The 60948-nt window shown below is 44.9% G+C and overlaps 9 protein-coding genes across 9 annotated transcripts; 5 read left to right on the top strand and 4 right to left on the bottom strand.

The window, feature by feature from the left end:
* Positions 1-18240: 18240 nt before the first annotated feature.
* On the bottom strand, positions 18241-40985 carry LOC131287241 (uncharacterized). Its single transcript, XM_058316274.1, has 7 exons — positions 39095-40985; positions 38923-39005; positions 21010-21268; positions 20737-20885; positions 19963-20647; positions 18567-19148; positions 18241-18484 (listed from the first exon to the last, which is right to left on the bottom strand). The coding sequence occupies exons 1-7, from the start codon at positions 40982-40984 to the stop codon at positions 18302-18304; spliced, it is 3831 nt and encodes a 1276-aa protein (XP_058172257.1). The 5' UTR covers position 40985; the 3' UTR covers positions 18241-18301.
* A 433-nt stretch (positions 40986-41418) lies between these two features.
* On the top strand, positions 41419-42437 carry LOC131287651 (vacuolar-sorting protein SNF8). Its single transcript, XM_058316721.1, has 3 exons — positions 41419-41819; positions 41881-42157; positions 42227-42437. Exons 1-3 carry the CDS (start codon positions 41480-41482, stop codon positions 42360-42362), a joined length of 753 nt encoding a protein of 250 aa, XP_058172704.1. The 5' UTR covers positions 41419-41479; the 3' UTR covers positions 42363-42437.
* Positions 42438-43088: 651 nt separating this feature from the next.
* On the top strand, positions 43089-45615 carry LOC131287099 (zinc finger protein 668-like). Its single transcript, XM_058316118.1, has 4 exons — positions 43089-43312; positions 43386-43977; positions 44046-44992; positions 45064-45615. Exons 1-4 carry the CDS (start codon positions 43150-43152, stop codon positions 45312-45314), a joined length of 1953 nt encoding a protein of 650 aa, XP_058172101.1. The 5' UTR covers positions 43089-43149; the 3' UTR covers positions 45315-45615.
* A 2431-nt stretch (positions 45616-48046) lies between these two features.
* On the bottom strand, positions 48047-49115 carry LOC131287256 (signal peptidase complex catalytic subunit SEC11A). Its single transcript, XM_058316291.1, has 3 exons — positions 48894-49115; positions 48571-48827; positions 48047-48497 (listed from the first exon to the last, which is right to left on the bottom strand). Exons 1-3 carry the CDS (start codon positions 48960-48962, stop codon positions 48269-48271), a joined length of 555 nt encoding a protein of 184 aa, XP_058172274.1. The 5' UTR covers positions 48963-49115; the 3' UTR covers positions 48047-48268.
* Positions 49116-49391: 276 nt separating this feature from the next.
* LOC131287471 (uncharacterized) lies at positions 49392-51256 on the bottom strand. The gene is made up of 3 exons (XM_058316521.1): positions 50332-51256; positions 49916-50245; positions 49392-49830 (listed from the first exon to the last, which is right to left on the bottom strand). Exons 1-3 carry the CDS (start codon positions 51133-51135, stop codon positions 49465-49467), a joined length of 1500 nt encoding a protein of 499 aa, XP_058172504.1. The 5' UTR covers positions 51136-51256; the 3' UTR covers positions 49392-49464.
* A 1854-nt stretch (positions 51257-53110) lies between these two features.
* Positions 53111-55071, top strand: LOC131290003 (probable cytochrome P450 304a1). Its single transcript, XM_058319379.1, has 3 exons — positions 53111-53763; positions 54085-54353; positions 54446-55071. Exons 1-3 carry the CDS (start codon positions 53111-53113, stop codon positions 55069-55071), a joined length of 1548 nt encoding a protein of 515 aa, XP_058175362.1.
* Positions 55072-56018: 947 nt separating this feature from the next.
* Positions 56019-57684, top strand: LOC131286621 (probable cytochrome P450 304a1). Its single transcript, XM_058315600.1, has 3 exons — positions 56019-56665; positions 56728-56996; positions 57059-57684. The coding sequence occupies exons 1-3, from the start codon at positions 56019-56021 to the stop codon at positions 57682-57684; spliced, it is 1542 nt and encodes a 513-aa protein (XP_058171583.1).
* A 406-nt stretch (positions 57685-58090) lies between these two features.
* Positions 58091-59633, top strand: LOC131289661 (cysteine and histidine-rich domain-containing protein morgana). Its single transcript, XM_058318958.1, has 4 exons — positions 58091-58148; positions 58228-58405; positions 58474-59243; positions 59304-59633. Exons 2-4 carry the CDS (start codon positions 58336-58338, stop codon positions 59550-59552), a joined length of 1089 nt encoding a protein of 362 aa, XP_058174941.1. The 5' UTR covers positions 58091-58148; positions 58228-58335; the 3' UTR covers positions 59553-59633.
* A 7-nt stretch (positions 59634-59640) lies between these two features.
* On the bottom strand, positions 59641-60575 carry LOC131289662 (RWD domain-containing protein 1). The gene has a single exon (XM_058318960.1). It carries the CDS (start codon positions 60443-60445, stop codon positions 59726-59728), a length of 720 nt encoding a protein of 239 aa, XP_058174943.1. The 5' UTR covers positions 60446-60575; the 3' UTR covers positions 59641-59725.
* Between the last annotated feature and the right edge of the window lie 373 nt (positions 60576-60948).

Below are 60948 nucleotides of genomic sequence, written 5' to 3' on the forward strand. Positions count from 1 at the left end.
CAGTAAATGCACTATTGACCAGCTACTATTTATTACTTGTCGATCCTAAGAGCAAATTAATGTATTCTATCGAGTATTTGTTTAAGAATAAATTTTACAAACTTGGCCGCTGAAGGTTCGAGGCCCCTTGCAAGCTCGGGGCCCCCCGCGGCCGCTCAGTCCGCGCACCGTTAAATCCGCCACTGTGTGTAGGTGTGGAATAATGTTTCATAACATTATTTTAACATGCTCTACGTGACAAACGGGAAATATTGCAGAGCTCTCTTTCTCCACCTAAATCCTATATGAAAGTCTTACATTCTCCTGGATAAGCTTACTTTGTCACGTCTTCTTAAGAATTCAAAGAATGCTGTTCGATAACAAATTGTAGTCTAGGAATTTGTACACATTCATGCAATTCAATGTTGGATGAAAACTGAGCAGAAGAATTCCTGAACATTCTCCAGGAATAGATAAGCCAGATAATAGAATAGAATATAAACATGCTTGATTTAACTAGTTCAATACCCCTTAATTTCATAACGAAAGCAGAAATTCTCTGAATGTGCTCGGTTCTGTTGCATCATAGCTCACTGTCTGTTTCAGTTTTAATTGGCCACCGTTCTTGCGCCACCATCGACCGCCCGCAGGTGACGCCCAGGCTATTGACACCAATAGACCTTTTCCAGCGCTGGCCTATGGTATATGTTTCGCACAGAAGCATTCTTTCATTGTGAGGCTCCGAAATTTAACGCTAGAGTAAAACATCCGCAGGAAATAACTGCGCGGGAAACACGTGGCAACCATTCCAGTGAATCATCCACGGATCAGAGCGTTTTGATGTGTACACGTACATAGTATGCAAAATAGTACACAAAAGCGTGCGGAAGTCGTGTGTGCTGACACACAGCATCCGCTTTTTTGAACTATTGAAAATGCATCTCAGGCCAATACGTATGCAAAAACGACATTACTGAAGGCGAATAATGGAGTGAAATCAACGCTTTTGTCCCAACTGTCGGAGTATCGGAAAATTTTGCAATAAAAACAACATCTCATTGAAAAACAACAATCTCATATTTTTTAAAATTCCACGATCTCCATGATCAAAGCTTCCTACCCATTGAATTCAAAAAAGAAGAGCGTGCAATTGGAGGTGGAAAATAAATGAGTTTTTTTTTCAGTGCAAACCCTTTCCCAAATAATCTACAAAAGACTGATTTTATTTGTTCTGATTAATTCTTATTTTATTTGATCTTCAATGCCAAACGTTTTCAGGTGCGAACTCTTTTATTCATTGATCTATTTAATCTCGCCATTTTTCAATCCAATTTTTAAATATCTCGCATACTTTAAAGATTTTATTTTATGAAAATACATACGCCATGTTTGAAATAGACAAGTGACGTGCATTGTGGATTTCAAAGTAAACAAAATTTAAGGATAAGTTGTAATTAAACGGAGGTTTTCATTAGCCAAAAAATTGAGTTTTTTTTTTAATTTTCCAATTGATCAATGGCAATGGATGAGAAATGTTTAAACAATAAAATATCTTTGAGACATGCAATTGTCACTGTGTTCATCGTGCAATACGTATCTAGGAATTAGGCGGTCTCTGTTTTAAATGTATGTATATGAGCTGTATACAACGCAAACATTTCAATTTTGACCCCAATAGTATTAATTTGAGTTCGTTTCTCAGCCGCAGCTTTTTAACAATCTTTTGATGCTGTATTCAACACGAAAAAAAGTATGTCTTTTTTAACAACTTTTTAATTACATAAAATGGGAAACTAGTGAAGATCGACGAGTACGGTGTTGTAAATGGTATACAATTAATTTTATACCGTACCACCTTGACAGCGTTCGATAGAGGGCCCTCCACATGGACCGTTTGCAAACACTATCACGGAGCAAATGTTTGCCGTTGGTCGGTCGTTATCATCCTCGCCAAACGATCGGCCGCTGGGGTGAGTCGGGGATGGTCCTCAGCCAACTTGGAAGGAACAATTCTCTTGCTTACATGCCGTCGACGTCCTCGTTGTCGTCTTGGTATGTTGATGTTTTCATTTTGCCATTTCTTTTTCACGCCGATTAAATTCAAACAAACTACACTCATCCATTATTTATGCCTGGCACTAGCCATCGCTCGGGCATTGAGCAACAGCCCGGCCATCCCGGAACTTCCCTTCCCTGTTTTCCGCTGGTCACGGTAGGCAATGATTACATCCAACCGGACGGCGACGAATGGCACATCCTTTGGCAACGGGCGGACATCTAGGTGGCATCTATTTGCATCATAACCCATACGCCGTGAGCCCAGGTATCAGTTTCCCGCTTCTGAGTTTCAATCCCCTCTTGGCGTGCCCGCCAAACGCTCTACTTAAGCCGCTTCGGGATGATGAAACTGGATCATCTTGAATCAATGATTGCGATCGCAGCTATAATGCAAAGAACTGTCGCATACCATAGGCTACCGTTAGAAGCTCTAAATTGCGACAACATTTTCCACACGGTGTTTGATGTAACAACCGTCGCATGGAATGAAAAGTGTTTCGAAATCTAAGCAGTACACAAACAAACTCACTAAGATGACAGTGACAAGCTTCAGAAACAAATGTCACCATGAGAGAACATATTTGGTAGTATTCAGAATACGAATAGAGCTTACTCAAAACCTGTAAATTTATCTACGTACGTAACGGAAACGCAAGTTAGCGACATATGAAACTACTTATCGTTCCTAGAAACAATCACCACACCTGTTCCCAGTACCATGAAACAAGGTCACAATTTCTCAGATACTTTTACATGAAAAAAAAACCTAAAATGCGACGTTGGTTTTGCTGATCAAACATCATGGTCGGTGCAAAACAAACAAACACGAGTTTCTGCAATAATTGCAGTAAAAAAAAACAAAATGCCACACGCTGACGTACGGTAGGTTGGGATTGATTTTTATTTGTTTGTCCGTCGCTTGCGCCAGTGGGGTGTTTATTTTCCAGAGTATTTGCTTCGGCCACCTTACCATTGGACACACGCAGTGCATCACCACGAAACCGTTTTCCCACGGAGTAGAACCAACGGAACCTTTCCGCCAGGTCTCGATCGTTTGATATTCCATTAGTTGAGTGCGTGCGAAAGAAAAACAAAAGTTCCAGCCAAATACATTTTCGCCTGCACCAAACAGAACCCCCCCCAAAGAGGGCCTTTTCGTGGAAAATTGCACCGGCAGGTGGCGTGGCAACGTCAAAAAAACAAAGAAAAAAGTAAACCTACAATGGTGAGTTCTAAATGGAAGCCAGAGGGCCAATTTGATATTCCATCTTTTTACTCCCCCTGGCAGCGTGTTGTCAACGACATCGCTTTATCTCAATTTAGGCGGACTACGCTGCCGGGTATTTCACGTTGTTCTTTGCTAGTCTTGACCAGTTCAGATCGTGTCGGTTGAGTTGAATGCTAACGTTGTGTGTAATGCTTGAAGACCTTTTCATTGCAGAAGGATGCACCGGAGAGTGCCTTGCACGAAACAATTTAATTGGATGCTGTTTTCCTTCGCACAGTTCGTAGAACAAATAAGGAGATGCATAAGCACTAGGTTCCAAACGGGCTACAATTTGCTACTCCACAGCCTTCATCTGCACTACAAACGTGCGCGCGCTAGAATCGCGAATTGGAAGGGCCCCGGTTGATTGATTATCTGATTGGCAGCGCATAAAATCATATCTCCTTCCCTCAAATGGCAAACCGGGCCCTGTCTTCGTGTCACCACGGCAGAGGTCGCGAAAGGTTCTGATTTATCGACAAACGGCAACAACAACAACATCAGACAAATGACGTTCGTGTGCATGCAGTTGAAGGGTGGCTGCTTAACGCCAGCCTTCGGACGGTATGCAACTTGCGAATTGGGCACAATGCAAGGAACAATGGAAGGTGCGGATGGGTGAGCATGAATCGACGTCTGATGGTTTCAGATGTTAATGGGCAATTGAGAGATCAATAGAGCATTATTGATTAAGTGTACGGATTTTTATCGATGTACTTTATTCCGCCGAGCCTTTCATATTTCATCTCGACCGCTTCTGGAAACCAGACAACATAAACAGATCACTAAATGAAGTGGCTAAAATCAAACGCATTGGGTGGTTTTTCAAATCATCAACACTGTAAGGACAGACTCGATCGGCAGCAACTTAAATTGGAATTAAATTATTAAAGTAACATAGCAGAAGAATGTTAAGTATTTGACATGCGACAAAACATAGAAATAACAACAAATTTTCCCGATTTAAGTGTAAACGGTTAATTTAAACTGTAAAACCAGCCGAGCAACAATGTTTTATGAAACATAAATATGTTCGCTCATAAATGATGTGACCTGCAAGGTTAAACTTTCCTTCTGTATTTCATAATCACTCACCTCCCATGGCACACCTCAAGGAGACAGTTTCGTAAAGTTAATTTAAGTGATTATAAAACACCCGTAATTCCCCGCCTCTAACCAACCAAGCCGGATGAACCGGGGAACGGCATGATGATTGAAATCATAGCTCCCAACGGAACCGCTCATGCGATGCCCTTTCCGAAATCCATCACGAATCCTAGACACACGAAAGGTGCCGCCTTGAAGATGATGGCAAGCGAGCAGAAACAAACAGAGAACAAGGTGGCCCTGCTCAGCAACTGCACAGCGGCCGCTTACGATGGGTCGGGCCTGTTCGGGCCTGGGTTAGACGAAAATTTAAATTTCAAATTCACCCATCCGCCCCATCCGGTGGAAGTGGAAGCGCACGCTTGTCCGGACGAGATTTCTCTCCGACGATTCGGTTCTGTTCTCGCCCGCAGCTGATTTGAAGCGATGTAGGTTTTTTGCTTTCGGTCGAAAAAATCTTCTACTTGGCCGGAACGGTATCGACCAAACGCAGGAGGTGGTAAGCTTGCTGACATTGGTGAATTGATTGAAATTGGTAGGCAAAAACCAAACTCGGTCTGCTGAAATCGGATCGGTTCCTCCTGGAGCGATTTGTTCGCTCTTGGAACGATCGTTGGGTGCCGAACACCAATCGTCACGTTGTGTAGCTTAAGTTAAAAAACGTAACAGAAGCCCGTAACAACTCCCAGTATTCTTGAACAAACCGAACTCGGAAGGCTAACAGAAAGATAGGCATATTTTCTTCATTCAAGCGTCGTCTGGTAAACAGACGCAGGTCTTCTACAGACTGTTACATCGAATGTGGTACGTGCCATTCAAGACTATGGCACCATGTTGTTGTTATTGTTGTTAATACATCGTTATCAACAGACACGGTACTACGATTCCTCCAATCACCACCGGAGATGACATGATCCAGTTTTGTTTCAGTAAGCAAGAAGTCACAAACGAAGTTCTGAAAAAATCGATTGGTTTCGGAAAAGAACTAAGTTAATTCTTTTCAAACACAGATACATATCTCAATCAAAGATAAGAGATATTTTTATTATATACTAACGAGGTGTGGAGCAAAATTAATTCCACTAATTAATGAAGTAAATCAATCAATTTGAAAGCTGATGTTTTTAAATGCTTATTAATCCTAATTCACTGGGTAATATGTACTTAAACTAACATTCAACTAAACTTCGATTCGAACTTAATTTCAACGTTTTTATTGTACGTACTTAACATATTATTCAAGCAGTTTAATCATCATCAGGCCAAGTTTCTTATTTACTCTCAAGATTTAATGATTTCCATTGGCTACGTACATCGAATATCGTTGGAAAACAGAAGCTTCTCTTGCCGACCATTTCTTGAAGAATGCGTGGGGCCGCGGATTTGCCGCCATCACCACTTCGTCGTCGCTCCAGTCCGTTTCGTCGAGTTGCTAATGTCAGGGACGCATTCGCTAAGTGAGCGAACTCCTAAGACAGTAGCCGCATCCAGGGACAAACTGGCCCCGGTCCCGGGGGGTAAGAAACATCACGGGTTATTTACGTTTATTGATAATTTCCTTTCCCGACCCGGTCGCCGTACGCGCCATTTTCATTGCGAGCGTGCGCGAGCGCGCCACTCGCGGTTTCTTGGGCGGCCGTCATCGTCACCCAAACGGCCTGTGAATTAAGCAGGACCCCATTGCACGCAGCTCGGGCCTGCAGCGCGTGCCAAGCCCTCGATTAAAAGCTGTTAGCGAATACAAGCTAACCGAACGTGGCAAAGGTAACCATAAACGTCACGAACGACGAAAACTAAAACTCTATGCAACTCTGTTTGAAGGACTCTGGCATGCAAGTCCCGCCAGGGGCAATCGTCAACCAGCTCTACGATCTGTGCCTCGCTTCTGTTTCTCCCGGTTCGCTTGTACACTAGTTTAAAAATAAATCCTTAGATAATACAATCATCGGGTGTCCACTTTCAACTCCGACACGGACCAACGCGGTAAGACAACGGAATCCAAGTGTGTGCCAAGATTAAATCAGTTAGACCTCGTCACTTTCAAGAAGCTAGCCCAAAGAGGGTGGGACACTGAGAAGCTCCACTTGTGTTTGAGATGTTTTATCACTCCCGAGGAGATTCGGGACGGAGCTAGAATGTCGGCATTTCTATCGTCTTTTTTGCCTCGATCCTTCTCCATGTTGACCTACAAATCAGCTCTTCCAAGCTCGCAACAGGTAGCCCTCGGGGCATATGGAGATGAAAAAATCCGGCCACTATTTCAGTCGTCTTTCCCCACTAGGGAAACTTTGCTGCGGTTTGCAAAATGTTTGAGGTGCAGCGAGCGCGGTTCGAGGTTGAAGCTCCAGCATATCTTCACTTTTTATTGCTGGCACATCGGATGGCAAATTAGGCAGAAACGACTTTTAGGAATCAACCATCCATGCCACTCGGAGGCAATAAATTCATGATGATCTTGCGCTCCACTAATGCTTTCCCGTTCAGTGTTGGAAAGTTAGGCAGTGTGGTGGCGCGCTAATGAAACGTACGCCATTTGCATAATTAAACCTGAAACGAACGCTTTAACGGTTGGACATAAAACGGGATGAAAATAATCATGTTGCCCTTTTGATTCACAATAGTTGAATGTAACTCCACAAAAATGCCACTTCCACACATACACACATGCTTGCAATTTATTGACTACCGACCTCAAAGGGTAAGTGGCAATTAGTTTACCCTTTTTTTATTACCGCCGCTACCTACCATCTAATGGTCGTTTGATACCAGGCTGGCAAAATTAGATTTTTTATTCTATTCACACGGCAACGCATTCTGGCGCTGCGTTTCAACCGCCACAACATTTGAACAATTATTGCATTCAATTGCAATCGTGCAACCGATTACGTTGAAGAGGATGGCACGATCGATGCGCCCGATGGGTGGAGGTTGAAATTGTTGTCATTGTACCGCGTGATGGCATTGTGTGCTTGATGTAACGAATAAAAACAAATTCTATTACCGATACCTGGAATCGATTCAATGGATCGTGAATCTACGCTAAAAACCGTCGAGTCTGACGTAAGCTAGCCGGGATGAAATGTGACGGTTCTATTTTGTGGCAGTCTAATGTTCGATTTTGAATTTAAAAAAAAAACACAAACCTAAGAAAACAAAACCCAACACGAAGTTGTTGACCGTTAAAATGGTGTAAAAACATTCTTGAATTATGCAGAATTTTGTGTCCTGCTACCGAGCGGTACTAGCGTTTAGAAAATCGGCGGAATATCAGTCCGACCTACCCAAAGCTTTCACCCTCAAGCCAACCAATAATTCCAATCGGTCAGTGCAGGGGTCGGCAAAGTCCGGCATGTGGGCCAAATCCTACCCATCAGCTGATTCTACTCGGCCCGTCAGAAAATATTTGAAAAACTTTTGCACTCCTATCGGATTTGTTCACGATAGAACAATTTTTTTCTTCCTCAAAAGTACGTTGAAACTATTGAACAAAGTTGTCAATTCCCAGGCAACTTATTCGTTTACTTTTATCAGACTTTTTCGATCGCATTTTACATTGCCATATGGATCGTTTTAAAAATTTTCCAACCTCGTGAATCTTGTCTAGAACCAAGCAGTTACATAACATGTTAAATTTGCATCCTACAATAGCGACATTCAAGGAATACAACTTTCGACTCTATTACCAAACAGAATATGGTTTACGATATTAAGAACATCCCGAAGCTGAGTTATTTTAATTAATGGGAATACGCAACTTTGCTATGCTAAAATAATGAATACTGGTTAATTTTATATTATAATTTAAAATTAAAATAGAAAATATTTAATTTTATATTGTAATTTTAAAAAGGGATTTATCAAACGTACAATGAAAGAACATCTATTATGAAAAAGTATCAACATTAATGGTTAAATGTAAAAATATGTTATCTGATATGCATGCTACTTTCTGGATTTTGGCTCTCTTGTGCCGACCCCTGGTGAAGTGTATAGTGTTTCCTTTATTTGCACTCGTCTTCACAAGCTATTGATGTATTTATTACTGGCCCAAACAATTCGCCGTTAGCTTATTCTATGTCCAACTTTCCATACTCCATGATTCATATTATTTTCTCCGTTCATGAATAAAGCAAGACCAAGAAGGTTTTTTTCTGCGTTCGACTTTCTGCCCTATTCCTTGACGTCACCAAGGGCTACGAATTATGAATTTTCTTAGTCATCCCTAGTTGCTTTTTGTTATCAACTTTCCCGTGCTTCACCCTCCCATAATATGTTTGTTGAACTTCTGTAACGTCAACGTGACCTCGACCTCACGTCGAAGAGTTTTGTTACAGGGTAGAAAAAATAGAGCATAAAAAACGACAGCACTGATTATGTTTCGACCACCGAGCACCGACTTACATGGATTTCGTTTGTTGGATTCTGTTTGTTTCCCTCCGCCTGCACGATCCGTCTGGGTGCAAAAGGTTGTCAATATCCGGAATCGGGAACTTGGGAGTTCAGTGCGTGATGCTCTCGGGAGCGATCCAAACTGTGTCAATATTATCGTAAGACATACACATTCACCACACTTCGATTCAACGCGGCTCAACGGACCATGCCGGGGTACTAGAATTATAAATAAAGACCAATAAGGCATAAGACGCGTACCAGGGGTACAATAGAAACGCATTCGAATGTGTCACGGGGATGAAAATATTCCCTTCTTGACCGGACCATGGTAGAACTCAACACTGATGAAAACTGTAATACACTGATTTCATATCCGCCGAAAGTCGCAAAGCATAAGAAAAAAAAACTTATTCCAAAAATGGAACACATGTTGAAGCCAAGCGCCGACGCGATTCGCAAGCACACTCCGAAACCGGTAAAACATAGCACCGACAACCACTGTTCTTCGCTGTTTCCAGCCTCTTCCTCGGCGCCGTCGAACCGAGGCGGAAGATCCACTCAAAGTCAAACGGCCACCGCGAAGTGTTTCTGCTTTTCACAGTTTTTCACATTTTTGAAACTTGATGAACGCGTGCCGAACTGGAGCGTCGCGCCCTACTGGAAACGTGGAGCGTCCCCGGCCACTGTAGGGAAGCTGAGCCGAAATGAATTAAAAATACCCTACCATGTTACACACTACTCTCACACACAGCCACGCACGCTCGTGGAAATGCAATAAAAATCACTTTAATAACCACTGTGGTTCGCCTTTAGCGGTTGTCTAAATCATGCTTCAGCCCTGGTTAATTCGATTGAGTCGTTGAGGGTCGAAGAGGGCCGATCAGGTCAAGGCATGGACATTTAAAATCGCGCATAATTGAATGCGATGGTGAAGTTGGTACGTTCTTCATCTTTTAATGGTTTCACTTTTGTTCTTCTTTTTATAGATATGTGGGACTCATACACGTTTATGTTTTCCACGTTTTGGTTTTGCCATCTCCATGTTCTGCTTTTCACTACCAATAAAGTCCAGCCCGGAACGTGTTTGGCTTCCCTATGAATCATACTTCATTAAACTGACTTGCGCCGGGTTCGGTAGGAGTTTTTTCACCATCGTTTTTTTTGTTGTTTTTAGTTTTAAGTTTTTTTTTTCTTTCTCTTCCCAACCGGAACTCAGTACGGATTCACAGGCCATTCGGTTTCACCCCGGTTCGAAAGGGGTTTGCAATGGAAAACGAAACTCCAAAGTCGAACTAAACGAGCCGAGGCAACCGTTTCGGACCTGGTTCATCCCCTTTGGCGGAAACCTCATTCGCTAACGAGAATCGAAAGAAGTTCAAAATACAAAAAAACTGACTTCCTCACGCACACAAGTATACAAATGGAAAAATACTGCCGGGCGCATTAGAAGTGGCTAAGAATGACAGTTCGGAAATAGGAAAGGGAGCTCCTACGAAATCGTTGAAAGTGAAACCACTGTTCACTGAGAAGAGTTTGTTGTGTTGCCTGTGCAGAATAAAAAATGCCAAACACACCCTTGCGTTTTTCTTCTTCCCCTCAGCCCATGGAGTTGTTTGTGCAAACGAAACACCAAACACGAAATCGATGGGACAAAAAAAGGAAGCTCAGATTTGTTTGATTTTTTTTGTAACTTTTCCCACATAAACACAATCAAACTTCGCAATGGGGCTGTGAGGAAAACCAGCCTACTTTTTTAAACAAATAAAAACCGCCACCGGGAACCATTAGAATTTTATCCCGCACCGTCGCCATAGTTTCAACAGATCCCCAGGGAGGGCGCACTTCTTATCCAGATGCGTAACCTGCCGTTCCAAGGTGTAGGGAACCGATAACTGGCAGTAAGTGCTTTGGCACGGAATTTTACTCTTCCAGAAAATGGCGAGAAAAATACTTCAAACGAACACCGATCCGCATGAGGGTGGTGTGCTGTTGTTCGTGTGTCACAATCGATTATTACACCCCGGTTGGGCTGGGCTTCGGTTCAGCAGATATCTTCCGGCGAACCGTGACGGAATTCGCCGTTATTTTTATTTCCCCGCTATCGCCAACCCGTTGCCGGGGGAAACGAACGCATGTTAAGTTTGTTTTCCCTTTGGGAGCAGAGGAAACTCCACCGACAAGTATGAGTTCACTAGCAACGCACAGAAAGCTGAAACCACCACAAATAATCGCCATCTAGCGCAGTGACCAATGCAAAATAAATGTTTGCGACACATAGTTGTCTTTGCTCGTTTCGTTATCAACCGTATTTTTAATGAAGGGCGCACCCGAGGGCGCACACTTATTGTGAAGGATTGCAGTTGCACTGACTCAACCGGAATGCCTTCACTGCACTCGAGGCTAAAGTCCGCGGATTTTCTAAATTCTTTGGCCGTCGATTAAACGATCGGAGACACACTTTCACACCCAGACGCACTGTTTTTCCTCAACTGACAACTAACCGTTGTTCAGCGAGCACGCCACGACCACACGGCGAAGCAAGTCACTTGCGCGCACAGCTCCGAACACTGAAGACGACGACAAACGGCGCAACTGAAAGCCGCACGCGGTCCGCGGCCACCGTTTTATACGAAACTGCGCGCTCTCCAGGGTCGGGACCGCGTGTTTCCTCGCGACAATCGCGCCTTCGCTCACCGAACTCTCCCACTTCCGGTGGACCACGTGCTAAATCACATTACCTCCAGCTTGCGTTCTCTCGATGTCTCTTCGGTCCGCGAGTTCGCGAGATGCGTGGACAACTTGCTCTGCGCCGGCTTTGTTTATGGTGATTAAGCTTCTTTTTTTTCGTTGTTGCTTTCCATTCGAAACGTGACGCCACCCCTAGGAAAGGAGATTCCCGTTCTCAGCACTTTTGGGCGCACTTGAACAAATACAAACTCGCACACTTCCAGCGAGTTAACGAAAGCAGCCGACTTCTACCCTCTTTGGACCTCTTTGGGCGGAAAACAAAAATGAGAAAACCACCTTAGAAACACACGGCGCACGCAGTGGCGCCTGTAACCAACGGCAACGGTCGGTCAGAGTGAACGTTCGTGGCGCGATAGCTCGGGCTCACGCTGTAACTGCGCCGACCGGAGGCTAACAGATGGTGCCGAAGCCATAACTGGAAACCCCTCTCGGGCTCGGGAAAGTCGGCCACGGTGGGTTTAATTTAAAAACAGCAAAACACACGCATACACCGGTACCGCTCCCTGACATGTTTTACAATACCTGTAAGAAACAGGATAAACAGGACCGGCTCCGGTCTTCTTTCTTTTGCCACCCTTGGCTAATGCCAGCATTCCGGTTCCTGTTTCCGGTTTCAGCTTACGGAGACGAAGGGCCAGCATGGCGCGAGAGACCGGAGACGCTCGCAAGAGAGGAGCACGTGGGAGGTCATGTTGAGACAAATGCATTTTGACGGATGAGCTTCTGCCACACGGCGACGCATGGTTGGGGTTGCGCAATTTAAAAACATCAGCAAAATTCAAATCGACCGTGTATAACGACGGGAGACACCCTTCAGTGTGTATGTATTTTTTTCATATGTTTGTGAATGATATGAAGGAATTGTATGCAAATGCTCAAAATAGTCAATGCCAATCGATTATTCAGTATAGGGTCCAAAGAAAGCTTCGATTAACCCGGGGTTTCCAAAACTAAATTAAAGAAATTATTATCACTTCACCGAAATCGCTTGATTTAGTTTTGGCCAATTTAATAACTGAGTTGCGGTGAATCAATAGCACATTTTGGAGGGGATTTAAAGCAGTAGAGTTGTTGGTGTCCTTATTGTTTACTAATATACAAACATATTGCTAAATCAGCTAAACCTTAACCCACAATAACACCAAGCCAACTGGGAACATTGAGTTTAAGTGGTGTTAAGAAGTGAGTAAATGTTTTCACTCCGATCCATCATTACTAGATTGTCCAACTAAGAGCAAGTTTTGAGTATTCTCCAGAGTGCAACTTAAAAGGCTCAACACAACTTATATAAACTACATCTTACTAACTACTAAGTAAAGATAAAGGTAAAGCTATGCGAACTTCTTTCTTTAACGTGTTTAACAGGTCCACAGTTCTGATACGTTTTACTCGATACTGACGAAAAACATCAAATACATCTCACAAACAGTTTGAGCTGTGGTGTTTCGTGGAACAAGTGCAGGCATTCCATGTCTCGGCATACACCAAAAAACTTCAAACCTCTAGCCTTTGCGCAACGCAAAGTTTGGCGACCACTGGATTAACCGAACACACAGCGACGATAGGGTGCTATACCGATGGGAAACACGTGCACAAGGTGGCGACGTGAAGATACCCCAACTGGACATCGCTAGGAGAGTAGTATGGGTAAACGTTAAGTTTGATGTCACTATTGTGGCACGCGGCTGCTGATGTAAACTTAAGTTGAAAATTAATAAAACACCGCACGATCAATACGATCGTTAATGTTAACAAATCCGACTTGGTCGACCAACCGGTGGTTACATTTTTGGCCAGCTAGCATAAACCCTTGCAAAACTCTACAATGCTAGTTCCGAAAGTAATAAATTTGAATCCTTAATTATTCCATTTTGCACTGGAAGAGTTTTGTTTTTCATTCGCGCTTTAGAAACATCCGACATAGGTTCATGACGCATCGTTGAACAAAAAAATCTTATTGAACATTGTAAAAAATAGTCAAATTTAAACACACCACCGAGTTTAAGAGGGTTTCAATATGAATGAAAAAAAACACATTAATGTTGGTAAACAATTGTTTTAATAGCAATTAATTTATAATGTTGTAATTTGTATACTGTTTGAATTTATTGAATTATTTTTTAGACCTATTCAAAATCCGACAACATTCTAGGAGTTTGAGTCATACTTCCCGCACTGAAAAGATAAAATAGTAAATTGATAGTGTCTCAATCTTGTATTTCGGTTTATGTACATAGAAGTACAGTCAGCATCAAGCAAACCGGCCTACCATTGACATAAAAGCGTGGCGAGATAAACTTCAGCAAACTCGACAGCAAAACAAAACAATGGTCAGTAAACGACTTTTATTGGTGAGTACGTGTCAGTGATTAAAACCCTTATCACACCGCATACAATTGTACTAGTAAACACTTCCGAAATAATAATGTTTATATAGGTTTGATAAGATTTAAAATAACACAAGTTTATATTGAATATATTAAAATGTATATTTATGTACATTTTCAACTTAAATGCTACTCACAGAACGTATGGTTATTTCGACATTTGTCGTTGAGTACGATTGTTTCACCGAATTTAAAATAGTCTTTACTATTTTCCTAATCATTATTTGAATACTTTTTTCACGATAGAATAACACTTCAAAATTATTTTCTTCTTACATCATCATTAGTGCTCCCAGAACGTTTTCCAATCATTTGCACTTGTTGTTAATGATTAAATTTATCTTGTTTTTCAACTGTTACTACGGAAAGCTTTAAGCCGCTTACATTTATACGCTTCGTTTTACGAGATTCTAACGACGATTTTATTATTTAAAAGTCATGTGGTTAAGGCATCAATCACCCTAGAGCTCTCTGTTTTTTTTTTTTTGCACACTCCCTTCCTCGTGGTATCGTATCCACCCAACCCATTAAAAGTGCACTCAACGGGAAAAATGCATCTCGTTGCGCTGCTTGCACGCTCCGGTGCTTCCATCGTGTCCAGCCTACAATTCCGTAAACCAATCTTTTATCCCGCGAACGTTGGATGGCATTGTCATCATCATGATCATCGTCATCATCATCGTACATCCACCAGTCGGCTTAGTCTCAATGCCGGACCGCTCGGACTCAGACTAGCAATTCTTGGAACACGTTGGTTGAAACGATCCCGAGCGAATCTTCTGCTCAGCTCTAGACAAGCCCTGATGTTAAACGGGGCTTTCGGGGAGTCGTATTGTGCGGTTGTTGACTTCGGGCATCGCTTCCTTGTGGGCCGCCTTCGAACAAGCTCCGCAGAAGATGAATGAATGGATACGGCCCGTGGCCGGACGGTTACATGATCCTTTGACGTCCGCACGTTCACACAGCACGTGACTTCATTGACTCACCGAGGCTGGAAGGGAAAATCGATTTTTCACGGTAGCAACACGAGGGCCTTGCTGATGATGGCGTTGACAGTGGTAGCATGCGGTGCGGCTCGTGGGCATGTGTTCCTGACCGTAATCCTCTCCCGAAGGGGAATTTCTCTCCCTTCACGATTCGAACATCTTGGGTGATGATTAATTAGCAACATCTTCGACCAAGGCAGGAAGAGGCGTTCATGTGATGACGCAGGTTTTAGGGCAGGCACAACAACGGTTCGCGCTGGGGTTTAAGAGTAAAGCTGTCGTTGTGCCAATTTTACTTCATGCTTGTCCATGTGAGGTAAATAATGGACTTGGAAGCTACTTAAAAGTCATGTCAATTTGGTGGTAAACCATGGCAAAGCAGTGACAACCGCCATTGGTTGGACCAAGTATCCGAGCCTGGCTCGGTCAGTGTTTTGTCGCTCTTTTTGTTTCTACTTTCGTTGCGCGGCGATTATTTGGAGTGCACCTACTTCGAAAACACGTTCCTATGAGTTTGTAAAAGTTTATTCACTTATTAGACACTAATCGATGCAATTGAACCAAATATTTGCTTATTATTGACAAATTATTGCTGATCATTTTTGTCTATACAGTTATAAATTTTTCAGTTTCAACTTCGTAGAAATGATCATTTCACTATTAGATTAAAACACTATTAGAACAAAAATTACAAATAGAACAATATATTTAAATGATAGCATTCACAAAACACCTCAAAAACCGGACGTTCAGACAAAATTTGAATTACTCAGTTGGAAAATCATTTTTCACAGTTCGAAAATCAACTAAAAAAGAAGAACATTCCCATTTTATTTGTTTTTAATGGTACAGTGTTGCAGTACAGCGACATTAATATTTAACAAACTAAATATCATTTAAATTTCTTTGTTTATGCTTGTTAACTAGCTCATTAACAACGAATTCAAAAAGCTGCTAGGACAATGAACAAGAGTCAACAGAAACGCAAAATTATGCTAATATTTGGTGATATTTACACATGCAAATTTGCTCGCAATTCTTGTCACAAACGGAATGTAGAGAACCAAACTGGCACCAACGAAACACGTTAAATACAGTACAATACTCAACAATATCGTAAGTACTACAAATGTTTAGCATAGAAACGACATAGATAACAAATGGCTCTTGCCCTGCCGAAAATAGGCCCTAATGAAACCTGTTGTTCCCCAGTCCTATATCAAGCACTTAGCCTTTCGTCACCTTTACCACCAACCATCTGTGAGTCATTCCGTTTGCTAAGTGAGACATCCAGGGAACTCCACGGCCAGACATTGTCGTCGTTGTCGTAGTCGTCATTGCCGGCGTCTTTTGGCCTGTCGTTTCGGTGACATACTTAAGCACTTTAACCATGATCTCGTGCTGTGGCGTTCGATTCGGTTCGTTTGAAGATGTATCCAACACACGCCAACGTGCCAATTGGTGTTAATTAATTGCTCAAACGCTGAATTTAACGGCTCGAGGCGACTCGGTTCACACGAACGTGCAACGTGCTTCCCCATAAGACGGGATGGTTTTCGATAATGAGGCATTATGGAATAATCGATCATATATCGCGTTTCAATGTCAGCGTTGAAGCACCAACGGGATGGGTTTGTTTTTAATAGCAACACAATAAGCCGCAATGGCCCTTGCTTTAAATACCCATACAATTTAAATTTGCTAGCGCTGTTCCAATATCGGCAACACGTGGTACGTTCCTTTTTTATTGTGACTTTAAAAAACTCAAGCAAATGTTTGGCTGTGACTTGAGCGGCTTATAATATTGTCGTATTGTCACTCGTTTCTAGTAGGATACACTTCTTCTTCTTGGCGTAACGACCTCTTGGTCATGCCTGCCCGTTAAGGGCTTACGAGACTTGTTTCCCTGTTGTACGTGGATAGTCAGTCCTCTCGTACAGGGGAGGGTCCGGTCTCGGTTGGGATTCGAACCCTTGCCGTCGAGGTGCTGAGCCTCGGCGCTCATGGGCCGATTTTCTAACCGGCGCTACCGCTCGGCTGTCGCGGACCCCCAAAGTAGGATACACAGAACTGGGAATTCTAAAAAATTTCAAACATTTGATCCTGATTGAATTCGGCTCCATTACCTTTGCGCGTCATAACAGGGACGAATTCAACATTCATTTTTGGCTTAATCCAACGAACCGTCAAATACGATTTTACTTTCTCGAAGCAGTAAATTCATCACAACCCATGGATTGAAGAATATTATTAGTGATTTTTCCCGACTGTTTGTTTCGTTTATTTTCTTCTTAAGCAAAGCTTGTAGCACACATTTCCCTAAGTGTTATGAATGAAATGCCTTGGCTCTTCCAAAGTGCCAGAGCGTTTATGATCAGCCATAGATAGAAGCATTGCTTTGCAACCGTCACAATGTATTTCCCTGCGAGGGTTCAACTTTAGTCTCATCACAACAGGCGACAGAAGAAGTCACTCAACCGATCGGTGGCTGGATTCCGCGCTCTCAGCGTGATACGGTGTGACGGCTTCGCGAAATTTCATCTTTTGGAACGCGGCAAACTACACGCTTCGGTTAGTTTGTGGGCTTGTTTACTCGCTTATGGTATGACGCTTCATCAGTATACACAGAGAAGCTCCCGAAAGAAAGCACGCCCTCCGCCACGTTCCAACGGTGGCTGCGAAATATTTACTTTAGTCTAACCATCTTCACAAGCGGGACAGGTTAAAGGTTTGGTTGATTTCTACTTTAATAATTCTTCAAACGTTTCGCATAGCATCGTTTAGCATGAGAATATTTATTCATAACTTCTATACGACCTGGTCCGAATTTCCCTGTCGCACGTATCGAAGCGTAAGAATCTAAACCGACATCTTGGAAGGTGCGAGTGTGCAAAGGACACGTAATTAAAACAACGCCATGGATCGGTAGCTGCCTTTTGTAGCATAATTTAAATAAATTGCCAGCAACACGCGAACCCCATCGAGGGATGCAGTCATGTTTTGTGAACTGCAAAGCATTTGGTTACGGACAGATAGCGACAAAAAAAAGGCATCTTCGCCGAAGGTTGCCCACCCTCGGCAGTGTGAAAGCAACCGGATAAAATAGCATTTTCCTACAGCACAAACGCCTGCCTTCTTCCGAGCGGATAAACATCATTTTTTCTTACCTTTTTACCCTGATTACAGACGGATATCAGCTCCGTTCAACGACTGGAACGCGGCCACGGGTCAGATTGGCGATAAATTCATTACAAACGAAAGTCCCTGGAAGCAGGCAAAAGTCAACAGCCTAGCCGTATTTCACACTTTATTTATTGTAACCGATACTCGTACCCACCCACTCGACCTGGTCCGGCACGTCTAGTTTCATCTGACCATCACTCCCCCGGCGGGTGCGTCACTTTCGCCTTCGACCGGAACGCCTGAACGTGATGTTGGGCTACACGATGCGGTATCGATCCGACCCGGAGCAGATTGGAGTTCAACGCTTGGCCGTACGCTCGTAGGAGCATTGCGTCGCTTTCCTCTGGTCGCAGGTAGTCCACCATGTCGTCGAAAAGCTGAAGAAGGAATAAATCGATACGGAGTGTAAGAAGATAGCTCAGATATAGCTTAGCTTTCCCGGCCGGTCAATAGACATACCTCGGGTTCGTCGCAGGTGATAAATCGCAGCACGGCCACGTACTCCGACCACACCATGTTGCGCCACCGGACGTCGTACTTCTGGGCCAATGGTGCCATCAACAGGCTGCCGAACCCGGTATGACCGTAGCTGGAGCTCTGGAACACATCTAGCGCCAGCTGATAAAGTCCGTAGAAGCTTTTCTTGCCCTCGAGCATTACCGACTCCAAGTTAAACGACCGTACGGGTTTCCCAGACACCGGAAGTGTTCTCATCAGCGTCCGTAGAGCCGCCAGTCGCCGTCCAATCAGCGCCGATAGATCTGGCTCGAGGAACTTCGAATCCGGTCCCATGAAAGCGGCCAGCAGATACATCAGCCGCTCGGTGGGACACGCGACGACGATTCCGCTGGCCTCAACCAGCTCGGAGAATCGCAACCCAGTTCCGATGATAACCGGCTCGGATAACACTTCCAACTGGGGGGCACCTTTTTCTAACTTTTCGACCATCAAGTATAGCGGACTGTACGGCCAACTTTGGCACAGCAATGGAGTCCTCCATTCGGTAACAGTGAAACCACTCCGTTCGTGTCGCATGTTGTCCTGGAAAAAATGTTGTTCCAGCAATTGTGAGGAAAAACAGTTTAGGGTGACATTTTCCAGCATGAAGCCAAATTGAATTGAATTGAATTAAATCTACAGTGATTTTGCCAGGAAGTATTTAGGTAAAGTATGAAGTTCGATTTCAAACCGCTTTTCCAGGCTAATTTTTCCTTTGTTTAAAGCTTAACATTTCATCATTTTCAGCTAAAAAATCCAAGAAAATTCAAATCAAGAGTTTTGTTATTAATTGTAAAGTACAAAAGTTTCACGTTGGGGGAATAATATCTCAACTGGCTTGGCAGAATTAATTTTCCGTTTCATCATTGTTTGCTAAACCACGATTGTACTAAAAGAAACCGAATGAGATAAAATTATCTCAGAAACAAGTGAAACAGTGAACAGAGCTTTTAATTTACTTGGAAATGAGGTGAACTCAACACAAGCAAGTTCGTTTGGGAAGACTGAATTTATTTCGTTTTTCTAGGTAGCGTGCTTCGTCCACTGAGATAAACACGAAGAGTTTATGCTTGGAACAACGTGATCCATTTCGTACCACTTACTTGAACCAAGAGTGGATGCCTTTTCAAAAAACTCCACGAAATGTGATTTCGTTGAGGATCTAAGTGTATTTCAAATTTCATCTCTGTCTCAAATTGCTCCCCGTAAAGCAGTCATCGTGCGGATGTGGGAACTGTGCGGAATGGTCCGCTTTTTTTCTTCGAAATCGTCCAGTACATCGAAGCACTGGTTGTCAGAAACGACACCAAGTAGATGCTATGCCTGCTAATGTTCGGCTTAAGGACAATCCACTTACCTCATTTTTAATCGCTCTCTGTGCGAGCAATTTGTAGTTCAGTTTCCATCGCTGCAAATCCGCCCCGGTTATCGCCAGTTCCGAGCAGGTCCGGGTGTCATAGTAACCGGCCACGAAAAGGATGTCGTCGAAAAGTTGCACCAGCGCAGGATAGAACGCTTCGCTTATGGACAACGTAGCGGCAAACGCAAGCTGTAGTGTCATCGTTTTCGCGGCCGATTCGTGGTCGTTCGGCACGTCGATCCCCAACCTCAGCGACTTCGTTTCGAGGGTCCTAAGTCGCAGCACGTCGAGAAGGTACCGCCGTTCGATGGTTTGCGCGAACCAGTTGCAAACCAAAGCTCCATCTCCGCCGCCGGTCGGTTCCGTCGTCGGAACAGTTTGCGTTCGATGCTTGTGGCCGATCGTGATGAGTTCGGTGAAATATTGCCGGTGAGCGGCGTTCCCAAAGAGCAGGTCTTTTAGCTCGGTGAAAAGTGATGCCATACTGGACGGGTTCGGCGTCGATTGTTCCTGAAGCAACAGACCCAATAGGGCGTGTAGGAAGAAAACGGGATAGGACGTCGTAACCACTAGCATCGGGATGGTTTGCGAGCGCCGTAGCTGAACCGCACCCAGCGTCGGCAGGGACGATATACCGTATTGGGTTCGGTCAACGAAATCAGTCAAGATGAGCGATGTTGAACTGGTGGAAGGGACAAAAAACGAGTGTATACAACGGGTGGCGAGGATCCTCATCTACTAGAAGGAAAGGCAACGGAGAAGAAAGCTTACCTTAACGGTCTAGTAATTTCCTCAAATCGATCACTGCGCAGGAAAGGAAGCAAAAACCGCCCGAAGAATTCCAGAAACGCTGCATCGGCTAGGAATCGTGCTAAACCCGCTACCCACAGACTTGCGGCCAGGAGGAGCTTTTGCGAAAACTAAATGCAAACAGACACAAACAAATGAAACATGATTTTGTGAATGAAACAAATGTTTTATCACCATCTCTCTTACTCTGCAAAGAATTCAATCATGTTAACATTATGCTTAGTGATTAATTACCTCGTTAGCTCCACCCCGCTGGGCTGCAGTGAACCACTTCGAAAAGCAGGCAAATAGCTTATCACAAAGCTGCCGGTGACGGGTCGCACCGGTTGCATCGGAAGAACTCGCTGCTGCTCCTGCACCCGACTGCAATCCGGGCCCAATTAGGGCTAACAAGGCGACGCAGTGCTGACGGATGATGAACGAGCCAGTCTCGTCGAAAATGAGATGCTGATAGTGCCACTCGAGCAGGTAGCACAGGGCTGGCCAAAGTTCGCTGTAGAGGGGGGGTTGGACAAAAGTACAAGAAATAGAGGTAAACTTATTTCTTAACCATTTGTTTGTGAAAGTGCAACCGTAGTGTTTCATAAAACTTTTTGATAAAATGGTGAATTAAATCAAGTTCAATTATGCGGTTCAATGGTTCGTTTGAAGATGATTCTCAGTAAATATTATCTCTTAATATGTTCACCCTTCACTGATATCATATTTGTCTCATGATTCAATTAGCTTAGCACAACCATCTGTTGTCCAGACTGTTATCGAACACTGAAGTTGAATGAATACCAATAAATTGCATGATGCCCTTCGAAGGCAATATTTGAAGCATACAAAACTACTACCTCAGCCGGTTCCTGCTACAAATGCAACAATTTAATTGTTCTCGTGCAAATTTGCACTCTGATTTATCGAGTTTCCTAGCGAAATATGAACGGTGTCCGTTATGCAAAAGCGTAGCCCATCTACTCAATAGTTACCGTACCCAGCAACGTTCGCATTCGTACGGCTGCACTTGCTGGAAAGTCATGGCCATGAAACCGCATCTTTTTAATCAATATTCAATTTGGCACGCAATCGTTCCCCTACCGTTACGTTCAGCCTTTCTCGGTTGAAGATTATTAGGTGGTGAGCTGGTGACAGAGTAATGATTGCAGATCACTGCAGCTTAAACGTTCCAAACCTTGAAAATAAAACGAGGAATATGCACTGCAACAGATTGCAGATGATTCGTATAAGCTGAATGTCCTTTACTTGCCTTGTTAGGTCTCTGAAATACATATTCAACGAAAGGGTTTTGTTTTTACCGGCTTAAATTATGGTTCTTTTTATAAAACATGAAATATAAGGGAAGAATTGAGATGAATTTTCGAGAGGAAAACAACGCTACATATAAAGGTACACACTTTACCTATACATAAAGGAATCCGATTATTTAAAGAAGGAACGAAACGAAAAAAATACACTAAATACGTTTTTAGTAGACGGAGGAGGATAAAACGAGGGTATGCATGAGGTATTTTAAAACAATTATTCTTATTTAGGGAACATCAAAAAAAATTATTGGATTTAAAAGACAATTTGAGTAAAAATTAAATTCAAAGATAAAGACATTATGCTTCATTCAAATTTGTGTTTTTGATTAATTAAATTTACTGCCTGTGGTTAAATTTTATTTATTTATAATATTAATATTTTCATTTTGCATCACATTTGTTTCTTACGGTTAAACAATTCTACCAAATGTTAATGCATGACTTTCACACATCCAATGGAATCCTAATTTTTATGTGTTCAAAAATAAATTTATTTTTTAAATATTACACATAAATCGCGGTAAAGTTTCAAGCGTCAAAATCGCGATAGTTCTAGTGTTAACGTACAAGGCAAAAATTACTCCACTTCTTCTTTTACCGTGTACTTTCCCCAATTGCAACTCCAGTTTTCCAATCACTCTTATTTAAAAAAAGGAAATAAGTTCCCTCGGAAGTAACTACTGTGCACTGAAACCATTATGCCTAGGAATGGGACTCAATCCTATTAACTTTTAGCTTTGTTTTATTTAATTTGATATGTATTTGCTTTTGTACTGATTTCCACATTGTTCCTTAAAGTAAACACAACATTCCGACAAAAAGGGCCTGAATCCTAGCTAGATAAAGAAAAACACTGAATATTCCATACGATACCCATCAAATGAATACAAACGATAGTTGATTGCGGTGATAGGGCGCATCTCAGCTGCACGTAAATACACCTATCTACGGTCGTACGGTGCGACATTTTAGAAAATCATCCTTACTAGTAGAAGTGAAACCGAGATACTCAATCAAATCTGGTAACCTTCCTTCGCGGAAGGCACGCATTTACATGCTCGGGTAGATGATCGGCAGATTTGTTTTTCCGCCAGCGACGCTCTTCGCCTCGCTCGCTAAACTCGTGACTAGCTTTCAAAGTTTCAAAGTATAAATAGCCGCAGCTTTGTGGCGTGAGCTGGCAGAGGCAGTGCAAGTGGCCCGACGCGAGAAGCGACGTCTTGCAAGACGTTCTAATCCGGATAGACGTGCCGGATGGCAACGGCAAGGAAGTGCACAAGTGCTATAGAACCCAGTTCCCGGTAAACGTGCATGCAACATAGGAGATGTCTTACGGTGGAGTCAAAAGGATGGTGACGATGAAATGTCCTTTCATCCTGACCTTATGTATCGTCCTTTCGAGCGTAAGTTTTGGCACCAACTGTCGTACGACGCGAGTGGCATACAAACATATGCCACAAGAACTGTGGTTTTTTAATATTAGTTTCGTTTTGCTTGCTACATTTACATTCCGTGTCCGGTTTCACCCCACTCTCTGCAACGATTTTTCCCACACCCATCTCTGCCGTCTGTTTCACCCTGAAAAACGATCTGTTCCAATACATCACACTATTCGTTGCTCGATTGATGGTTCGCCAAAGGATGGTGTGGCGCAGATAAAAAACACGGAAACTTTTTTCCGAAATCCGTACTAAGGGTAGCTCAATATTGGCAGCGACCGAACTTTGCTTCGAAACAACATGACGCGGATGAGTAACTTTCACCAAACACGTCCTTTCCGGGATCCAATTCGGGAACGGTACGGATTAGAATCTGTTTTTTGGTTTTGTGGTAAAGCAAGCAAAAAGAAACATAGAAGGGATCAGGCAAAGTTTGCCAAACTTTTCCCGTTCTCCACCCGCCGGATGATCGTGCTGATTGGGAGTTTATTAGTGGTTATGGGAGGTAGTGTCGAAGCCCAAAATATAGGGAACACGTTATCCAACCGGAAACGGGAGCCGTTCGCAAGGAAAGGGTAAGCAAAGCATACAAATAATGAAACCGATGATTGGAAAAAGATTGATATTACTGAAAGAGCCTGTGAGTAAAGGTGATGGCTAGCTTTTCAGGCGATAAATAATGGCATCAGTTCATAAATTGCTCTCATAACTTAATTACATGATTACATGTATTAATTTTCCTTGTTCTCGTGTAACGGGATAAGAAGGATTCGTAAAAATTAACTGGATAGGTAAAAACATTTTATTAAGAAAGCCACCACCGGAAGGACGAAAAAAGGTACCGGAAACAGGAAACCAAAGTGCCGAGCAGGAGAACCGTGTTACAGAAAAAGTTCGGTTCAAAGTATGGTGCCCCCCCGAAACCGACATAATCCACACGTGTTGTTTGCCAACGGTGAATGTGTTTGTCAAAAACAAACACTCGCACATGGGCATATTGCCCATTTTCGCTTTTTTTTTGTGCTCGATACATCCTCATCCTTGTTGAAAATTGGGGTCCGGATTTTTCGATCGATCAGCGAAACGAGGGTACGACGGAAAACGGGAGCATTGGTTCGAGCTGAACTTACAATGAAAACTAACACGATTCGGGCAAAGTTCTGCAGCAGAGTGGACTTTACAACACAACAGGGTGCAGTCGGAAACAAAATGTCAAGGCCAATCCGGGGTCCACCATCCAAGGAATGCGAAAACTGGGCATTGTTAATCCCTGAGTACGTCCACAATGGAGTGTGAAATGCCACCTGCCGTGGAGTAGAGGAAAGTGACCAACTTTTCCACCTCTCAATGTAACTACCAGCTGATAGAATTCATCCCAACGCACTCGTGCAATCAGCCTTCCCAGGGTGCGTTTGTTAACGATCGTTGGGACGGTTTATCGGTCGATGGATTTCTTTTCCGGGAAAAAGTTCTCAAACTCGTTTATACTATTAAGCCCTCGGCAAAGCACACTCAGAACTCTTACACCCGCATTCAACTTGCTCAGTGCGATTATTTGTGCCACATTCCGTTCCCAAGCAACGCAGAAGTAAGCGTTGGTAGCGTGGGAGAAATCTAGTTTTACCTAACAAACTTTTCCTTCCGTCCGCCCCGCAGGGATTCGAAATACCGGATCGGTACAAGAAACCGGCGAAAATGCTGCACGAAATTTGCATCGCCGAATCGGGCGCCTCGGAGGAGCTGCTGCGCCAGTGCCTGGACGGAACGGTACACGACGATCCGGCGGTAAAGTGCTACATCCACTGCCTGTTCGACAAAATCGACGTTATCGACGAGGAGACCGGGCGCATCCTGCTCGATCGGTTGCTGTACCTCGTGCCCGACGATGTCAAGGAAGCGGTGGAACATCTGACGCGCGAATGCAGTCACATCGGTAAGGGCTCGGCCATTTGTCAGCGCTCCATTTTGAGACGTCGTACTTTACGTATCCCTTTCAGTAACGCCGGACAAGTGCGATACCGCCTACCAGACGACCAAGTGCTACTTCAAGGCGCACGATGAGGTGATAAAGTTTTGCCACCTTTTGATGTTGGATTGAGGAACCGATACGACAGGCTAACGAAACTAAACGGAATTAATTTTGCATATTGACTTGCTATGTACGTTTTGTTTTCTTATTTTGTACAGTTTCAGCATGATATTAAGGAAAAGATTATACTTTACATTTTAGTATTACAATTATAATAAAAACGAACAACGCGTACAGGACCCAAATGAACAAGCAAATACAATAGTGTTGCATATTTCTATTATTTCATTCCTGCCTGTTAGTCTCTCTGGCAATGGTAATATACGAGCGCTATAGCCCTAAAAGAGGGATGGGTATTTGTTTTTTTAAAAGGGGTTTTTTCGGGATTCGGGGATTCGAATCCCAGTTAAGGATTCAAATCAAAGGGAGTCACAAAAACTATCTGTTAGGATTTAAATCGTTCAGTCAATATTAAGATTCGAATCACTCACTCATTCTCACTCAGAGCGCACATTACTAATTAGGGCATGTCATGAGGATGCCGGACCCATGCCTCCACAAGAAGAGCAAAACCAAGAGGAGCAAAACCTGCGGGACATCGGATGCGACCGGGGATGGAGAGCTGCAGCCATGGACCTAGACACTTGGAGAACGATTGGTGACCATGTCAGGCCAGCGGGCCAGAAAAGAAGAAACAGAAGAAGTTTCTAAAGATTCATCAATGTATTAACACCTTGCCGCCCGGATACACGCATAGGTGTAATGATTCCGTATCGGTTTTCATCCGCTCACATCATTTTGGTGTGCTGTCAACGCAGTCACCCGACACGCACCACAGACTACTGGATGTAAACAAACATCAAAGGGATGGTGGTTGTGGAGGTGGACGGCACCACCTTGATCAGCTGTTACGCGCCACCATCCTGGGACCTCCTGGGGTGATCAACCGCGGGAGCACGCCCACGTTCATCGGTAATAGCGTCGCACCACCTACTGTCAACGATGTTACGTTTGCAAGCCCCTGCATTGCCACCGCGGAGGACTGGGTTGTCCTTTCGGACTTCACAACGAGCGAACATCAACCGCTCTCATACACGGTGCGTACCGCATTACAGCAGGTACCAAGGACAACAAGGAGGCCACCACCGTCGGGTCGTCAGTGGGACACAACGCTGTTCTCCGCGGAGCTTAATATCACAGCGCTGCGAGTGCTTCGGTTCGAGGAGGTGGCGCTGGATCCGGTTTCATTAGTCTCGACGATGCTGCGCGCGTGTGACGAGACCATGCCACGGCTGACCGGTGCTGTAAACAGGACGTATGTGTACTGGTGGACCGACGAGATCGTGGGGTTGCGAGCGGCGTGTAAGCGCGCCCAAGCGGTGCTTCGTCGAACCCGGGATCCGACACTCCGATCTCTGCGCGCCGACACATTCCGCGGGCTGCGGAAAACCCTCAGGAGGGCTATCAACCCGAGCAAACGCCGCTGTGCCGAAGAACTGGAAGACTCCATCGAGGATAATCCGTGGGAAACGCTTATAAAATCATCCAATCGTGGGTTAAGGGAGCCCGGTTGCCACAGGAGCTTGACCCGGAGCTCTTGGGAGGCATCGTGGACGAGCTCTTTACCACCCACCCCCCTATGGAATGGCCCGAACGAGAGGAGGCCATTGCAGAAACGGTTCGCCCCATCACCAATGAGGAGCTGCTTGCTACCGCGTCACGGCTGAACCCACGGAAAGCTCCGGGTCCGGATGGAATTCCGAATGGGGCAGTGGCATCTTCCAGCCGTATCTTCCAGGAGCTCCTCGATAGCGGATGCTTTCCGGAACAGTGGAAGGCTCAGCGACTGGTCTTGCTGCCCAAGGCGGGAAAACCACCGGGACAAGCGTCATCCTTTAGGCCCCTATACATGCTAGACACTGTCGGTAAAGTGTTCGAACGCATAGTCCGGGATCGCCTGAACGACCATCTGGAGGCCCCACTGCCAGACGGTCCACGCCTTTCTCCCCGACAATACGGTTTCCGTAAGGGGAGATCAACGGTGGAACCGATCCAGGAGGTGGTGAAGGCCGGAAGGCGCGCGATGGCCTTCAACCGCACCAACAAGCGAGACCGACGTTGCTGCATGGTGGTCGCGTTGGACGTGCGCAACGCCTTTAACTCGGCCAGCTGGACCAGGATAGGAGAGGCGCTTCAGGAGAAGGGTGTTCCGGGCTCGCTCCTGAACATCATTGGGAGCTACTTCCGCGGCAGGGTACTCCACTACACAACGAGCGCCGGGACGGTGACCCGACACATCACTGCAGGCGTTCCACAGGGCTCCGTTCTGGGGCCTTCTCTGTGGAATGCCATGTATGACGGTGTCGTGTCTTTGCAGCTACCCCCCGGGGTGGAGATAGTGGGATTCGCCGACGATATAGTACTTACGGTTCCCGGCCGGACGCCACGGGAAGCATCATCGCTGGCTACCCAATCCGTCATTCTTGTGCAGCGGTGGATGGCCGAACATCAGCTGTCTCTGGCGCTGCAAAAGACGGAGATAGTGATGATCAGCAGTCTGCGGCGGGGCCACCCGAGGGTGCCAGTACGCGTCGGGGGCACAATACTTCGTTCGCGGCGCCACATACGGTACCTCGGCGTCCAAGTGGAGGACCACCAGTCGTGGAATTTCCACGTACAGGCCGTCCCCGAGAAGGCTACCAAAATCAACAGGGCAATGGGATACCTTCTGAAGAACCACGGTGGACCGTCTAGCGTTCGACGTCGCACCATGGCCAGTGTCGCAACTTCCATCATGCGATACGCTGCCCCGGTGTGGTCGAAGGCAACGGAGCTGCAGATTAATCGACGCAAGTTAAATAAGGTCCACAACCGGTCAGCGAAGATGGTGGCTAGTACTTTCCGTACTGTTAAGTACGACGTCACCACCGTCGTAGCTTGCCCCCAATCGTGGAACTTATACAAGAGGACCATCGCTGCCATGAGCGGAGACGAACGACAGGCGGCGCTCCTGCCGCGATCCGAAAGGAGGAGCGAGCGAAAACGTTCCGGAGGTGGCAACGGGACTGGGACGCTTCGGCACGGGATCCAGTCCGCTCGATTTCGTCCGCAGATTCGTGCGTTGGAGCCATCAGATGATTCCGGACGTGGAGCGGTGGGTAGCCCGCAAACTTGGACGGGTGAACTTCCACTTGTCCCAGGTGCTGACGGGGCATGGATTTTTCCGTCAGTACTTGTGCTTCAGGAAGTTCACCCGATCCCCGGGTTGCCCGGCCGGCCCGGGCATCGACGAGACGCCAGAGCATGTCCTCATTCTGCGTCCATGGTTCGCGGAGGTGCGGGAGCGACTGCTGCAGGCCGTGGCGGCAGAAAATATCAACGAGCACCTGCTTCACAGCCAGGAGACGTGGGACCGCATATATGAGGCAGCTAGGCTGATTATGTCCGAGCTCCAGCGGATTTGGAACGCCGAGCGCGGCGCAGCAGCAGAACGCGAGACGGTCGCCGCTAGGCGTAGTGCGACGTTGCGGGCAACGGTCCAGGATCGCTCCAGGACGGGCCAGTTTGGACGCGACCCGACACTGAGGGCCAGAATCCAGGCCATGGACGAGACTACCAGACAAGACTTCCAGCGGAGAGCGGGGCAGCTCCTCGCCAAAATCAGGCGGCTCCGAAGACGCCAGCGTCGGATGCCACCCGGGATCTACGAGGCGACGATGGCGCGTAACGTGGCGCTACTTCGGCATCACGACGCAGCGCCGGATCGGCAGGGTGCAACAGCAGCAGCACTACAGGACGCTGAGATGCGACTAAGCAACACCCGACGAAACCAGCGAAATGCTCGCCAGCGAGCTTATCGGAGGCAAAGACGTGAAGAAGGCCAAGCCCGTGGGCGAGCACTTGAAAATACGGCCCAATAAGGCCAACATATAGTTAGGGGAAAAAAGGATCGATAGCCAGTTGCTCGCCCCCGCACAGCTCTACCGTGTAGGTGCATGCTGTGTGAGGGCACCAAAAGAGCTCGAGAAGGGAGTAAACAATTTATTTCCATATGTGATATTAGTTAAGTAATTAGTATTTTAAGTGAAATAAATGTAACGAACCCTTATAAAAAAAAAACAAACATCAAATAGAATGTAAACAAACTTCACAGGACGCAAAAAAAGGATTATTAAACAGGGCGACCAGATACGGAGGAACTGGTGCAGACACGCGGGTTGTTAAGCGTTGCGACACGGTAAATTGTGAACTTTACGTTTGGTTGGCGAAATTGTGACTTTTTGCACTCGTTCAATCATTGCGTCGTTTGATGACTGATTTCTAAGCTCAATTTTGCACATGCTTCGTAGGAAGATAGATAAAAGGATGTGATAAGCGAAGTTCCCTGTTATCAATTATAAGTACTCTAACATTGACCGCAAACCCAGACAAGTGTTCTTTCTTCAAGTGTCCCACTTACCGATTTGCAAACTGTACGAAGGAGTATCGCTTAAAGATTCATAAAGCACAACACTACACTAAACCATTGGACCGACCTGCCTTTTTCTCAAAAAGATATGAGACACGATACATCTTATCTGTTCCTTGTATTGCCGCGAAATAACATTTGATGTAGCTCTCTGACCGTCTAACAACAGGGACGTGGTTAGCAGCGACTGAGTGTAGTTTCAAGCTGTGCAGTGTAATATCAAGCCTGAGGAAAAGTTAAGTAAACCTAATTTTTTAAAATGGAGAACAATACAGTCGACACAATGTATGAAGCCATCTGCGCCGGCGATGAAGAAACTTTGGCTCAGTGCCTGGAACGTGCCACCATCGAAACTGTGCTGCAATTTGAATCGTCCAAAAAGGTGTCGCCATTACATTTGTGTTTGGATGTTCCGAATGGAAAGCGTTTCGCTCTGATTCGACGACTTATTGCGAGTGGTTTAGTGGACGCAACGCAGCGTGATAGCGACGGATTTACGGTGCTGGTGCGCGCCTACGAGACCGGTACCCTCGAACTTGTGGAGCAACTTATAGTTCTCGAAACTGACGGTGTGGATGGCCCGACCGCGTGCTATCGGCTGATGAGACATGGCTCACTGAAATTGTTTCAAAAATACCTCACGATGAGGAAGGAATGCTCCGAGGCGGACACATTCCAAAGCATTGCCAGCGCGCTGGTAAAAGTGAATGTGAAAAACCTGGATCTTCCGGACGATCTGCGCAGTTTTCTTCACTGGAAGCTGTCAGACTATGCGTACCGGAACTTGGTCGGCGATTGGCCCGGAGCGAAAGATCCTCAGGAGTGGATGGGCCAAATGGATATCTTCTTCGATTGTTGGTCGGCGATTCGGAAGCGATACAATACCCACATGTTCGATGATATTGATAATCAGCTGCTACACCGTCTGCAAGTCATCCACAATCATCTGTACTTCCTCAAAAACTTCCGTTTTCTTCACCACCTGCCGCTGACGGAGGTGGTATTTTGTCTAGCGATTTTTATCTCCATAATCAAAAAGAGTACCTTCGACGAGCCTTTCCGTTTGCTGATAAATAAGTGCCTGATAATGGAGTTTCTCGGTATGATCGACCGACAGCTTGTGCTGGCCCGAGATTGTATTAAAGACATATCCCAAGAATTGAAGGAGATTATGGAAGAGTCGCAGGGCTCAGAACCGTCCGAAACCGATCCGTTAACGGATCTGTGGGAAAAGGTTCAATCGATGGGCACCGGCGAGAGTGATAACTGGATGAAGGGCAAACGTAAGGACTTTGACAGGTTGAGTTCGGCCACCGGTGACGAGAAAGCAGCAATTAAAAGTAAATTGATCAAAGATATACAGACGAAAATAAAGCAGCTAAACAAAAGTGCGACTCAGGCGAGTAATCCCGATTTCAAGGAGCCGATATCTCCTGAAGTTGGTATAATGAAGCTGAAGGCACAAATTTGCACAAGACTCCCCTACATGGCATCTCCGGAAAATGTGGCCAACAAGCTGCTTGCCGATGTGAAGAAAGGTAAATCGAGTGACTTGGCAGTCGCGGAAGTTATTGCTGGGGAAGTGATCGACCTGAAGCATCTGGTACGGGGAAAGGATCGTGCCATCATCCGTAGAGTGAAAAAGTGCTACGCCAAAACGAAGCAGCTGTATTCGCTGATGAAGATCATAGCCTGCTGGACACAGATGTACGCACCAGGAGGATTCGAAAAGACGGTTTTTATCGACTCATTTAAGCGAATCCTGCAGGTAATGGGTGAATCGACCAAAAATACCCAGAAGTCACCCAACATGCCCGGCAAGGTCTTTACAGTACTAACCAATATGCTGACTATGCCGTTTTCAATCTTTAACATGGTTTTGCGAGAAACGTTTTCACACTCCATTACGCTGGCCAGAACGTTGATGAGCGAAGCAAACGATTGGAGAGTTTTCACGAAGGTACACCAGGATTCTGATCCAGTACGAGTGATGTTCCTCATGTTGTTCACGGTGGCCGTCGAGGACGCCCGCTACACACTGTACGGGTTGATGCTTCGCTGTCGGTCGTTGGAGCAGCTACGTTCCTTGCTCGTATACGTGGGAAAAATGGAAAAGCTTGCCGAGCTACAGCACACGTACTACCAATACGTTAAGAGCCATTTCGACAAAATCAAGACTCTTCTAGACAACACGGGCGAGCTTCCCGTAGGAACTAGCAAAGTGTTACCATACATCAAGACAATGTTCCACGAGTACTATAAAATGTTCACCAGCCTAGAGGCTATTTTAGAGATTCATGCGGACGTGGGCTTTGCAAAAGTCAGAGAGGCGGGCTTCGCAAGTAAGGATCTGAATACCGTGCGACGTTTGCTCGACTGGATCCTGACAATTCGCACCCCGTTGAAGTTCTTCGATCGGGTGAGTGCGCTTCGGAAAACGTACATCGCGGATTTTAGGTTCGATCTCCGTTTGGGGTCACTCTCCACAATGACATCATGCATGGCTATCTATTTGGGATCCATAAAAGCGGCGGAGGAGCTAGACTACATTCAGCACACCCGTGAACTTGCACAGAAGCTAGGCGTACCCGTAGAAGAGGATAAGGAAAAGGTGCAAAATCTTCACAAAATGCTGGAAAGGTACTACAGGAACATTTTTGCCGTTGATCTAAAACGGAAAATATTGGAAGACTTTTTCGAAGACAAAAAGAGTGACAAGAATGCCCAGGATGGGAAAGAGGCCGTCATCGATCAGCTCATCAAAGAAGATCAAGAACGGTTGCAGACATTGTTCGACGAGCGCCGCAGCAGACTGCTAGCAATTCTTATACAAAATGGAATGGAGTCAGTGGAAAGCTTGCATGCTTGGAAACCTAGTAATCCAGGAATCATAGCTTCCATCGAATACCTCCAGCTGGAGCTAACCGAAATGTTGACCTCGGTCGGGTACTTTGGTAACAGTTTCTACTATGTCATGCACCGCATCCCGATGATACAAGGTAAGAACTACCGTAACTACTTGGCACATGACGGCATCTCATACGATATGCTATCAGGCACCTTAAATGGAATAAAATTAGTAAACGCGTATGTGATAGCAAACACCGATATCTGCTTGTTTGACCGACGGGTGAAACCGTTCGGTGATGTCATGCGATTTCCCTCGGTGGAAGATACGCACCGATGGGTGGCCGAACAAGACCGCCTGATGGCGGCTTTTCAGTCCCGGGACGTCGGGATGATGCACTCAGCGATACGAACAGGTGGAGAACTCCGAAGCCTGTTCTGTTGTTCTCCAAACCACCATTATCCATCGGAATATCAACCACTAACGATGCTGTTTGATCCCTGCCATCCGGCACCATGGATTACGGAGCTGCTCAGCCGGTACTATGATACTTTTAGCCAGGAGATTTCAGATCCGATTACCATTATGAACCAGGCTCTAATGAGACGCGACTTTGAAGAGGCTTTCCCGAGAATGCTCCAATTAAGAGGCATTGAACAGATTTTCGAGAAAATGCTCAAATCGGAAGAACATTACGAGATCTTCGAGTGGGACGAGTTTATTTCTCGCCTGCGTGGTACTGAACTCTTCAAGCGAATCATATCCGAAAAGTTCAGACATCAAGCTCTGAGACTCCTGATCAAAAGCGGTAACGAACGAAGCGTCCGTGAAATGCTGCAATTCTTCACCGGTGACATTCGGAGTGATAAAACACTGGATCCGCTGACTGATGCCATCTTCTGCGGTGTGTGGTCGATCGTGAAACTTTTACTGGCAAGCAAAGTATCCTTTTCACATCTCCGATCGTTGCAAAGTGCGATCATCACACACGCTCCGATGGAAATTTTTAATACTTTGGTAAGGAAACACAACCTCTGTGCAAACTACTTCAACATCATGATAACCACGTGCATAAGAGCGAAAAATCAGATTGCGTTCTCGCGTCTTCTCGAGCACCCTAACTTGCTCCAGTATCTTTCAGGCCCGATAGATAACTGCTACGAACTGGCCGCAATAACCCCAGGGCAGCACAAAATACTGCAACAGCTGTTAGAAAACTATCCTCCTGCGAACCCGCACGACTTTGCGGGAATCCTGCATGCGGCGTCCAGAAGCAAACACTGGAAATGTGTCCGAGTGCTGCTAGAAGCTGGTGTTTCCACTGACGTTGTCTATCACATCTCGATGGAGGGAGATACAACCTTTTTGCTCTTAGTACGACATGGTCAGACCAGGCTCCTCGAGCGTGTCAAGGCGGTGGACCGTGTTATGTATGGTACGATAACGGATCATCCGTTGGCTTTTGTTGTTCGTTACGGGCAGGACACCAAACGAATGATCCGCGTACTGAAGCGCCTCGGATTCGGTTGGTTCGACTGCTCTACGGTGTTGCATGAGAAGATGACATGCTGTATTAGTCAAAGCTTAGAGCAAACTTGGACTGACTTGGACGAGGACAAGTTGAACCGATTCTCGACGGATATCGATAAAGAGGATTATCTCTCGGTTGCTTTTTCCGTGCTGCCGCACTGGAAAACTATTGCATACGTCGAGCAGCATGTGTCAGGCAAAACAGCTCTCCTAAGCGCTTTACAAAATAAACCCGAACACTCACGACGCAACGCGAAGGATTCGGAAGCTATCAAAATATCAAAGGAACAGTTGAAATACCTATCGTGCTTGGTGGATGTTGAGCCGAAGGCAGACGAAATCGATCAGCTGAAAGCATCGCGGATGGAAAAACGGGAAAAAGAAAAGCTAGAAAGTTTCACTGAGAGTTGGCAAAAACGTTCGCAAAATTCGAGAATGGGTAGAAGAATAAATGACCAACTAATGTTTGCGACGAAACGGTTAAAAGAACAGTCATGCCATAAAGGAAAAGAAAACCTAGCTGGATTTGTGAGGCGATTACAGAATCGAAAGGAAACCAGATTGATTGATGTAAAGAAGCGATCGGAAAAGTACTTCCAATATTTGAAGAAAGGCGTCTTGGCAAGCATTTCGTTCCAGAAGCAGCGGTTAAACCAGCTTTTGTGCCCTGAATATACTACATCAAAGAAAAAGGAAATTACTCAACTGAAGGCGTCCATAAGAAAATTAGAGCGATGTGAGGCGGAACAGCGGTACGATTTGGTCAGCACACTACTCGATCGCTCCCAGAAATCGAGAATAATCGAAGGATTAGGTGTTCTCAGTGACATCGTTTTTGAAAATGATTCTAAAATCGTACGATTGGACAAAGAAGATGAAAATCAAACGCTGTACGTTCATACCTGCTGCGAGAGTATGATCACCAGATTGAAAATCTTACTACCATTGAAGCATTGTGATTTCTGGCGGGATGTGACCGTCAATCTGGGAGTTTCGGTAACTTTTAGGGTTCTTTGCATCGCTGATGAAGAGAATGAATTTCCACCTAATTTTGAAGGAGTTTGTAAAATACCAGAGGCTGCATCCCTGCTCGGTACTTTCATAAAACTACGAGACATCTGTAGGCAAGTGTTTCCCAGCAACGACGCGATTTGTGCACGTGTGGTCACAACTGAAGCGACGATTTACTACTGGCAGATTGAGGAGCTGAGCTGTGCCTTTGATGTACGCCCGCCCGGAACTACGTTTGATCTAGCAGATAGTATAAACACCAGAGATTTTCTGGGACAAACTGCGCTGCATTACTGCCTTGCATATCCTTCCGCTAGAAAACTTCAGGAATTTGTTTTTCAACACCGGATGGCAAAGCTACTCCTCGACCATGGTGCGAATCCACTGCTGGCGGACGATAACAATGCTGTACCACTTAACTGGAGCTTGAAGCATCCAGCCCACCCTGCCATAGCGAATGATGCGATCGAAGCATGTCTTCGACGCGAGCTACGTAACGAGCTAGGCAAAACCATGCTGGAGATGGCACCGCGAATGCTAGAGTGTCTAATAGATTGCGCAGTTCTGAACGGTCGGATCGATATCGTGGAGCGACTTGTTGGACTCGGTGTCAACGTCAACGTCCCGGGCGAGTTAGGTGCAACACCGGCTCACTGCGCTGTTCTAGTCCCCTTGCACACCTCATATCGAATGCTTAAAATATTGCTCGACTACGACCGCAGCCTGCTGTACATGAAGGATGTCGCCGGTAACACAATTTTACATTTAGCCGCCGATGTAGAATCTGCCGAGATGATGGATCTTATTAGGTCGTATGACCCAAGCCTTCCAATGGTTCCAATGGGCCCTACCACACACCGGGGCAACAGCCCCAAATTAAGCTCCAAGATGGGTCCTAAGAGAGGTGAGCTCAAAAGTTGTGGTAGCCATATTGAAATTGATTGTTGATAATCGGTCTTAGTTTTGTTTTCCTGTATAGGCACACAACAATGATGCGTTAGCAAATTCCCGGAACTAGTGTAGGAACTACACTAAGGACGCGTTATCACCTACGATAATCTGATGGAAATCGCGAGTCAATCGAGTGCTACTGTTAGTTTTCTACCATCGATGGGTCATCCCAAAGTGGATCGACAGAGCAAGTGGGTTCATCCTGAACAAATCGACAAATTTCATTAGAAAAAAGGAAATTTTTGGCAATCGCTCTTAGTTTTGTTTCTGTATTCAATTTAATTTGTTGTTTTCAAAAGTTGTTCATAAAATAGTCAAGAACATGCTGTTTATATCGTGCTTAGCTTCTTTTCCCCCAAATATTAAGTTTCATAAATGTTTTATGATTTGAATTATGCGTTGAATGTGCACCTACAGCTCATAGTGTTGTGGAGACACTGCTTCACATCCAGTGGAAGCCGCAACGCACGCAACCATCCTTCCACTCGCCGCTATCGACAGTGGACTGAGCGGCCACGGTGGGCCCCGAGATCCCCGAACCTCCAAGGATCGTAAGATTTATGCTTAAAAAAATATTCTATAGAATTCATCAATCTTCTTAATGATCGACAGGTGGTAGACTGATACGAGGTCAGTTTTACAACTGTGGCGCCTCTAGTGGCGTCAACTGCTAAAAACCTAAAATGTTTAGTAGTTTTAGTAACTAGTAACGATCAAAATTCTTGGCTAAATGTCGTATGTGAAATTGAGTGGTCAGAAATAAGCCCACACAAAATACTGGAGCACGAACCAAAAAACAAAATACGTGAATTTATAAGAACAGGGAACACGTAAATAGTAAAAACTTATTTATTGCATAACTGTACAAATAAAAAACACTTGTTATTTTTTTTTTAGCTTTTTATGGATTCCAGGCTTATCCAATCTAACCACCGATGCTCCAGTATTTTGTGCGGACTCATTTCTGACCACTCAATTATACGACATTTAGCGAAGAAAAGGACGTCCGACATTTTCACAATTTGATCGTTACTAGTTACTAAAACTATTAAAAAAATTAGTTTTCGGGTGACCCCACAGGAAATGCAACAGTAGTGCGCTTTCCTTGGATCAATTTACTTTTTTATTTATAATAACAAATTTTTTTAATTTGTTTATGGTATTCCCTCGTGAGTGTAAATCCGCCACTGGCTATCGGTACCCGATAACGGACGATGTACACAAAAGTATGGCCTCCTCGCTTCCCGACGTTAAAAGTAGAAAAAAGTAGTCAACGTTAAAAGTAGAATAAAGTATGTTTTAAGTAAAGTACAAAACATAAGACATAGGAATAGCTGGTAGCAAAGCATGTAGCTGTGGCAACGGATTCTGCGACATAGACTATCTCCTCTGGTCATATGTAGAGTTTGAAGCCGCCAGACCCGACTATTTGAGATAATCCGGACGACTGGAAGAATCCCTTTAACCCCCATTCGTGACATGTTGGGACAGAGGGATTATATATTATCTTCGCTTTTGCCAGGTAATTTGGAATCAATCTCTGACCTTCCCCTCACTCGTTTTATCCCTTCGTCTCCCATACACTATCATTTCCTTTTATAATATGTTAAACCTTGCTCGTTATCAAGTGTGTTTAGTATAAATTGTAAAGGTTATACGTCGTTGTTGGGAAGGACGGTTACCAGGATAAGTGTCAGGCCGAGTGAGAGTAACCGAGCAAGAACAGCAAGAATGCTGAAGAAGCAGTAATATGGACGTTCCATTCAAACTAAATAAATAAACGCTGGATCTTCTTCTTCTTGGCGTAACGTCCTCTTGGTCACGCCTGCCCGTTAAGGGCTTACGAGACTTGTTTCCCTGTTGTACGTGGATAGTCAGTCCTCTCGTACAGGGGAGGGTCCGGTCTCGGTTGGGATTAGAACCCACCCCGTCGAGGTGGTGAGCCCCGGCCGATTTTCTAATCGGCGCTACCGCTCGGCTGTCGCGGACCCCGGCTGTCGCAGAAACGCTGGATCTATTACCACTATTTTGAATGCCATAGGGAGCAAATGATTGCGACGCACACAAAAGGACTGAAAAACAAGCATATTTTTGTCAGCTATGGCTAACTGTAAGTTCCGGCCAACTGCGGTAAGGACGCTTGATTGATCGTAGGAATTATTTTACTGTATTGTAACATAAAATTCACTATCTCCGATAAAAGTGTGTCCTTTTTTATACAAACGTTATACGTTTAAATCACATTTTTTTTATGGGAAGCATTTTGACAATCAAAAAACACGTTTAAACAACATTTTAAATTAATAATTTAACAATTTGTTTTTTTTTACGCGCTACAATTTTTAAAACGAACTTATGTGGAGTCCACATAAGTTATTGCCCAAAAAAGCATTTTACCAATCTGGTATTCTGATAAAAATGTTCAACATGGAGGCATATAAAAAAAAGTGAATAGTTCTCACAAAAATTTGTCCATAAAAAAATCGATGTTTGTTGATAAAGCAACAAAGAGGGTAACAAAACAATAAAAAGTACAGTACTTATAAACAAATAAAACTCACCTGTACAGTTCTTCATCCGGCTTACACTGCATCAGAAGACGGAAAAATCGGAACGCTTCGATCTGTATCTGGATCATTTTGATCTATAAAACCCAAAAACCAATAGAAAAAGATCAATAAAAACTGGCCATAATAGATCGGTAGGTTTCTTTTCATACTATGTTTGACTTACATCGATATCCTTGCGACAGAAAACGAACCGCTTCACCAAACTGACGACATGGAATCGGTGCAGATGTTGGGCGTAAAAGGTTTGCCGATAGCCGCACAGAAGTCTCACCAGCTTCAACACCACGTGTTGAGGTAGATGATCATCACTGCTGTAGATCGACGTAAGATAGTTCTTTATCAGTCCTCCCACGAGCGGTTCGTTGGTAGCTATTTTCAACGCAATCTGTTCGCTAGTACGCGCCAAACGAATCAAAATCTTTGTGCAATTGATGACGGTAGCCCCCTCCGGTTTCATGGAGAACAGAATATACCGAATGCGCTCCAGGATGTTCGTACGCAACAGGCATTCGACGAGATCTGTTTCAGCCAGGTGAAAGTCGTTCATCGTTTCTCGATTGTGCACGTCGTCCGGATCATCCTCCGGAAGGTTGCTTTTGAACCTGGGCGTCGGTGATGCGCGGTTTCCACCACCAAGGTTCAATGCACCAAACCCAGCCTGTAGCTCTGATTCACGTTGCTTCAATTCATCCTCGCGACTGTGCGTTATGTTGAGGGCCAGCTGAGGTTGAACCATACCGTACTCGGAGTCAAACACCGTATCGAGCAAAATCTCGTCGGTATCGTTGTAGAAAAGGCTTGCCAAGGCTCGCGATGCTACCTCCACCACAGACGGAGTGTTTTCGTCCAGCGCGAAACGAAGAAAGAAAAACACCTTTGAGACGGGAAGCTCAAGAATGCCATCGTAGAATCCTTGGTTCATGATGTGCAGTATTCCCGCGATCGCTCCCAGTGCGGAAATGCGCTGCTGTAGAACGTTTGACCGGGCCAAACGGAACAACTCCTGCAACGTGTACCCGGGACGTTGTGCATCTTCTCCGTGTAGGTACAGCTCGCGATCGTCTTTCTTTTTACCACTCTCTTCTGAAACGTACGGTTGCAGGACACCCTTCCAGTCGAAACGGGCCTCATAGGATTCTCCGGGCTTGAGTTCCTTCATGCTCCGTTCGATATCCTTGGTCCACTCCAACTTTTCCGGCTCCAAAACGTCAAAGTTAATCCACTGCTCGGCGCCCTTCTCGCGCAACACCTCCATTCCGGCTGGAATAATACTCGGAGCGGGAACAGTTTCGCTGAGAACTGGTTGTTTTTCGGTTGAGTTATCATTCCCAGAAGGAGCCTGCTTTTTACGCGACTTAATAAACTCTATCAGCTTCGGATCAAGAGTACTGAGAAGATGGTCTCTTTCTATGTTAATTTCCCCAGCCGACATTTGCTGTAGCTTTCGCATGTTTTCGTTGTGTATTTCCGTTGCGTCCCATCCTTCCAGAAGCGAACTGCCGGTTGGTTCCTCATATTCTAAAGTCTCGTCCGGAGTGTTTTCGGTCACTTTTGCGGGATCCTCTTTTCCTTTTGAAATCATTTGCGCGAACAGACTCTTTTTTGAGCCTTCTGGTTTAGCGCGCATTGGGTATGCGGTAATGTGCATGGTTCGGGGGAAAGAGCCATCAGGCTGGGAAACGCTTGCCTTAAAAACATATCCCGGTTGGCGTTCAACTACATCACCCATAACATACGATTCTAAGGTGGCCTCCTCCTCCGCGGGCTCAACCTCTGCTTCATCTTTCCCATCCTGGACGTCCATTTTCTCAGTCGGTTCGACCGTTGCTTGCATCGCCTGCAAGCGTTGTGCGCGGCGTTTTGCGAATTCCGATTGACGAACATTGCCACTGGAAGAGGCACTTTCTGGTCGTTCACTTGTCCCATCACGTTGCATCCGAATCACTTTGGCAGCGGGTTGAAAGTTAGCGTCTCGGTTTTGCTCCGCGTAAAATTCCTGCTGCATGCGCAAAATTTCATTTTCACTGTCTTTTTTCGAGGGTCTTTTGATCATCTTCAAATAAACTGATTGCCGGCAATCCACGCTGAAAAATAACGTAAACAAAATGCGCGCTGATTATAAACACCTGTCATAACAATTCGAAGAATTCAACCAAGGTTTGCGTAGAGTATTTTGACATTGCGAACAAGGTTCCTACTTGCGCTAGTACTTCTTCGCTCCAATAATCTTGGTTGAGAATAAAATCAATATTTGAGTGAAAAATAAGCAATTAAATAAACATATTCCTGATAATGTTATGAAATAGTATATTCTATTTTTGCTGCTCGTAGAATCAAGAAACATTTGAACTCGTATTCCATTTTCATGAAACAATCAAAACCTATGTTTACCATTGAACTGAATATTGCATTTACCTTGGATTAAATCAGCTGGAGAGCTGTCATTGGAACAAAATTAAAACAAAACAAATTTTCACCACTCTCGGTTCTACTGTTGTTGCAATTGAGTTGCAATTGAGTAAATTGTAGTTTTCTAAACACATACAAAATGAGACGGCGTGCTGGAGTCGGAGCTATCCAAAAACAGCGGCTGGAGGCCGAAAAATACAAGGACAAAGGGACCGAACTGCAAGAGTCGCAATTTGAACAGATGGTCAAGCAGATGGAGGCGCTAAAGGAAAATCTAGAAGAATTCGCTAGCAAACATAGGAATGAAATCAAAAAGAATCCTAGCTTCCGACGCCAGTTTCAAGAAATGTGTGCCGCAATCGGCGTCGATCCACTATCGTCGGGGAAAGGTTTCTGGAGCGTTCTTGGCATGGGTGATTTCTACTACGAGCTAAGCGTACAGGTGGTGGAAGTATGCCTGGCCCACAATCACATTACAGGTGCGTCCTGTTTTCGATTCTTGTAGAGAGACAATCTGCTCACTTTCGTTTGCTTTTTAAGGAGGTTTGATGGATTTGGAAGAACTCAGAAATCGGCTTGTTGCTGCACGTGGTAAAAGTCAAATTCACCAGGAGATCACGAACGAAGACATCCTAATAGCAACGAAGAAACTCAAAATATTTGGCAACGGATTTACGGTTTATTCGGTTGGAAAATCGCGTCATATGGTACAGTCAATTCCGGGTGAACTGAGCCTCCAGGAAACAGCAGTGTTAACGGCAGCCTCAAACCAAGGTCAAGGATTTGTGACGGTGGCGTCATTGGTGAAAGATCTGGGGTATGATGAAGATACGAGTTTTGGATGATTTAAAGGAACACTGCTCTAAAATAGCATTTTCTTTTTCAGATGGACCGAAATAAGGGCTCAGCAAGCTGTCGAAAAAGTACTCGGCGAAGGAATGGCGTGGCTGGACGATCAAGGGCAGGAAAAATCGTATTGGTTTCCAAGTTTGTTCTCTGGAAGATTGGCAACCAAGTCGTGACTGATTGAAAGCTTTCCGTGCAATCATATGTTTCCTTTCCGGGTGAATATTTAAATTAAATCATTTAACTTAGAGAGAGATCGACCAGGCTTAAAACAATGTCACGCTTTACTATATATTCGAGCCGAGTGAATCGCGTAAGTGAAGTAGCTCAACAAAATTTAATAAAGGCCATATTTGAAATTTAATTTCAGGACGAAGTTTTTCAATTTAAATTCGCAGTTTTTTGTTTTTTAGAGACTTTGACCTCTTCGGTCATTCGTATCTCCGAAAAAATAAAATTTCTTTATATTTTCGCTTTCCCCGATATTTTGAGGTGTTAAAAACCTGTTCGAAAGGGCTGTAGCCTTGTTCGGAATATTTGTAGTGTTTGAAAGTATTTTCTAAACATACGCAAAGGTGTGTACACACTTTGTGTGCTGCTATCGTTTATGTAGCTCACCATGGAAGTATAGCTACCTTTGCTACCTTGAGAAACAAAAATGGCCGCCTCCGTGTTGGTTGTTTTGATTTGTGTTCCTCAAAAAATTCTTTAAATTATTGTGATTTGTGTACTTTTTTCTTTGCAAACAAGTTTTATCGTAAATCTGAATCACAGCGTCGATGAAAAATAACATAGATAGCGAGCAACAATCAAATTTCAACCGAATAATCCATCCCCCAAGAATCCTAACCTATCTTTGTTGTGTGTTGTTTACGAGTGGTTTCTGCGATTTGTTTGTTTTGATTATCTGTTTTGCTGGAGTGGCGCAATTCTTGCCGGCCGCCTGTAGCTGAAAGAAGCAATATGGAAAGTGACATTCAGCCGGTGGTAGAGAATCGAACGATAAAAACATTGGCTGGTGCGTCTAAAGAAAGCTCTCAAGTACCCACCAATGCGGCCGATAGCGATAAGGGCAGCAGTAAGTGTATTCCGACTACCGGACACACAAAGAAGAAGAAGCAAGATGGTATGTTTTATCCTACGGTAAAGCCAAGCTCAACTACAACATATTTTGCTAACAACTCTTTTCGTTACCACAGGCCGTGATTTGAAGTTGATTATGGAACCACAAAATCCCTCCCCAACCAAGTATTTCGATAGCAACGGTGTACCATTGGGACGAGCGTTGGAGGACGGGGAAATTATACCAACAGGATCCGCAATCAACATCACTGCGGGAGATAACAAGAAGGGCAGCAAAATTGCAATAAAATGTTGCAACTGCAGCAAAGTGTTCACCTCACGTGCCACGTATGACGTGCACTTTCGCTCCAACTACCATCAAGATCCAATATATGCTTGCCCCGTGTGCGATAAGCGGATCGAGCAATACAGGGCGTACCATCTGCACTGCTATCGGCACAGAAATAGTGACACCCAGCGATACACGTGTCAGGAATGTGCGAAAATTTTTCATCAAAAATCCGATCTCGTTCGCCATCAAAACACACATTTGCCCAGCATTGCGGGTCCGTCCAGGGAACGAAATGGAAAGACTGCGGAAGCTAAACCTCCTTCTCTCGAGTGTATAAAATGCAACATTTTATTTAAAACTCAAGCTGATCTGAAGGAACACACACGCAAAACGCATCCGGCGCCAAAGCAACTAGTAGAGTGTCCCGATTGTGGAAAGTAAGTTTTCGGCTGTTCGTTGCGTTAGTTTCTTTGTCACATTCAACACGGAATTGTAATTTTTCCAGGTCACTCTCAGCGGGAGGTTTCTATTCGCATCGTAAGATACATTCGGAAAGTCCCAAATTTTCCTGCCAAGAGTGTGGCCGAGCATTCGTGCAGAAGATTAACCTTATCCAGCACCACAAGACGCACAATGGCAACCGGCCGTTCCAATGCGATCAGTGCGATAAGGCATTCTGCGAGAAGGCTCAGCTTCAGCGCCATCTGCACCACCATTCCGAGGAACGTCCGTTTCGCTGCGAAGTGTGTGACAAGTGCTACAAAACGGAACGGTGCCTGAAAGTACACTCGGCGGTGCACACCAACGAACGGCCGTACGTGTGTACCGAATGTAACAAAGGCTTTCTCAGTAGTTCCAAGCTGCGACAACACAGCAACATCCACTCGGGACTTCGACCGTTCAAGTGTAAGTACTGCACCCGGGACTTTACCAACTTTCCCAACTGGCTCAAGCACATTCGACGCCGCCACAAAGTCGACCACCGGACAGGCGAGAAGCTCGACAGTGTGCCGAAGTTTATGACGAAGAAAAGGCCGACGGATGCGGTTCCGAAAAAGGTTCCAACGTCTACTGAAGCTGCGAGCCAGTCTGATAAGGCACCTAAAAGTGGGAAGTCGAAAAAGCGCACTACCAGGATGATGATCCCATTGCCGGATGTGCTAAAGGAAGAATCGCTGCCTTATGTCAGCGAAAGCTCAAACATTGATCTCAATCTAGTTTCTAAGGATGATCTGCTGCAGCCGCTGACAGACGAAATGGAAGACATTTTCAAATGTCTACCGTCAGATGAGTCAAAATTAAGCATTCCCGATCCGTTGGAGCAAATCGGCTCCAACGACCCGGACTCGAATGAGCCACAGAAATTCAATTGGAATCAGACCGACATAGGTTGTGATTTTAGTGCTAAAACGTCTACTCCAGAGTTGATTTCCAAAAGTTTACTCCATCAAGGTAAAGGGATTTTTTAAACGCATGTTATTTGTTTGTATCGGTGTTAACATACATTTTCTTTCCGTTCCCAGAAATACCCTCCAATGTATCAAATACTCCCGTGGACGTAGCTCCATCTTCCGGGCCGCTGCTGTTCGATACCCAGTTGCCAATGTTTCCGGCAATCATATCGTTCTGCAACGATGAACAGCAATTTCGGATAATTAATCCACACTACATACACCTAACCAATACAACCTTTATAGCGGGCGCAAACTCCAAGCTCCCGACCGATTCCGGTTCCGTTTCGCTTTCGCCCACCAGCGCCGAAAGGCAAAAGTAGAAGACGAGTTGCCGATTTTTGCTACGTGAAAAAGTTATCGCTGTAGAATAAGTTTGAGATAGAGTGTATCATCAAAGACTTACGGGGGAAAGCATTTTTTTTCGCTTTGCCCGACACGATAGGCTAGTGATTAGATAGAAGGACGAGATGAAAAACGCAAACATGTACCAACGTACCAAATATGCAGTAATGTGCTGTGGGTCTTTTCGTGTTTTTTTGGTTTTTATTTTCGTTGATCCAATTGTTTTGCACCACATTAAAGTGACGGGAAACCTTTCACATTTACATAGATTGCATTTGCATTATTTTGCAAGGGACATTGTAGATGAGTAAATCAACACAGATCAATTGAATTCTGTACGAAAAACGCATTGTTCCAAGTGATACCATTTTCTTCAAACTGATTTGCTCCTGTTTTGTATTTACTCTTCAACGTTGTAAGAAACCATTCAAAACCTTACGACGCGGAGTTAAACTACATGCAGATTGACTGTTCATCGATACAAAGCTGCAATACAATAATTGAATTGAAGAGAAGAGACGAGTTTTCCCACAAATTTAATAGGTGCGTGGTGATGCGACTTCAACAATTAATCAATTTTGCATTCAAGAAAATATTAATTATGATATCAAACCACATCTGACTCAACCAACCCGAAGGCGAAGATTTTCAAATTTCCATAATTTAGATGAGATTTGGTGTGAAAAATAACCTACAGAAACAAAAAATACTCAGGGATCATTCCTAAAATAATAAGACCCCGACACTGCATATGGTACATTGTATTATTAGACAAAAGAAAAAGAAATTTTATCAAAGAATATTTTATTTATGACGTCACTTTATTACACACAGATACATAATGAAACACTTTTTACAGAAGAGAATAAAAAAAACCTAACTATTTCGTTTGGTGTGTCTTGGAAATCAAGCGTTACGTTTCTGGACCCCGGTCCAGCGTGGAATAGTTTAGAAATAAGCGTATTTTGTTTTTTTTCAGATTTCTTATCGTTAGCTAGCTCTGTGTCACTTTTACTTTCTTTTCGTCGCTCGATTCGGCAGTGGACGTTTTTTTGGGGCATTCTAATTCTTTCACTTCGGTCGTTTCTTTTCCTTTGTCTTCGAGCGCCAAAAGTTCTGACCTTTCAGCTGGTTGAGGAAGAGTAGATTCCTCCTCGGACACGATTTCAATGCGTTGGCTTTCGGTTCGCAGAATCTCGCGACGCGATTGTCCACCGACGTCCACATCACGGATTTGAATATTCACGTTAATGGTGGGAAGTTGTTGCGGGGTCTCGTTTGCAGCGTGGTCACCGATAGTAGCATGTCTTGGTCGATGGAAACCCGCTGTAACAACGTTGCCAACCATCCGGAAACCACTTGCGACGCCCACCTGAAGTAAAGTGGTCAATATTACGTAGAATATCCCTAGCAGTAGCCCTGCGATAACGATTTTCTCCCAAAACCGAGCGTTCTGTGTATGCTCTTCGAATGCATTGAGCAATTGCTTGAACATGGCGTTAAAGTAGACCGCCTGCACCGATACCGTTGTCTCCACCAGCACCTGCAGGGGATCGCAGATGGGAAGCGTCGATTGCCCCGTTGAGTCACCGCCGCTGCGGCCAAACATGAACAGTGTTCCGAGCCAAGAGGTCGACTCTTTGTCTAAGCTTCCTAGTGATTTTTTGGCCAGATTTTCGTTGCACTCCTGCCACTTGTTTATTACGGTGACGCTAAAAATGAGCAGCAGAAACACGATGAACGGATGCATCCTGATGTAGCGGGAAATTGTGCGCACAAGGACGCACCCTAGCAGCAGCAGTACGATTGGCTGGATGGTGTGCAGAATTCTCGATTCACCAAACTCTACCAAGAAACTATACAAACGTTCGCATCGCGATTCGTTCAGCGTGATCTTCCTCCTTATGTTATTCGATTGCTCCAGTATTTCCGACAGCGTTGCATCGATCTCCCGGGGTGTGCTCGTCTCTTTCAGTAGCTTGTCCAGCTGAATGTTGGTTACCTTCAGTGTTAGGATGCTGTCGTAGAACGCACCATTTGGTTCCAGTTGGAGGGCACCGCGTTCAAACATTGTTTTCACCAGCTTGCGATAGAAATGCAGGACCAGCTTATGGTCTTCAGTGATTTCCGATGGTCCAGTGGGGTTCTTAACAGCTTCCGGGGGCGATGGTGGTGGTGGGGGACAGTTGCATTCTACCGTCGGTCGCACTTCAGCCTCGCACGATACTTTATCCTGTTGCAGAAGCCGCTGCTTTTGCTCCCAACGATCCAGGGCGCCAGGTTTTAACCAGCTAGGGTCAATCACATTATCGGCCACTATTCCGGCCCGCAGGCACATAATCACGAAAAGGACACAGGAATAACCTACAGGAGCCATTTTACGATGAGACACGCGACGCGATGAAACAAAACGCCGGGCACAGGAAAATGACGCAATAGACTGTAAACAAATTACGCCACCAATTGAAGAGCGATGTTGTTTACACAGTACAAATCAAAATATAAAAACAGATGGGAACTGTCACCAGGATGACGGATACAGTTAGTATACTAATTACTATGGTAGAAATTTGATGTTTACTAACATTTGTTTAACTATATTTGTTGTGTTTTGCCAACAAATATGTTGCCAAGTTGATCATCATAAATAGAATAAGATTGCTCGTTGAACAATAAAAAAAACGCTTCTGCACAATGTTGGAAACGCGAAAGGAATTATTTAAGTAGTGTTTTATTTATGCATTATTTTTTTCATCACCCTATTTATGCGTTTCTTGTGAGATACCAGATGGTTGCCTGCCGAATTCTTCCAAACAGAATCGGCTGCCTAGGGGGATCCATTGGGCGATTGCAACGTGTTAACAAAACTGAATGCTTTGAAGAGAGGCGCTGCGAAATGCTGTGACGATTTCAACTCACAAACGACATTTTCCTATTCTCTGTGCACCAATACGTATAACGCTAGCAGTCCCAATATTCCATACTTTAGCTTAGGATACTCGTTCATGTAGATCGTTATCATGCCGACGTACGGGAGGAAACCTCTCGCTCGACCTACAATGTCCTTCTTGGTCAACCAAAGCTGCCCCGGCGCGTACAGACCTCGATCGTCGACCGAGTTGTTGTCACCTTTCGTGAGGAATTTTACCGTACCGTTGCTCCTGAAAGCGTGTTGAAAGAGGCATGTTACACTTTTCCACATGAACGGTAGAGTACGAAGCAATGTTAGCATACTTTTCGTGCAGTTTAATCACTCGATGGACGATCGGAATGTCCCGTCCTTCTATTTTGAACACAACGATCTCTCCGACGCGGACAGGTTCGTCCTGGTTCGTGAGGAACAGCAAGTCGCCACGATGGAAAGCCGGTTCCATGCTACCGCTAAGCACAACGACAATCGGGGATTCGCTGCCAGTGACGACCATCAGTCCCTTCCAGATCATTAGTGCGGATGAAACGATCATCCCAAAGCTGAGCATTTGGAACAGAAACTGAACAAAGAGGAAAACACTTTTATCAACGCCACGCACAGGCACCTACAAAGCTTTCCCACTCACCTGTCGCTTGTCCATTCGCTGGACGCCACCAGCGAGACCGCTGAGACCGAGACTGTCCATTAAGCCCATCGTGAGATCGTTTCCCAAATACCAACGGAATACTTGCTACCGGAATCCTGCCACTCGGAACGCTGTCGAATTCCGTGCCTGGTGTTTTCTGTGAACGCGGTAAAGAGCCACGGCAACCCAAATCCCAGCGTACAAGGATTTTATGGACGTCAAATGACGTCTACGACAATACATACGTGGTTCACTATCAACTGACAACTCGTTCGTTGCCGGCATCTATCGAAGAAGACCGGTTTATACTACCGGATTGAGAAATGTGCGTTTGGACAAAATCTTTGCATCGACACGTTGGCGAATTCAACACTGAAGCATGTATCGAACGTTGATGCATATTTGTACTCAACTTATGTTTTTAGTTAATTTTATTAAAACTTCTTATATATTGCGAAAACCGTATAAAATAGAACTTTACTACGCTAAACTTTGGGATTATACTTATATATAAAATTATCATTGGCGCCTAATTTAGCTATGTTTTCCGGTACAACCAAGAAAAATTATTTTAATTATCAATGGTCAATTTTTGCACTAAATTTTGCATACAGTCGTACATGATTGAGTCACAATCGTCACAATCATCGCTCAGCTGTTGCCCCAACACAGCCAACTGGGGATGCGCGGGAAAATAGGTCGGCGCTAACGACGCCAGGAACAGGAGCATCGACCTACTGATGGAAAGCAACCCTTTGATGTTGTAAATCAAATCACACGTTGCGCTCGAGGGCTTCTCTAAGGCTTTGTTCTGTTGCTTCTCGTACTGTTTAAAGACATTCATAAACTCGGTCAGTGTTGTCTGAGTTTTCACATGGGGCTGGAGTGCTTCCGGTTCAACCGGGAACGTACTCAGTACGAAGAGTAGATTCACCCCCTGGAAGAATCCGAACGAAACGGTGGGTCAAAATTTAATCCTATCTCTGTTTAATTTCTTCAAACATATAGAGTATTAAACGTACATGACAATATTTACCGTTCTCCCGAGATAGCCCTTGGCACTTGGCTGCCTCGTGCGGGAGCATCTCGATGATCCGTTTCGTCCACCGATAGTACCGCCGATTGCGGAACCCACCGAGGCATTCTTGGCGGAGCTGCTCACACACTGGCTCATACAGATGGCATTTTTGGTTAATTGACTGTATTTCGTCTAGCTCGTCGATCATGTAATTGGGCAGATCAAGCGCAAGCAGCTTGATAAGGTATAGCAGGTAGATCTGAGATGTGCGCAACTTTGATGCGAACATGAGCTGTTGCAAAAGTGTATCCATAATGTCATCAACGGTGTTCCACTGATTAAAAAAACAATGACAGTTAATTTAAACATTCATAACCAACTTCTTCCAGGGGTCATTAGCTCCCAGCTTTTGAGGCATACCTGAGTGTAATCTTTTCGGTCAATCTCTTCCAGCTCTACGTACTGATAAATGCACCTCCAAAGTACTTCGATAAACGGCTCATGTTCCAGTTTCACCGTCAGCTTCATCGCATTGCTATAGACCACCCGATGGATGTTGGTGCGCTTCATCACATCCTTATTGCGTGATCCGAGTAGTACGCAAAATAGCCGCAAACCCATCAATCGATAGGAGGGCTCGAAAAACTCGACCAGTGTGATTCCGACCGACAGAATGTATGCTGCAGTATCGTCATCCAGCTCTGGGGCATGCTGGCAAAGCGGTAGCGGCCCGTACAGGAACTCCACCAGGCGTACGAAGCCTCCAACGTCAGCCGGGTGATACTTCCACTGGTCTGGCGCAAGCACACGCTGATAGTGTCCGTACAGAAAACGTAAAACCGTATCACTCCCCTTGCCGGTCAGCAGATGCTCCAGTTCGTGGCCATGGAAAAATTGTGCGATGCGTTTTTGCAGCACCACCGCTTCCGTTTGATAATCCGCTCGAAGCCCCGCCGGATCGTCCGCGTACTGCTCGACTATAACGAGAGCTAGCCACGATTTGAACTCTACGTTGTGGTCCGCGTTGTACTCGTCATAACCGGTCAGCTCGGCACCATGTGCGGCGAGTATGTCAAACACTGTCGGTAGGGTGGCCTCTAGCACGTGTATGAACTGGCCGAACGTAGCACGCTCCAGTGGTGCTTCTTCGACGCTGTTGCAAAGCCTTGGTACTTTGCAGCACTTTATCAAATCCGTCGCCCGCTCCAGCGAGCTGGCATCCATCCTGTGATTGCGTATCAATCTGAGCGGACGAATCACAAAGGCAGTCAATTTTGATAAGATGATTAGTTTGGGCGGTAAACAAACTTGGTCCAGCGGGGTATTGCTCCAAATTGATTACAGAGTTGTCTGCTACAAATAAAAAAAAAGAAAGTAGAAAAAAGTTATAGTGAGTTAACCTTTTGCCCTCAATAAAGCAAAAAAGGACATAAATAAGCAGGATGTAAGTATAACAGATGTCCGGAGTCTTCGCAGGGTACGAAATTCCTGTCTTAAATCTTTACATAACATAAAAAATCTGCTAGATTAAAATGAAGGTCAAGCCTGCCATCAATACCAAAGCAGCACGCCATTTACCGAATTATTTTCATAATTCACACAACCTTAAACTGCGATAGAAAAACCTATTTGGCATGACTAGCCAATTTTTCGAGCAAATGTACCATTACCAAATGTATTGCGATGAAATCAATATAAAAATAACTGGAATAACACATTTTCGTAAACATTATGTTGAACGCACATGATCGGGAAAATACTTTCGTCGTCGGTTATTGTGTTGGTTTCATGACTCGCTATAATCGACTCGTAATTACGTGAATACACCCTCACTCGAGGATTTTTGTTAGTTTTCAAAAATAGTTGAGTGATAGGTTGTTTTTTTTTTTATAAAATCATCACGGGGTGTGTCATTTTTTTAAAATCAATTTAAAAAATATTTCCAATTATACTACTACCTGTACATGACCAAAAGAAGCAACTGATTCAATTACTGCTCTCCCAAATTTGGAATGTAGTTAGAAAAAAGTGTTTTTCCGTCCAAATTGCAGATATGCAAAGAACAACGTGATGTAACTGGACGGGAGTGGCCGAAGACGATCATCACACAAAGATAATCAAAGATTCATGCACGAGACTCGCAATAACTTATAATTGTGGGGGAAGGAAATATAGAAGATCCTCATAGCAAAGAAAATTTAAAAATGTTCTGAAGTTTCTTCTTGATCGTGATGACTTTCAGTGACATCTAGTATATGAGATTTTAGAGACATACTTTCGGGTATTAACATTGGGAATTCAAGATATCGTGTAAGGAAAACAACAGCCAATGCTTCGGTGACGCGGATTTCGTGAAAATCGTTTCAGCGACTGAGATGGATTCTGATCCGAGCAATAATTGATTAGCTACATCGAAACGACAAATGACTTTTCAAATGTATTTTGCTGTAGGTACATTGAAATTCCAGTAAGTTAGAACTCGTCCTATTAAGTTGGAGTCCAAAAGGTTGAGTGAACCTTGGCACATTTTGATATTGTTTCAACATTCCGCTTGAAGTATGTTCAAGATGCATCTGTATCTTGTTCAAACGATGTTAGATTTACAAATCGAAATACTCAAGCACTAGGTATATGCTTTGATTTGTTATCTATACTCTTAGGGTAGTGATTTGTATACTCCTATTGGTCGGTACATTGTTTGTTGTTTTGCACTTGAGAGCTTGTCCTATTATATAGCTTTGAGGTTGCAACCAGCCGTGTCCAGCATGTCAGCCGTGTTACTAAGGATGTTTTTTGCGAATTCTCGCAAAAGGAACGCAATTTTAATGGCATGGAGGTTAATTTAAATCTTAACTGCGACGCAAGCTGCGCGTTAATTCAAACGATCCGGGCCAACCACAATCAAATATGCATGCACATAAAATTTTTATTACATTCGTTTGCTAACATAATTAAGTGAAGGAAAACGTTTGGAAATAAAGTTCACCATCACACAGATTGACCACTAACTCGCATTTTGATAATGGACACACGCAAAGAAGAGACGCTTGTACTTTGATTACTGAAACGGTTACAGGAACAGAAGCAAACCGCGGCGGATTGCGTCGTGCCTTCCGTATTCTTATCATCCCCACCTCAGTCCCGTCATTGGTTATAAAAACTGTTCGACAACGGCCAAACAGGTTCAGTTGAGGGCAAGATGCTCGTCCCAACCAGTATGCTCCTCTGGAGCATCGTAATCGCACTGCTGCTCTACCGGTGGTTTCGGTCGACCGGTAAGAAGCCGAATAATTTCCCACCCGGTCCAGCATACAGTATTCCGTTCCTGGGCGACTACGGTTGGATGCTGTTGATTAACGGTCAACATCTGCACAAGGCGGCCATCAGTCTGGGTGATTTCTATCGTACCAAAATCCTGGGAATTTCGCTCAGAGACTTCCCGTCGGTCGTGGTAAACGATCTAAGTGTGGCCCGCGAAGTGTTGAACCGCAAGGAGTTCGACGGTCGGCCCGATCTGTATCTGGCGCGTCTGCGCGACAAACAGTTTAACCTGCGGGGCATATTCTTTACCGACGGCCCGGCCTGGAAGGAACAACGATGGTTCATCCTGCGCTATCTGCGTGATTTCGGATTTGGTCGACGGTTTCCGGAACACGAGGCCGAAGTGAACAGTGAACTGTTGGGCCTGATCGATATGCTCAAGTATGGGCCAAAGTACGAGCACGAGAAAACGATCATGAAAGATGGTTATGTGAAGTGTCCGAATGTGCTGTTTGCTTCATTTGCGAACTCCTTCCTGCAGATTGTTTGTGGCGAACGGTTTCCGCGGGAGGAATGCGGTCCATTGCTTGAGTAAGTTTACCGGATAGCTCTCTAGAAGTAAGCAAGCGCTAAATCGTGAGGAGTGTAAACCCAAAGAACCTGTGTCTAGGTTACTATCAATGCCAGCATTGATTCACTTAGTTTAAACTTACTATTTTCTTCATCAAAGCAGTCAGCTTAAAGTTTAAAACGAACGTTTCGTACCATACAAAAGCCGATCTCCACAGAATTGTTCAAGTGATGGTTTTTTAAGTTGGCCAGGGTGATGTAGTTTTTAATTTGCAATCAATGGACAGGAGTTTCTTTGAAGGAAACTAATTGTATCTTCAACTATTTCCACGATACCAACAGGACTGGATCCAATGCAATGCTTTTCCAAAGAAATGGCGACGACTACGGTACGTTGATAAGCTTCTATCCGTGGCTACGGCATGTCTATCCATTCTCGCGCAAGTACAAAACGTTGCGTGATGCTAGCCTCCGCATCAATGATTTTATACAGTCGATCATCGAAAAGTACCTCCATACGTTCGACCCGAACCATGTACGCTGCTTCCTGGATCTGTACTTTAGAGAAATGGAAAAGTGTACCCCGCAGGAACAGAGCTTCACCTTCCAGAGTAAGAAAAGTGTTTCCCCCTAAAAGCCGTTGCACTCAAAGAATGCGTTTTCTCTTTCGTGTGTGTGTGGATTTACCTATTTTGTCCCTTAGTTGATCAGCTTGTGCTTGGAGTGGTTGACTTCTTTTTCCCCGCCATATCGGGCGCAACGACACAATTGGCGCTGCTCTTCGAGCGGCTGTTGCACAATCCGCACGTGATAAAGCGGATGCAGCAGGAAATCGACGACGTTGTTGGTCATGGCCGATTGCCGACACTGGACGATCGCATCCAGTTGCCGTTCACCGAAGCTACCCTACGGGAGAGCCTGCGCATCGATACACTGGTACCGTCGGGGATTGCACATCGCGTGCAAGAGGACACCAAGCTGCGGGGGTACGACTTACCAAAAGACACATTTGTGCTGATCGGTATGGACGCGATGCACAACCAGAAAGAATATTGGGGTGATCCGGAGTGCTTCCGACCGGACCGTTTTCTCGATTCCAATGGAAAGCTCAGTCTGGCGAAGGACGCTTCGCTGCCATTCGGTGCCGGCAAGCGCCTGTGCGCCGGTGAAACATTCGCACGGAACATCATGTTCCTAGCACTGTCGGCTCTGATGCAGAACTTCAACATACGGCAGCCACCGTCGGATCGGTTGCCCGATCTTACCGATCGCATAACCGGGGTCATCGTATCGCCGAAAGATTTTTGGCTGCGATTTGAGCCGCGATAAGAAGGTTGGGAACATATGTGTCGAAAATGATAACGATAACCGCTATAACCAATGTACCTTGTAATCCAAAATTAACAATTGCCGTAAGTATAACTTTTTGGATGTAGAACTGAAAATATATTTTAACATAAACGAAACTAAAGAATTGGACTTCAATATATGTAAAGAAAACAGCTTCGTAGCTACTACTTCCGAACCGCTTGAAAAGGAAAGTAGTTCCTGGGTGTAAAAAGGGAACGAGGGCCGTTACACTTTGCTTATCGCAAATAGCTGCCCTGAACACATCGTTATAGCAAATTAACAAACCGGTTCGGTACCGGACAATATATTCATCACAACAAACATACTCTACGAGTGATGTGCGCCTTCACTTTGGTCCTCCTGCAAAGGCTGCTGCCAAGCGGATCAAAAGTCAATCAGGGTTTGCATGCGCCTCGATCCCTACGATCGTTTCCCATCATGTATGACGCAGGGTAATTGCTTCGTTTAAGTAGCAGGTAAAGCTGACTTGCTCATTCCATCTTGGAATTTTATGAGAAAAGCTTATCATTCATAATAATTCATTTGAAAAGGCTAAATAATGTAAACAACTTTAATTCATCTTATTCGCAGTTAGTTGAGAAAGCAAAGTATAACAAAAAATGTTAACCATAGACTATAGAGCAAAAGTTAGTTTCAATCCTTCAAATCCGGTAGACTGGGTTGAGGGTGATCGTTGAGGGATGCAAATATTTGATTTTTATAAATGAAAAAAGCGAATCAAATATGACCTCACTCTGAGAAATCGCATGTATTTATAGTCAAACTCAACTGCAATCGATCCAAGTTCATCGCGTGATCGACAAGCGAATGCATTTCGATTTGATTTTCGATAAAAATCTCGATAAAAATGGGGGTGCTCCTTTCTGCTTTATAAGCCAGTACGTACCATCCATTCTGTTCAAAACATGACCGCAGTTAGTGTCTTGCTTTGGTTGGCATTGCTGGCGTTACTTCTGTACCGATTCTACCTGCACAACATCAAACGGCCACCCAACTATCCTCCCGGTCCACCTAGGATACCGTTGCTCGAGGACTATGGGTTACTTCTGCTGATCAACTACCGTCATTTGCACCGAGCTGCCTACCGACTGGCCAGATTCTACCGCACAAAAGTCCTCGGCCTCTCGCTGGCCGGTGTACCGACGCTCGTCATAAACGATCTCGCGGTGGCACGGGAGGTGCTAACGCGCCGCGAGTTCGATGGGCGGCCGAATCTCTTTCTCGCGCTGATGCGCGAAAAGCATTTTAAACGGCGAGGCGTATTTTTCACCGATGGCCCCGAGTGGCGAGACCAGCGCTGGTTTTTCCTACGCTACTTGCGGGATTACGGATTCGGCAAACGATCGGAGCAGTACGAGCTGGAGGTAGGGTATGAGTTACAGGAACTGGTGAATGTACTTAAAAAGGGACCGCAGTTTGAATATGAACGTGATTACATGCGGGATGGTTCCGTAAAATGTCCGGATGTATTCTTCGTCGTGCTGGCGAACGCATTACTTCAAATATTTGTCGGTGAGCGTTACCACCGATCGAAAGCTGAAGCGCTAGTAAAGTAAGTATGAACAGACGAACGTTGAATACGGATCCTTTTTTTAATTATGTTCCTTTCTCTAGGGCTAGTCGAAAGGGTTTGCTATTTTTACGAAATGGTGATGATTACGGCACCATATTCAGTTACTTTCCTTGGTTAAGGCATGTGTATCCTTTCACGATAAAATATAGAAAAATTCGAGAAGGAATGCTCGGGTTGGCTCAGTTAATGGAAATCATCGTAAAGAGGCAGCAAAACACATTCGATTCCGGTAATCCCCGAAACTTCGTCGACCTCTACCTCCGTGAGATGCAAAGACATGTTCCACAGGACGACATTTTCACATTCCAATGTAAGTGCTCCTATCAAGAGCGTTTGAATTTGTGGCTTGACTAACTTTTTCGCTTCTTCCAGTTGATCAGCTTGTAGCTGGAATGGCCGATTTCTACCTGCCCGCCGTTTCCGGTGCAGCAGTTCAGCTTTCTATGCTGATGGAGCGTCTGCTGCTACAGCCGAACGTTGCCAGGCGCATCCAGCAGGAGATCGACGACTGCGTTGGTACTGGCCGTCTGCCAACGCTAGACGATCGGATTAACATGCCCTACACGGAGGCCACCCTTCGAGAAGGATTACGCATCGATACGCTGGTACCGTCTGGAATTGTGCACCGAACGATGCAAAATGCCACCCTTCAAGGGTACGCAATACCCGAGAACACCCTGATCCTGACCAGCTTGGATAGGGTCAACAATCAACCGGAAGCGTGGGGGGACCCGGAAACGTTCCGGCCAGAGCGATTCCTGGACGACGACGGAAAGATTGCACTCTCCAAAGATCGTTCGATACCTTTTGGCGCTGGGAAGCGACTGTGCGCTGGTGAAACGTATGCTCGCAATACGATGTTCCTTGTCCTGACCACGATCGTGCAAAACTTCGATCTGCAACAGCGCGCATCGGATCAGTTGCCTGATTTATCGAAACGGCGTACAGCGTTTGTCACTAGCCCGGACGATTTTTGGATAAAGTTTGTACCGCGGTAATGGTGTGAGAAATGATATCGAAGACCTAATCGTACCGTGCTTAATTTTTACGAATTCGCGTCTGCAAATATCGCAACACACCTTTATTTTGTTTTAAATTGTACTGCTATGACATTTCTAAAATATTAAGCCTCTTGCACACTCTTGCACATTATTAGCGTGGGTGCCTTTGTTTGACAGTGCCCTGCTTTACGTCAAAAAACGATTCAAAATAAAATGTATTTGTTTATAAACCCTACAGTTAGGTTGTTAGAAGAGTGAGATTATTATGAAAACATAGAGCAATACATTTACAGTCCACGTTTGACCAGTTTTTGGAATGTCGTGGAAAGTCGCGACGAAAATATTGGGGTTGTTGCGGAAATGCCGCATCACCGTGTAGACACGGTGTTAGCCAGACCTGTCAAATCAAAACGCGGTACTTTATTTTGATTTCCATCGGAAAAAAGTCGGAAGGATTGCAGGTTTGTTGGTTCTCGGTGTTTCTCGAACGTTCGGTTAAACTAAGCGGATATCGTTTAATATATTACACCCCTTCGGCAGGATAATAAGCAATCCGCTGTTCACCATAATTTGACCCTTACCTGCTTCACTTCCATATTTGGATAAAATTGGAGTTTGTCAAAGAGCGAGGACCTCGGTCTAGTAATCATGACAACGTTGGTGTCCTGTTACAACCGTGGATGTGGTCAAAACTTTGATCCACAAAAGAATATCGAAGGTATTAAGCGGCGTGGCGATTGATGTGAGCATGAATTCTGTAGTTGTTTCATTCCGACTCACTTTCAGACGCCTGTGTTTATCATCCCGGAGTGCCATTTTTCCACGATGCGTACAAAGGATGGACGTGCTGCAACAAGAAGAGTGTCGATTTCACCGAGTTTCTCAATATTAAGGGTTGCACAGTCGGCCTTCACTCGAATGTGAAACCTCCGGAACCGGAGAAAAGAAAAGATGAATCAAAGGACACAGAAGAGCCGGCTCCGGTCGAAGTGAAGATTCGAGAACCGATCCGCCCCACTATGGAGCGCCCACCGTTCGAAACGGGGCTCACTTCCATAGATCCCTGGGTGGCACCGGCTTTCCGTAAGCAGATCGACGAAATGCCAATCGCTGTGGTGCCGAAAAAAACGGCAGCCGAACTTGCCGCTATCGAACCGGGGACGGTTTGCAAACACGGCGGATGCAATTGTACTTACGAGGAGACAAAGACGAAAGATACACCGTGCGTATATCATCCGGGTGTGCCCATTTTTCACGAGGGCCTAAAATTTTGGTCCTGCTGTCAGCGCAAAACGTCCGATTTTACCGCGTTCATGAATCAACCCGGCTGCGAGACTGGCGCCCATCGGTGGGTCAGTGAGGAGGACGAAGCGAAGGCTGTAAAGTGCCGCTTGGATTGGCACCAAACGGCCACGACCGTGGTGGTTACCGTTTACGCCAAAAATTACCACTATGCTAAGAGTTTCGTACGAGCCAACCCGATCCGGTTGGCAATTTGTTTGGTATTCCCGCAGCAGAATGGAAATGAGTACAACGTGGATATGGAGCTGCGTGGGGTATGGCATGTTAAAAACGTTATCCACCTTCGGAGATTTAACCTTTCCTATTAATTCTAGGTCATTGACGTCGGGCAGTGCAAGGTGCATATGTATGGAACAAAGGTGGAAATCACGCTGATTAAAGCTGAACCAGGGACATGGGCTAAGCTAGACTTTCCCCGAGCGAAACAGATACAGGATTCGCAGAAAGTAGACGACAAAAGCAAGGCAGACAATAATAACGGCACAGACAGCGACTCCGATGTAGATTTGGATGATTTGGAGCCTTCTATGCGTACGGCCACTATTACTGAAATTAAGGACTAAATCTCTCTCTAACGCTTGCGATCAATTCCTTCACATAGTATGTCGGATCATTATATAATGAAATAAAAACAGAAAGGATCAAATCTCATAAAGATCAACTTTCAATGTGTATTTCGCTCTTCCAGTCTTTTCAAGCAACAAGCAATACCAGAACCCCAGAACGCTGGGACGCACTACTCTGGTACGTAATCCTCATCGTCCGTATCGGAGTCCAGATCAAGATCGTCGATGTTTTGAAACAGCGACTCATCGATGCGCACACTTTCGATCGATTCCCCGGCATCCATCAGGAACTTGAGATCGGACTCGTTCAGCGTGTTGTCGTTCAGGAACAGCTCTCGGCCCGTTAGCTTACGGCATTCGGCGGCAATCTTTTCCTTCCGCTCCGTGATGCCCATGTCAAGTTCGAACTTTGTTTTCCACGCCATAAATGTTTCGACCGAGACTCGCGTACCTTCAAACTTTTTCATCTCTTCCTCCTCCCGTTTTTTCTTCTCTTCCTCCTTCGCATTTTCGGCCGCATGTTTCAGCTCGTCGTATTTTACATTGAGCCACTCTTGGGCGGACGACACCAGGGAAAAGATCATTTCTATGCCGATGTTTTCCTCTATCGTCTTGTGAATGTGCTCTAGCAGTTCTTCCTCGTAGTTCTCCTGGAAGTTGGTTGGTTCCTCAATTTCTACCAGCGGCGCCGTGTCGGGATATTTTTCTGTGTAGGTAAACAGCAGCTTGCACGAAAGGCCCTCGGTTTCGACCTCCTGATCATATTCGGTGGTCGCGATTGGCAATCGGAACTTGTGCGGTTCTGTTTCCAGCACTTCCAGTTCGCCGCAGTAAATCGAATCCAAGGCCTCGATTTCGTTGGATTGGTCCTCTTTGTGGTTGCGCTCCATTGGGCTTACGGGAAGTTTTGGCCAAGGCGGTTAACGAGTAGATGGTATTTATAATTTAGGACGAATTCTTCATTTGTTTACACGATCCCGGTCGTTCGGTAGAATTTTTTTACCAACAAAACACGCAGCACGGATTTGACATTTTTGAAAAACTAGCACACTTTCCCATCGGCTAGTAGGGGTGGCTGGGGTAATACGCACCCCTGAGGCAATACGCACCCTTTCCCATTTCCATTGAAAAACGAGTTTTCAACGCGTAAAAAGTAGTCACCCTGCAAGATCAACCTGAAATATGGTCACCCTGTGAGTTTGATAGCTCTACATCAACAGAAACGCGAAATAAACGCAAAACAAAATGATTCTCAGCTCAGACAGTTTTTGTTATAATGTGACTTACCATTCCGCTAAGGAATATTAAGTGCAAAAACCGATATTTACCCACGAGGAATACGAAATTTATTGAATTGAGAATCAGTGCTTGAGACTATTCATGAAAATTTCGG

Source organism: Anopheles ziemanni, chromosome 3, assembly GCF_943734765.1.
Source record: "Anopheles ziemanni chromosome 3, idAnoZiCoDA_A2_x.2, whole genome shotgun sequence".
NCBI lineage: Eukaryota > Metazoa > Arthropoda > Insecta > Diptera > Culicidae > Anopheles > Anopheles ziemanni.

What these genes read in the sequence shown, in the direction of transcription:
- LOC131289662 (XM_058318960.1), bottom strand. Translation starts at nt 60,445, where the DNA reads ATGGAGCGCAACCACAAAGAGGACCAATCCAACGAAATCGAGGCCTTG.
- LOC131286621 (XM_058315600.1), top strand. Translation starts at nt 56,019, where the DNA reads ATGACCGCAGTTAGTGTCTTGCTTTGGTTGGCATTGCTGGCGTTACTT. An exon ending in AAAGCTGAAGCGCTAGTAAA is followed by an intron (nt 56,666 to 56,727) that starts GTAAGTATGAAC and finishes TCCTTTCTCTAG; the next exon opens with GGCTAGTCGAAAGGGTTTGC. An exon ending in CGACATTTTCACATTCCAAT is followed by an intron (nt 56,997 to 57,058) that starts GTAAGTGCTCCT and finishes CGCTTCTTCCAG; the next exon opens with TTGATCAGCTTGTAGCTGGA.
- LOC131287256 (XM_058316291.1), bottom strand. Translation starts at nt 48,962, where the DNA reads ATGGGCTTAATGGACAGTCTCGGTCTCAGCGGTCTCGCTGGTGGCGTC. An exon ending in AGCGAATGGACAAGCGACAG is followed by an intron (nt 48,828 to 48,893) that starts GTGAGTGGGAAA and finishes CTCTTTGTTCAG; the next exon opens with TTTCTGTTCCAAATGCTCAG. An exon ending in GTGATTAAACTGCACGAAAA is followed by an intron (nt 48,498 to 48,570) that starts GTATGCTAACAT and finishes ACACGCTTTCAG; the next exon opens with GAGCAACGGTACGGTAAAAT.
- LOC131290003 (XM_058319379.1), top strand. Translation starts at nt 53,111, where the DNA reads ATGCTCGTCCCAACCAGTATGCTCCTCTGGAGCATCGTAATCGCACTG. An exon ending in GAATGCGGTCCATTGCTTGA is followed by an intron (nt 53,764 to 54,084) that starts GTAAGTTTACCG and finishes CGATACCAACAG; the next exon opens with GACTGGATCCAATGCAATGC. An exon ending in ACAGAGCTTCACCTTCCAGA is followed by an intron (nt 54,354 to 54,445) that starts GTAAGAAAAGTG and finishes TTTGTCCCTTAG; the next exon opens with TTGATCAGCTTGTGCTTGGA.
- LOC131287651 (XM_058316721.1), top strand. Translation starts at nt 41,480, where the DNA reads ATGAGACGGCGTGCTGGAGTCGGAGCTATCCAAAAACAGCGGCTGGAG. An exon ending in GGCCCACAATCACATTACAG is followed by an intron (nt 41,820 to 41,880) that starts GTGCGTCCTGTT and finishes TTGCTTTTTAAG; the next exon opens with GAGGTTTGATGGATTTGGAA. An exon ending in TCATTGGTGAAAGATCTGGG is followed by an intron (nt 42,158 to 42,226) that starts GTATGATGAAGA and finishes TTTCTTTTTCAG; the next exon opens with ATGGACCGAAATAAGGGCTC.
- LOC131287471 (XM_058316521.1), bottom strand. Translation starts at nt 51,135, where the DNA reads ATGGATGCCAGCTCGCTGGAGCGGGCGACGGATTTGATAAAGTGCTGC. An exon ending in ACCGAAAAGATTACACTCAG is followed by an intron (nt 50,246 to 50,331) that starts GTATGCCTCAAA and finishes TTTTTTAATCAG; the next exon opens with TGGAACACCGTTGATGACAT. An exon ending in AGAACGGTAAATATTGTCAT is followed by an intron (nt 49,831 to 49,915) that starts GTACGTTTAATA and finishes GGATTCTTCCAG; the next exon opens with GGGGTGAATCTACTCTTCGT.
- LOC131287241 (XM_058316274.1), bottom strand. Translation starts at nt 40,984, where the DNA reads ATGATCAAAAGACCCTCGAAAAAAGACAGTGAAAATGAAATTTTGCGC. An exon ending in TCTGTCGCAAGGATATCGAT is followed by an intron (nt 39,006 to 39,094) that starts GTAAGTCAAACA and finishes TGGGTTTTATAG; the next exon opens with ATCAAAATGATCCAGATACA. An exon ending in TCACCTGCGACGAACCCGAG is followed by an intron (nt 18,485 to 18,566) that starts GTATGTCTATTG and finishes TTCCTTCTTCAG; the next exon opens with CTTTTCGACGACATGGTGGA.
- LOC131287099 (XM_058316118.1), top strand. Translation starts at nt 43,150, where the DNA reads ATGGAAAGTGACATTCAGCCGGTGGTAGAGAATCGAACGATAAAAACA. An exon ending in AAAGAAGAAGAAGCAAGATG is followed by an intron (nt 43,313 to 43,385) that starts GTATGTTTTATC and finishes TCGTTACCACAG; the next exon opens with GCCGTGATTTGAAGTTGATT. An exon ending in GAGTGTCCCGATTGTGGAAA is followed by an intron (nt 43,978 to 44,045) that starts GTAAGTTTTCGG and finishes TAATTTTTCCAG; the next exon opens with GTCACTCTCAGCGGGAGGTT.
- LOC131289661 (XM_058318958.1), top strand. Translation starts at nt 58,336, where the DNA reads ATGACAACGTTGGTGTCCTGTTACAACCGTGGATGTGGTCAAAACTTT. An exon ending in TCCACAAAAGAATATCGAAG is followed by an intron (nt 58,406 to 58,473) that starts GTATTAAGCGGC and finishes ACTCACTTTCAG; the next exon opens with ACGCCTGTGTTTATCATCCC. An exon ending in TGGATATGGAGCTGCGTGGG is followed by an intron (nt 59,244 to 59,303) that starts GTATGGCATGTT and finishes TATTAATTCTAG; the next exon opens with GTCATTGACGTCGGGCAGTG.